This window comes from Anser cygnoides, chromosome 6, assembly GCF_040182565.1.
Source record: "Anser cygnoides isolate HZ-2024a breed goose chromosome 6, Taihu_goose_T2T_genome, whole genome shotgun sequence".
Taxonomy (NCBI): Eukaryota; Metazoa; Chordata; class Aves; order Anseriformes; family Anatidae; genus Anser; species Anser cygnoides.
Window position 1 is genome coordinate 28,893,552 of NC_089878.1, and position 71,773 is coordinate 28,965,324.

At 45.9% G+C, this 71,773-nt stretch overlaps 1 protein-coding gene across 5 annotated transcripts; it reads right to left on the reverse strand.

Annotated features, from left to right (window-relative positions):
- Positions 1–5,365: 5,365 nt before the first annotated feature.
- MRAS (muscle RAS oncogene homolog) lies at positions 5,366–46,484 on the reverse strand. 5 transcript variants are annotated; one of them, XR_010832427.1, is made up of 8 exons: positions 46,330–46,484; positions 45,318–45,592; positions 24,530–24,740; positions 14,771–14,924; positions 11,608–11,707; positions 10,266–10,345; positions 7,397–8,525; positions 5,366–6,279 (listed from the first exon to the last, which is right to left on the reverse strand). XR_010832427.1 is itself a non-coding variant. In XM_066999634.1 (8 exons), exons 4-8 carry the CDS (start codon positions 24,720–24,722, stop codon positions 6,180–6,182), a joined length of 627 nt encoding a protein of 208 aa, XP_066855735.1. In that variant the 5' UTR covers positions 24,723–24,740; positions 31,426–31,528; positions 45,318–45,592; positions 46,330–46,484; the 3' UTR covers positions 5,366–6,179. The 5 variants fall into 5 exon arrangements, 4 of the variants coding, with proteins under 4 accessions (XP_066855735.1, XP_066855734.1, XP_066855733.1 ...); XM_066999634.1 differs by lacking the exon at positions 7,397–8,525 and adding an exon at positions 31,426–31,528; XM_066999633.1 differs by lacking the exon at positions 7,397–8,525 and adding an exon at positions 44,068–44,230.
- Between the last annotated feature and the right edge of the window lie 25,289 nt (positions 46,485–71,773).

Below are 71,773 nucleotides of genomic sequence, written 5' to 3' on the forward strand. Positions count from 1 at the left end.
TAGAAGTATTTATCTAGTAGGTATTTACCATTTGTATCAGGGGCTGAATCTCTCAGGATAGCTGGCCTTAGACCCCTTCTTTCAGCATTCAGTATTTATCTTCAGCTAAGTCTATACTAGTTGCAGTTTCTCAGTTTGAGGCAAACCGAGCACAAGTCCCAGCAGTGTGCAGTGCTCCGGCACCTCGCCAGCTGCACCTTGCTCCTTCCCCACATTTCAGATCTCTGCACTCTCGTTTCTGCAACCTATGGAACAAGATCTGCTGCCTCCGAGTGTCCCAGCTGCAAAATGGTCTGGACCGATTCATGAATGTCTGGAAAGCGCTTTGAGGTCCTGAATTGCAAAATCACTAGTGCCAATTTCTCTGTTCGGACGGCAGCAGCTATCAGGTGAATTTTCCCAGAATAATTGTTCCATGCTGGAGTAAAACTGTCCAGACCCTAGCAGAGCTTCATTCACACTGCCCAAACGCCAGCAGAGCATCAATCACGAATACTTTGCTATCCCCACCACCTGCTGCATATCTCCTTCTCCATGAAACACCTCCTGCCAAGGCTGTCCCCTGCCAGAGACCTCACCCTTCTGGCCAGAGGGTGCCAGAAGAGACAGGGAGACCTCAAGAACGTGGGAAGAAAGCCCTGTGACCGGCTCTGTGGGAAATTCGACGACAGAAAACGGCTTAAGCTCTTGGAAAGTTTGGGAAAGCAGGATGAGGGAAAGGCAGGAAGCTCCCGCGGGAGGGCTGGCCAGCACCCTGTCCCCAGCTCACACCATTGTGCTTTGTTCGGCCGCCACAATTGTGTGAGCAGAGCGGGGCGCATCAGCCTTCACTTCAAATTTCCTGCTTTTTGTCGGTTCGCGTCCCAGGGCCTGCTGTTGAAAGCACAGCTCTCATTGCGGAGCTCCTTCTGAATGCCCTGCCCCGCCGGCATGTGCCCAGGCCGCTCAGCAGGTTCCCAGCGCCAAGGCTCCCACTTTCAGGGGACAGGGGGCTATTGAGATGCAAAGAGCCATGCCGAATCCTGCCTTGGCCCCGGGGGGGGCTGGTTAGGCACGACTATTGCAGGCAGGGAGCTGCTGTCAGGGGAGCTGCACCATAATCTCCTCTGCCTGTGGCAGGCCAAGGGCCGGCATGTAACGTGTTCAGCTGGGCTGACTTCTGGTCAGAGCTTGTCCTGACCATGGCACGGTGTCTCCTACCCAGACCCACAGAGGCTTTGGCTCTGTAGGACGGAGCCCCAGTTCCCCAGGCTCCTTCCTCCACCTCCTGCTCTCTCATTAAGCAAATCCAGGACAGTGTCCGAGTCCTCTTTGGCTCCAGCACCCGACTGCGTGCCCAGGCCGAGGCTCACACTGCTCTGTGCAGGCCCTGGGCTGCAGGACAGCCCCAGGGGGAGGGCTGGAAATCAGAGCAAGATGAGGTGATTTTGTCTGTCCCTACCACTTCTGGACATGCACAACACTGTCACAAACGCTAACTCCTGCGCTCAGTGACCAAGTGGGCCTCACACACCGATGGTGAGCCTCCCTCCTCCCTTTCCCTGGCACTCCACGCAGCAGTGAGGCAGCACCCACGTGTTTCTCCTTCCCTGGGAAGTCGTGGCTTGCCTGAGCTCTTGGCCACCTTCAGGGAGCTCCTTGGAGCTGGAGGGAGGCAGCAGGAAGCTGCCAGGTGTATGGAACAAAAGCCAACCTGGAGCACACGTCTGCCTCGTCGATCCCCATCATGGGATCCAGCACACCCAGGGCTGTCTCCCCACTCCATAGTGCTGCAAGTCCCATGTCATCCCAGAAAAGTGAAACTGTCTGTGAGATCATCTATAAAATATTTATTGCCCTTGCATGAAAGAAAAAAAAGAAGAAAAAAGCCTGCATAATATCAATGGAATCCCCAATAGCCAAACATTGAATTATTCACAAGTGCAAGTGATGCTTGTGAGAACACTCAGGCTGCAAGATGCAATTAATACATATCACAAATTTGGGGACTTTTTCAGACTTTGTTTTGATATATTGGTGATTCCTACAAAACAGGTGGGATTACTTTGAGGAAGAGGAGTTTGACTACCCACAGACTTTCTCAGAGCACTGCTGTGAAATAGAAAAGGGCTCTTAAACCATCATGGGCTCAACTAGCTGCCAGAAGATACATTTATAGAGCCATTTCGGATGCCCAAGTGAATCTTACCTGGCTGTGAGCTGTTGCTTCAGAAAGGCATGGACCTCTCTGGTGCAGCTGAAAGTCCCGGGCAAATGCCTTGGGATGCCCTGAGGCACCTCAAATGGCATTAAACAAACACAGACATAGAACGGAGCCTGTGTGACTGCTGGCCCCAGCACACCTCCTATCCCTGCTCAGGGAGCTACATCCCAGCACTGCAACACTCCCCGTGTTCATCTCCTTTTTTCTGCAGCGTTGGATGTGTAGATGTGCTGCAGCACTTCGCACATGCGCTGAAGGTCTGCCTTTCTGCCCAACCTACAGTAGACTCTCCATTCAACCCCAGCTAAAAGAACTTGGGTTTGCAGACAAGATCTCTTCTGTCCGATCCCAGGCACACCGGTTGATGTGACAGTTGTCACAGGGGCTTGGGGAGTCCTACAATGCCAAACTTCTTTCTATCCCTCTTTCAGCACCATGAGTAAATACGTTTCTGAACTCTGGTAGCCAGCGTAGCCCACAGGCTGTGCCTTTTTAAAAATATATTTATATTTTTATTTATATAATATAGTCTATATTCTGCTCATATAGCTCTAGGGCATTTGGCTTGTTCCCAAGCACTTCAGCAGCAGAAGTCTGAGCCAATATTTCAGTGCTGTCTTCTCCATGCCTAACAATGCCGTCTGCTCATTTCCTCTCGAGACTAGACACATAATGTATATCTAAAACCCTCAGCCTAGCCCAATTTACAAATTCTAGTACAGCTGTAGGTTTAAAGAGCCAGACAAAATTAATTATGACAGATTAAGGAACAGAGCAACATACTGCAATGGCCTCTTGTTAGCTGAACCATCTGATCCAAACCCAGCAAGCTCAGCCTCCCAGTAAGCTCTTGCTGCTCTCTTCTTCCCCGTCTCTGCTGTTCTCCTGCACAGCACCATTATCGGACCACGGTTTGTTCGGATGTACCCAGGCTGTCATTCAGCAGCTTTGCCTTGTCTGAGACAGCCAAGAGAGGTCTGTGATGGCTAAGAGAAGTTCATTGTTAGCTGACCACCTATAGTCCTGTAGGCTTTTTATTTTTTATGACATTGGGTCATTTGAACCATCAGACCTTCACAAAATGGCCCCCCAACATACCCTTACAGGATCCTTCTCCCGACTGTCTCTGATCCCAGCAAAGTCCCTTTCCAGTGGACGTGCCATGCAAAAAATAAACTACCCACTAGCACAGTGGGTGCCTTCTGCGGTGGGAGTGCCATCAGCCAGGGTCTTGCAACCCAGGTCCCCGGTGCGGCACACAGAGGAACAGTACTCTTGGTTTGGTAACAGCCCTGAATACAAAAGGGTGAGTTAGATGGCAAAAGGCTTTGCATCCCTTCCCTGTCATGCGCACCCTAGACTCATTAGAGATGCAGTCCCTGCTGGAAAACACTCCTTGCTCTAACAGTTTAATTAACATAAAAAAAACGAAGCATGCTCTCCCCCTTTTATCATTATGCATATTTAGTTGTTAATCTGTTCCTTTCCCCTCCTCCCCACGTTATTCTGCAGTAGCTGTTAGTTGCTAAAGAAGCTGAAGAAACAATTAAGATGCTTTCAGAAAAAGCAGATAATTTCTTGCATGCAGTGCTGAGTACCCAGCAGATGTGACTCAAGATGCACACATGCTGTTTTCAGGCAAGCATTCCCAAGGGTTTTGATAAAAATAATAAGGATGAGGGGTTTCAGCAGAAATCGGGTTATTTTTAAGTGGAAGTGCTCTGGGGGGTATTAGCAGAGCTCCCTGAAAATGCCATCATCTTCTTGTGTGTGGGATCCCATAGCATTACTTGTTTGTAATTAAAAAAAAAAAAAAGGCCTGTAGTCAGACTAGACAGGGATTCAGGCAGGAATGCAACGATGGGCTTACAGCAAATTGTTTTGGTTTTAAGCATCAGACACCGTGTGAAGGCGGAACAAATGAGAGAGATGCCTACAGGGAGCTCTTCACCCCCCAAAGATAATGGCAAGTCTCAAGAGCCAGGATTTGACCCGGAAGGTTTCAGCCACCACAATTCAGCCAATGAGGAAACTACAGTGGGAGAAACACTGCGATGGTCTGAAGCCAGATCCTAGTTGACACAGGGTGTTGCAACTTTACCAGGAAAAACATTTCCTTCCAATATCCCCCTCGCTAATCCATCCCCAGCATCTGTCATCACAGAGAATAGGGCAGAGGCAGGTGAGCCAGCACGATGCTAAGCAGCTTGCTGAGATGGCTGCAGACGTTTGCTGTATTTTGGCCGTGATGAAGACTGGACAAATGAGGAAAATGTTTTCATTAGCTGCACTCACCTGAAGTGTAATCAGCAGCCAACTCCCACTTTACAAGGTGACCTGGCAAAGAGGCAAAAAACGAAATCCAGCAGCAAACAGATTGCAAAGACAAACACACACAATTAAGTTTGTGATGATCCACCATCTCGTATGGCTCCTCAGTATCCAGTTCTATGACTTTCTGTGCTCAGACACTCAACTCTCAAGTATTTATGCTCTGCCAATATTTTAAGTCATGCCCATAAAGCATATTTGAATACGATTCAAGCTGATGAAAAGCAAGTCGTTACTTTCAAAGGAGGTTGGTGACCCCGTGAATGGAACTGATGGCTTCAGTCCAGCGGATGACAATCCATTAAATTAAAGAAAAAATTGCCATTACAATTCTTGGTGCCAGTAAAGGTGTGAAAAAAGATGTGTTCCCTCCAGGATGTGCACAATCATATTTCTGGCAGCTTGAATTGCTGCAGATTTTTCTTTTTTTTTTTGCCTTGCCTCTTCACAAAGCATAAAGATATTTAGTCTCTGCTGTTTTCAGTGAAAGGTTTTAGATATACGAAGCTTATGAAGAGACACATCCCACTTGAGCCATATTAAAAACACCTCTTCCTTTCAAGTCATCAACTCTCAAGGAAGGGGAGAAGAAATGAAGAAACATTGAGCCAAAGCCCATAAACAGATTTTTTTTTTTTGTCTCTGCGCGAGATGAGCCTGGGAAAAGCAAAACAATCCATCTACCCAAGAGTGGCTTTGCAGGGAAAGGTTAAGGAATATTAACGAGGGATTTAGATCGCACCACTTTACACACATTTATGAGGGAGAAATTCAACACCCAGAAAACAAATTCAGTTCAATTTTTGCTTCTCCCCCAAAGATGACATACCCTTCCATTTGTAAATTACTTTAATTTAAATACTTCCAGGTTAACAAAACATCTTAACTTTGACATGCCCCAAGTTACAAAACAGAAACAAAACCTCTTGACAAAGGGTAAGAAAAAAAAATATCCAAGCCCAAACCTCCTTTCCTAAGCTGGAGTTTATGGTCTGTGAGCTGGCTGCCCTCCAGAGTCTGACACAATGTCTGGAGCACCCAGAGCAGCTGGAATTCATTTTCTTCCTTCAAATCTATGCACTTTCATATGAAGTCGTGTTCTGGCACTGCCGCATAGGAGAGAGTTCAGTGCAAAAAATCTAACCCCAGCCATGTTTCTTTGCAACCCAATGCTTGCTGAGCAAACAACGAAAAAGGAGAAGAGGACACGGAAAAAAAAAAAAAAAAAAAAAAAAGAAAAGCCCTTTCCCTTCCCCCACACATACACTCACGACTGTACCAAACAGGGGGCTATTCATGGCTGTTCATAAGCGGGTCACAAGGAGAAATGTTTGCAGATAAAACCAACACTTTTTTTTTCTTTTTTTTTTTTTTTCTTTTTTAAACAAACACCATGGAGGTCTCTGGAAGGAGCTGGGGATGTTCGAGCGTCGAGGTCCTGCCGCTCCCTTCCGCCTCCTGTTAGCGCGGCTCCCGCGGCGCCCCAGGCGCAGCCCCCTCCGGCCGATCACCCCGGGGTCCGGACCCCTCGAGCCGCCTCCTCCGAGCCAGAGCTGCCGCTGGGAGCCCAGCAGGGCCTCGCGCTGCGCCTCGCCATGGGTCGGGGGGAGGAGGGAGACGTCCAAGGCGCTCCCGGGCGCTCCCGTCACAAAATGGCACACTGGAGTTTGTGGGAGCCTGTGGCTCGGTCCCCTCGCCACTTGGTCTTTTTCTTCTTCTTCTGACTTTTCTCCGGGATTTGTTGCCTGTTTTGGGAGGGAGGGAGGAAAGAAAATAAGATGAGGCACAAGCAGCCACCAGGCTGGCTCAGGTGTTGGCATCCAGAACCCTGGGCAGCCAGCAGAAAGGCACCTTAGGGTGCATATATACATAGCTGTGGTTCTTCACTGGGAGGGTTGTTGCGCACTGGGAGAGGCTCCTCAGGGACGTAGTCACAGCCCCAAGCCTGTCGGAGTTCAATAAGTGCTTGGACTGTGCACTTAGTCAATATAGTCTGAATTTTTGAGTAGACCCGTATGGAGTCAGGAGTTGGACTCGATGATCCTTATGGGTCCCTTCCAACTCAGGACATTCTATTATTTTATATATTGGCATATATACATCTCCATACACCCTTCCACCCCCACCTGGTTTCTCGTACCACACAGTTAGCAGCAACCACCTCCCTTTGTGAGGAAAGAAGCCATAAGCAAACATCAAGGCTAACGGCAGGGACTATGAGTCCAGCTGTCCTGGGAGAACTGCTGCTTCTCCTCCCCTGCCAGAGAGCTGCTCAGCTCACCTGGGAGGTAGGGATGCTCCAAGGGATCAACAGGGATGCTCACCTGGGAAACAGATCATCCACCACACTGCTGCTAGTGCTCATTACGGTAAGGCGGCAAAGTTGATACAGGGTGTACAAAGAAACAGACCTTCCTGGAAAGATTTACTTTCACGTGGCATTGCCCCCAGCCAACTGCACTGATGAAGACTTGGTAATGTGTTTTTTTTTTCCTCTCCAAAAAACAGTAATAAAAAACAGTGTTTGCTGCCAAAAAGGTTTTGGCCTTCTCCCGGAAGTTGTGATGAGCACCAGTGCACCGGGAGCAGGATGCAAGCCCTAAGCCTTTGTCTGGGGCTGGCCCCAGGAAGATGCTCCTGGCTGCCTGAAGTCAGCTATCAGAAACGCTCAGCTGCCAGCCCTCCTGCACTGCGCTGCAGCAGCCCCTATCAGTCAGGTGGGTTGTGAGCAACCTCTAAAATACTATTTCCATCTCATCTGATGTTCTGCTGATGGCTTCTCCCTTTTCATTAAGATGAGATATTGCTCAGTCATATTGTTTAAAAGAGGCCTAATGGTTAAATGATGAGTCAGATCCTCACCTGGTGCTATACAGACACTTCTGCACCATCAGCTATACCCAGTCTTGTCACGCTGCAATAGTGACAAAAAGTCCACTGGCTTGAGGGGAGCTGTTCCTCTTCGCACCAGCCACTCAAGTCAGTCCAGCATTGCAAATTCAACAGAAAAAGGCTTTGTAGTTCAAACACCTGACAGGCAGTCTGTAGACTTAGATTTCATAGCAAGATAAACCATATGAACATAGGCAGCTTCCACAGACTGAGTCTAAATAACAAACCTAAGAGCACGAATAGCTCAACACCAGCCTCTTTTGCTGTGTAATATGTCAGGCACTAAGCTGAGTGTTTAGACCACATTATCTGGAGCAGAATGAGACAAAGTTTGGAGACAAATCATTGTTGCTTTATTTGATGTTTTTCTTACAGCCTCAACTCTCAAATGTTTGCAACAATCTGAAAAAAATCAACTCAACTTTGACTAGCAAGACTTGTTTTCAGCAAGCATGAAGGCTGCTGGCACGAAAAACATGAAACTTAAAAGCTCAGAGTAAGAAAGCAGAAATTAAAAAATACTTTAATTTGAATAAACACTGAGCAGCCACAAGCATTCTTGAATGGTTTTAGAGATCCAGAAAACCACGTCCTGCACCCATTCAAGATTTCTGCTGTGATGGTGCTTGCATATACTCTACTGCAGCACAAGAGGTGTATCAGGAATTTTTAAAGATCTGTTGGGCAAGCTCTGTCACCAAGTCCTTTCTGGATTACTTTCAGACAACAGCTTGTTTAAAAAAAAACAACACACAAAACTACATAAAGTGGGCATCAGCGAAGTGCAAGGAGCACAAAGTGTACCAACCCTGAATGAGTCCTCACCCTGCAAACTAACATGGGCTCTCAGGAGCTGTGAAATAGTAAAGCACTCCAGGAATAGCATATTTATTAGGGAGTTGTAAATTTACATTTTATTTGGTAAAGCTCACTTAGGAAAAGAAAAGCCGTGCTTGGTGGGCGATACCATCCATCCTATGGCTGCAGACAGTTTGCAATGTCCAAAGACCAGGCAAAGTTGCATTGTGGCAAATAACCAGATCACGCGATGTCTCTCTGCTCTCCAACTTAGAACCATAGAATCAAGGAATATCTTGAGCTGGAAGGGACCCACAAGGATCATTGAGACCAACTCCTGGCTCCACACAGCACCACCCAAAAATCAAACCATGTGTCTGAAAGTGTTGTCCAAACACTTCTGGAACTCTGTCAGGGTCGGTGCCTTGAACGCAGCCCTGTGGGGTCTGTCCCAGTGCCCGACCACCTCTGGGTGCAGAACCTTTTCCTAACACCCAGCCTGACCCTCCCCTGTCCCAGCCCCATGCCGTGCCCTCGGGTCCTGTCGCTGTCCCCAGAGAGCAGAGCTCAGCGCCTGCCCCTCCGCTCCCCTCGTGAGGGAGCTGCAGGCCGCCATGAGGCCTCCCCTCGGCCTGCTCTGCTCTGGGCTGAACAGACCAAGGGACCTCAACTGCTCCTTATAAGTCTCAACCACAGTTCAAGCTCTTGTGAACATCTATGTTCAGAAGGGGCCTCATGTGGCTGGAAACAGCTCTTTGTAACTACTCGGGAACTGAGGAATAGTTCTGAGGAACATCACCTATTTGTGATGTTATGGAGTGCATTTTCAGGGCAAAAATTAGTGCTGGATCATTAAAATGCTCCATCCAGCCTGTGCCTGTCTGAAGCCACATTATATAGAGAAAGCAAACAGCCTTACCATCTTATTTTTGCTGTGTTTCTTTTTCCTTTTCTTTTTTTTTTTTTTTTTTTTTCCAGAATAGAATAGATTGTGGTAAGAGCTCACTGTAACAAAAAGGAGTATCTGGCCAACTAATGCTGAGTTCCAGAACAGTTGGGAAACAACTTGGGACATTTCCAACTCAGCTCCGCAGCTCTCCAAAGATTTTCTGCCCCCTGCTTTTCAGATATGTGGGAAGAGTGGGCAGTACCATCTGCTTTTGATGGAGGCTGACTCGAGGCTGTGCTAAGATATTCACAAGTACAGATACGTTGTGAATAAATGCCTCATGGTTTAATTGCCGAGCAAGGCACTTTGACTGCATGGCAGGGAGGAGCATTATCTCAGCTCAGCACCCTCCCAAAACATGAGAAACGAAGGCCCCAAAAAATCTGGCAGACAACCCATGTCAGAAAAAACAAATCTTCTCAGAGATGTGAGGTTATCAGCTGAGATGCTGAGATGTGCGTGCAGCTCTTTTCCTGCGGGGCAGCCAGGATTTTGGACGGCAGCACCTTGCCGACAGCGGCGGGAGCCGGGTTCGCCCGGAGAGCAGGCATTTGCCAAAGCGAACAAAGGCAGCTCATGCCAGAACTGGGAACAAACCTCTGCTGTCTGAGGAGGAAACCTGTGGCTTAGCCATTAGGTCATGCTGTTTCTCATATAAAATGGCTTAATTTTTTCCATTTAATGAGCAAAAGTTACCTACAAAATTAGAGCCAGTCCTTTTAACTTAGAGCAACACGAGACCCTGAGATGACAATGCTACAAAAACCCACATTACTAGCCCAAAGCTTTTAATGCTGGCCTTTTAAAGCTGATTATTACAGCAAGTTTTGCATTGCTGAGTGACTAACATATTTTTGTCATGGCCACAACTAGTTGTCAAACTGCCTAATAATGATATTTTGCAAAGGCAAACTTCTGGTTAGTAACATCTATATGCACATACAGAACAAGGAAGCTTAATAAAACCCAGAAATCCCCCACCCCCAACCAAACCACTACACTCCTGCCCCCAAAAGTCATCTGGCTCCCAAGACCAGGACTCCTGCATGTCCCATCTACAGGCACTAATTGAGCCAAGTGTTCGCAGCTTACCTTATTACCCTAACGAGATCGTGGAAGGCCTTGTCAACATTTAGAGGTGGGTCCTTGGCACTAGTTTCTATATACGGAATCTGAAGGAGACAAATACATGACAAAAGAGATTTGTAACAGCTAATGTGTTGGGAGCAAACTAGTTTCAAAATGAAAAACCCTCCAGGCTGGAGAAATTGGGTGCCTAAGAGACTGGAGAAATACCAATAAACGAAGTGCTGTCATGACACTGCTATCAACACAATCACGCTCACAGAAAGCTCAGATTTGGGGAAGAGTAATCATAGACTTTGTGTAGTCAGATGTTCTCTCCCCCTAAGTTGTGCTTGCAGACCTGAAAATAGACAAGGGTTGTTGAAAGATGAGCACTTGCCAAGAAGTCTTGGTTGCCATGTTTTATTAGGACTAGTGCATGAATATTTCATGACTACAGTTCCCCTTCAGTTTAAAATGATCTCCTTCAAAGTCTGACAGACAGATGGAGCCTCCTAGAGTGCTTGTCCAGCACTCTGGCAGATTTATAAAATTGCCTTCTGATAAAATATTTGCAAAAAACATCCTTTTCCAAAGCGCGTACCTACAGATGAGTACAACGTGTTGTGCTGTAGCCTAGGTGTACTTGTTCTTATAGAAGTGAGCTTCCCTGGGGAGGGGGCATGGGATGGACCTGCCCTGACAAACTCCCATTGTGCCTTGTTTAGAAACACAGCACAGTTTGCCATCTAGGCACAGCAAGCTGCCAAAAGGTCTCAGGCTTGTTTGCCTCTGCCTTTCCATTAAGTTCCTCCTATGGGAGTTGCTGCTTCCCCCTGGGTATGCTCTGGCATTTAGAGGTGATTAGTGGAGTACCATGTGATCTACACCAATCCAAGACCAATTTCTCAGGCTAAACTACAGTATGAATAATGCAAATTTAAGATGGTAGGCCAGATTTATATAGGCTTTACAGCCCTGTAACTTCATTATCTTTAACAAGCCTACTTCATATGGACACCTGGGTATAATTCCTAATTCCTGACTGCTTTTTCACCCCAAGAGGGTGTGCTTTCTTCCTTCATTTTGAACATTCACGTTTCTCATCACTTGCAGACAGCTTGTGCACATGGTTTCATGATGGCCACAGATCAGCTATAGCCTGGTGTGCAGCAGAGCTTCTAGTTTCAATGATGAACTGACTCTACCCAAAGGGAACTCTATAGCTACTGCTTTGTGGTAGTCGAAAGTGCAATTGTAAATGTTCGATTGTAAGAAAAATACTTTAATTCAGCTCCAAATGAGCAGAGAATTCCATTTGCCTGTAATGGGACTTACAATGAGCAATTAAACAATCCTGCAAACTTACATTATGTTTTGTTGCCATTTCTCTTCCCTGTTCTCTTGTAATTTTCCGTAAATGCATTAGATCAACTTTGTTCGCCACCAAGATCATTGGAAAGGACTCTCTGGGGAAAAACAAACAAACAACAAAAACAATAGCAGACTACAATACAAAATGCTGAATATAAGTTTCACTTTGTAATGCTGATATCATCGATCATTTTTGGCTACAGACATACCATATAACATAAAGAAAGATCAACAGGCATCAGCCACCAGACTGAGCTACGCATACGATGCATGTTCATACCATAAAAATTTACCATGACATCTTGCACACATCCACCCTTATTGCAGGCACTTCAGGGACTTAAGTGCCATTATTTCTGCAATACTTGATAATAGACTGAAGATCCAACTAGCTGAAGAACTACAGAATTAGTCTGCTGCTATAAAAGGAAATTAACTAAGGCATGGAAGCAGATCGTGAACAGGAAAATGGGGCTCTTTTATAACAGTTAAGGCATCTCATAACTGCATATCTTAACAGCTTCTAGTCGCTGCAAGGTAAAGAGATTGGAGGAACTAGTTCATGTCCTGGTGGTGGACAGAACAATGCTCATTCACTGAAAGCATCTATGGGGAAGAAAAGACAGACTTGTGGAGGTGGCACTAGGGGAGACATATTGGGAAGAAAATGACTGAGGCCAAATGACTCCTGTTACCCCAACACCAACTGAAAGACTGGCAAGGGTAGTTGGGAGGAGGCTGGAGTGAAACAAAGCCTTTTGCTGTGTTTCCAGATGCTGTTACTTACCATCTCCTGCTCCTAATCCCAGAACAAAAGCCTGGTGAACAACTGTCCTTTTGTACCAAGAACATCTCACTCTGTAATACTGCTTGTTATTTCTTGAACTTTGCCAGGCATCTAAGTGACTGTCTTCAGACACCACAAGTGAAGAGACCCGTTCATCCGCAGCATGCCCCATGTGAGGGTTTCCTGATGAGGTGTGTGGCTCATCCTCTGCCCCGGCAGAGTCCTCGTAGCTCTGGTGATTGAACTGAGCCAGTTCATGCTTTGGGAGGTGCTGGCAGTGCAGTTCCATCCCACTCCACCTTCCACACAAGAGCCTCTCCCCCAGCTGCATTACACAGAGCAAAGCTGTGCTGTGTGGCTTTTACCCACAGCTAGGAGGGAGGAGGTAACTTCTGATCACTGATGTTTATTGCAGCATTATTTTCTTGTATTTAGCTTTAAACCCTCTTAAAATGATTCCAATGTTCTCTGCTGTAACAGAGCTGATTTTACTGGGGTAAGGAGCAGCTGGCCGCACTCACTGCTGCATAAAAGACTTTCCTGGATTTTCAAACAGAGTTTGTGTCATTTTTCATCGAGACGATAAGGGCTCCATCTTCTCCCTGGCACGTTGCCCCGTTGCTCTGGCTAGAAATACACTGTACTGCACTCTGCATTTTAAATGGTTCTTACAGTTACTCATTCTGATAATGTGGATTTGATTTAACGTTAATACCTGAGCACTGATACATCTTCACTCTGATTATTCTGGAGCAAAACGCTTGCTTGTCTGAATTATTTGATTCCTTTTAGCTTGTGGCACATTGATAAGAAAGGGATTACGTTTGGACAGCTACTCATTTGCCTTGTTTACATCAGGCATAAAACTCTGTGGGGACTTTGTTCCCTGTTGTGAGCTGTACAATTGCTAGTTGGACAAAGCTACTGTAGTTGGAAGTTTTACTGCAATTAAGGTTATGGAAAGAAAGGGGACAGAGGCTTTGAGCAGCTCTACTAAAGCAGCAGCCTGCAATTCCTTTGGATTTTAAACCCTCAAAACTGGCTGCTAGTTTGAAAATTGGGCGATGTCCTGCTCCTAGCTGAGCACAGGCCTGGCAGGACGGTTTCTTTTTTTTTGTGCTGTTTAGAAAATTACAGCAGTATGAACAATCTCAGGCTCTGGATGAAGTGTTACTCCTGGTGTTATGCACTCCAGCGCGGGGAAACAAAAGCAGTTTCACTTCCTGGTTCTCACACGCCGCCGTTGTGTTCGTACGGCACAAGGAGGGGTAGAAGTTTCAGTCCAGAGCAAAACAATGAGCGCCACATCTTATTTTCGTGAAGCTAAATTAAATAAAACCAACGTCTGTTTGTAGCAGGTTAGAGGAAACACTGTCCTCTCTTCCTCAGCTCTCTGAAACAGGCTGAATTTGCCCTAAGCTAAGTTGGCAGGGAAGGAAACGCCGTTGTTATCCGGGAGGCAGGCTGAGTGACTGACATTTTTGTTCATTTAGATGAAATCAAAGGGCGGATTTTCCTTTACTTTCCACTCTCATGGGCTCTGCTTTGGATGCTTTACTGGAAGAGCTGTCAGCTGTGAACCTCACATGATACGCGTCCACCCTTCCTGTGGGGAAGTTATTCAGAACTGCAAAAGGAAGCCAGCAACGAGGCCTGAACCCTCTGGTGGCTTTTCTTGATGACTTCCATAATTAAAAGCCATTATGAATGGAAAAAACTAAGTGTTTCAAAGCTGCAGACATATAAGAGCTTAATTCACACCCCACCCAGTGCGAAAGGACTCATCATCTCTCGAAGCGGGATGGGAAGAGGGAGTTATCTGCAAGATAAAGCCCTGGCAGCTTCCTTTAAGTCTGCCAGGACGCAATCGCTCACCACGATTAAGCCCTCAGCGCTACCTTCTCCCACGCGCGCATAAGGAGAGGAGCAGGCAACCTGTCTTGCTTTTACCCACTCACACAGAGATGTTTTATTCATTGCTGCATAGTATTATGAGTTAACTGCATTACAGCCTTTTTAAGGAATAGAGTTCCTCCCGACCTGAGGTGTTTTCCCCTTCAAGACACTTGCTCCCAGGCCCTTATCGTGTAGGACCTTTTAGGGTTTGTTAGCTCCATTCTGGCTGGAGCTTCTCCCTTCCAAAACCATTTTCACTTCATCATAGGACTCACTGAGCTTTTCCACATCAAAAACACTAACTGCGTGCTTATCAGAACAGGTAAATTATTTCTCATTCCCCACATGCATATCTACAAACCTACACAGAGCACACAAGGAATCGCTCTGGGACATACAAGAGGTCACAGGCGGGGGGGACACGCAACCACCCCTGGCACAGCCTGCAGTGGGGTCGGGGAGCACCAGCACCCACCTGTCTTTGACTCTGAGGATCAGCTGGTGGAAGCGGTCCACGTGCTCAAAGCTGGCCTTGTCTGTCACAGAGTAGACTATAAGGAAGCCATCTCCAGTCCTCATGTACTGCTCCCGCATCGCGCTGAACTCCTCTTGGCCTGCAGTATCCAGAACTAGGACAAAAGAGATGAAGGTTTTTAGTTACTGTGTGAAACTGCAGCTACTACCACTGCTGTGTGTCCAGCACAGCCCTTCCACCTCTGCTGGGCTTGGTCCTCTCAAAGGCTGCAAGATTTCATGAAAGCAAGTTGGAGGGACAAGGGGATGCAGAAGACTATAGGGATTTTACTTTCCTTCAGAATATCAAATACCGTTGAACCTAGGGAGATTGTCCTCTGCCAAGATACGGCTCAACATATTTTGAAGCCCTCCATCTCCTCCTCCTCTTCCAGATCTCTCAGCTCCCTGCATGGAAAAACCCAAGACTGGAAGAGCAAGTAAATGGCAATTTAAATGTCAGGGACAATCTGCAGACTGTGGTGCAGCAGAGCTGGGAGATAACCCAGAGCGATAGCTGTAAGTATCTTCCCTCTCTCAGTGCCTGGATATTATTTGTACAAAATTATGCGCTTTCAGAGCAAGATGGTACAGCCTTCAAGAACTCCCCTACAGACGTCGTCGCAAGTTATGTTTTGATATTCAGAAGAGACTTAAAACAGGCAGAAAAGCTTTAAGTGACTTGTACATCATATACAGCAGTCATCTTTCTGTGTGTGGGCTTGCATTCCAGGACAGCCAGTGACAACGCTTAGATCTATACTCAAATCCCCTAAAACATCTCTGGCTGTGGCAGCAACCAGCTGCTGCTCCCCAACAGACTAACCTCCTCTCCCGTGCGGCCAGAACCTCCTGGCTCTCTGGCACTTCACCTCCCAGGCCGTCCCATCAGCTACTTCTTGAACCACATCTAGAAGCTGCTACACCTGCCTTCTGCGTAAACACCCCATACTGATGCACGTTAGCACTGCCAGTTCTCAGGCTCCAGCTCAGCACGCTGCCACGATTTTGGCCGGCAGGAGGAGGGTATGAAAGGAGTCCAGCAGTTTAGGCTACCAACACAAACAAGGGGTGAGTTCAAAACGCACTGGCTGCTCTGAAGTCATTGTCCACGTGCATCGCTGTACCCTAGAGGCGAACGCAGGACCTTTGTGAAGATTAGGAATGTTTTCACGTCCCAGCCAACCGTGCAGGGTGGGAAAACTGTTTCCACCTCCGCTGTACAGCCACAGCGTTAGCATCTGCTGCCCACAAGTGACAGGGAAAGCCCTGGGCACTGGTGGATGGAGACAGCGGCAGGTTCACATTGCTGACAGAGCAACAGGGCTCGATACGGGTTTTTCTAGTCCAAGCAGGCCCACAGTCCTAGTAAGATGCTCCCTGCAGGCTAAGTACTCCAGCTGTCCCGATTTCCAGATGAAGCTAGGATAAAGCCCACTTCACTGCCAGCGTTACTTGCTGAATCAGCACGGGTGGCCACACAGGGACACGCTCAACACGCTGCACATCACAGCATGCCCCAAGACCTGCCTGCACCTTTCTTCTGCGGCTGGAGGAAAGGCAGCTGCGCTGGAGGAGGCATTTGGTGATGGCAGACCCCTTAAAAATCCCCGGCCACTTCCATTTGCCTCCTCTCACCAGTCTTGACTGGCTGTTTCCAGAAACCTGTATGATGAAAAGAGCTTCCAGGCTCTTGCAAAGACCCCGAGATTTAGGCTTGTTTGCTGAGAAGCTGGAACTTGCTAGAAAGTCACGGGTGTCCTTTCATAGCCTTTTATCCCATTTCACTCCCCTGAGCCTAGGAAACAAGGGTCTCAGCTCAAAGGCGTCCAGGCTATTCGTAAGGACCATACAAAAACGGAAGAACAAGAAAGAAGGAAAATAAAGATAAAAGGAAAAGAAGAAAAACAAGCCAACGACACTGCATGCACTGGTGAATTTCTATGCCCTGGGCAGAAGAGCTACCATGGAATAAGGCCAGGACCGTGTGGCTGGGACAGAAGAGGAAATTAATCCTTCCTATCCACCCGACCTGTAAGGAGAGGTTGGGCTGCCCTCAGCTGACTCCTTCACCAGCTGGAAGCGATGTCAGGGCAAGGCTGAGAGCTGACAGCCCGTGTACGTATGCACAAACACACACACACTCCCTTCCCCTCCCGCACACCCAACCTGCGGTGCAGCGGGCTGGGCTCTCCTGCCCGTCCTCCCCCTGGCATGGGGCAGGTGCCCAAGCACAAGCCGAGGGCAAGAAGGTGGAGAGGGATGTGCCGCATCCTGCACGGCAATTTGCTCAGAGACTTCCCCTCGCCCTGACACATTTGCAAACCTCCTGCGAGGAGCATCCAGCCCCCCTCTTGCTGTTGTACCCACCAAGCCATGCCCAGCTGCAGGCCCCTCCAAAGCCTTGCTGTCCCCTGGGAGAGGGCAAGGATGGAGTCCTGGGGGCTGTGGGGATCCCCAGCGAGCAGCCGGGGGTTACGCTCCTGCCACTCCTACCTCTCCTGGATCTTGGCCATGGCATCACGCTAAACATAGGCAGGGCTGCTGTGTCAGCAGCTACTATTTACAGGGAATTCACTCGCAGCGTTCATAGAAAGAGCAAGTCCAGGCAGCATTTAAAATGGCACTTCAGAAATCCAAGCAAGAAGACACGCAGCAGTGAAAATTATGTCCAATGGGTTATTCGTACAAAGTCAAGGGTCCCATGGCTGGCCAGAAGTCCTTGTTTTAACTTAAAATGTGCTCTTCTTAGAGACAGCCACCCTATCCTAATGGTTCTGTGCTGCACAAATTGTGAAAAAAACAGAGCGAGGGTGTGATTGGCATCCTTTTGTAGGCAGAACTGGGCCACATCCTGGAAAGCACCAGCTCCAAAAAAAGGCCAGATGCAAGCAGCTTTGCCTCTAGTGCAATGCCTTGGCACAAAAGCTTCAGCAGGACCGCTGCATACGGAAATGAGAAACAAGCAGAAGTCTTGGAAAGATGAAACTGGGAAGGTGATTTGGCAGCTTCCCAGCTGGGTGAGGAGCATTCACGTTCTTATAATCCCAGTTTCTGCAGACAGGATGCCCAGAAGACCCAGAAATAATCATGAACAGAGCAGAACTGTGAGCTTTCTTCCCCTGGTACTCTTTAAAACCAGCAGTTGCCTCTTACTGGCAGTTGCCACCCTGGCAGCACATAAAAGCCAATGTGGAAATCAGGCTGGAAGAAAGCTCAGCGGGTTTCCCCTACCTCATTCTTCCAAGAACTGAAGTCAAATTCATAGATTGCTGTCGGAAGTCCCTCTCCCTGCACTGCACAAACTTAGTGTAGTTCCCACAAACTTGACCAAAGAGGAAGCAAGGAGGAGCACTAACGAAAGCCTCTGGGTGAGCAGTGAGGAGAAGCCAACTGTGTCGGAAGTAGGAAGGGACATCCAAAGGCGGCTGTGCAAGAGGCATTTCACAGACCTATCATGCAAATCAGCTGGAGAATAAGAGCAATTAGGCTGTGAGAGCCCAGCATGAGGTCTCTTGCTTTGAGGATGAGGTTGCTAAGCAAAGAGGTGGCCTTTTCTGCCTTCCAGTGGATGTGACCACAACCTTTAGGATGAGCTCTGCGTTAATGGGGTCCTTAGAGCTTTACACACCATTTTCCTGTGAGTCCTGATGGATTAGGCAGGAGTGTGGCTGCTCAGAGAAAGCACTTCTGAGCAGACTTGGGAGCCTGGGAAGCTCTGTGGCCCAAAATAGAAGCATTCATTGCGTCCAGGTGTCTTCTGTGTGGCAGCACCTCTATAACTAGGTGTGCTCTGAGTGCCCATCCGGAGACACAGGCATGTAAACCTAAGCCAAGGGCAGAGACACGGACTATGAAATCCAAGATATGACACTGCTTCTTCTAGAGCCTAGGCTGGATTCAGTGCAGACTCAAAACCAGCATTCCCAGCCTTGAGGAAGCTCAGACCTGGTTGTGCGGGAGAGTTCCTCTTTCTCCATGCCTAAGCAAAACTCCCTCCCATGTCTTACCTGTATATTACTGGGCAGTTAGGTAGACAGATCAACACAAGAGTTTCTCCACTCTCTATAGCATCTCAGGGACCGTAAGATGACCAGACAAGCAGGTTAAAACCCTTTTCTATCCTTCATCCCGAATCAGACACCAATGGCACCTGCACATTGCTGCAGCCAGACCTGAAAACAGCTCTCAGAGCATCCTGCCTTCCCAGAAGAAGGCACCACAAAGCTCAGGGACGGGACACCTTTCTTTGTGTTCACACTGATCTCTCGCCCAGAAAGGCGAGCCCAATGTGTATGACCTGATTTTTGCAAGCAGTCTGCAATGACATCCCTTCGGCTACCTACATGCAGCACGTGTGCAAGCCTTCAAGAGGCTGGACGGGTCTGCAGGCAGACAGGAACCTGAGTGCACAGCGCCAGGGAGAGAAGCAGCAACAAGAAGCCTGACTCCAGGCATTTTGTGCCTCTTCAGCTTCTTAATGCGAAATACAGAAAGAGTCCCCGGAGCAAAGAGCAGAAGTAGGAACGTGGCACTGTCAGGGGAGCGCTGTCATTATGGGCTACGGAGCCAGACTCCTCCTGGCACTTCTAAGTCTTGCTTTTTTCTCTGCACAGCGGCTCTGCTTCAAAGGTGGGGCCAGAGAGAGCCTCCATTCCCAGCTACCCCGCGGCTTCATAGTTAAGGTCAAGGGAAAGCCTTACTTGAATTGACAAGGCAAACCAAACAGCCTCAGGCTGAGGAAAACCATGTCCAGTCTTCATCCTCCCTCCACCAGCAGCACATGGGCAGCCCCCATGACCCCATTTACTTCAGCTGAGGAACTGGTATTTTGGGTGTTGAGCAGATGGAGCACAGGGACCAGCTTGCATTTTGTATTCCTACACCCTAAATCACCCTGCAGAGATATGGGAGGTGCCCATGCTGTGAGCAAGGAGAGGCAAGTGCTTTGCTTGGTCACTCTGACTGTCACTGGCCTGCTCAGATATGGCCACGATGCCCCTGGCATGAGAGCTTTTCACAGGGAAAAACACATGATGGGGAAACAATGGGGCTTTACAAGCCCTTCTGTGCCCTAACTAAATACATAGATGTTATAACACGGAAAACCCGAGTACTTGAATTCTTGCCCTCTCTTTAAGGAAAAAGAAAAGAAGAGCCTTCAGATGACAGGCTTCCACATCAATACACAAAATAAAGATGTGAACTCTTAAAGGAGCTCTTTTTCTAACAAAGGGCAATTATTCAAAGCCTTCTGTGTTCTGTGTTGCAACATCAAAATTTTCCTGGCAGGAAAAAAACCCCCACAACCCAAGACAAAAAAAAAAAAACAACAAAAAAACTCTTTCAAGGTTGCAAAATCCAAGCTATTAAGGGAGGGAAAATGCTGTACACATGAAGAATTAAAAAGAATGAAAGTATAAACTTAATTTATTTCAATGACACTACCCAAAGTTTAAAAAACAAAACAAAAACAAAAAAGAAGAAAGAGCTGCAAAGCAACCATTCTGCCTGTAAGTCTCAAGTGACCTTTGATCTCCCTCTGGCCTCCTGGCTGAATTGTTCCCAAGCTTCCTGAAGAGAAAAGCAGACAGCCTGTCTTGAGACAACTAGCAGCAAAAACCCTCTGCAGAAAGAAATGCATGGGAGACATGGCTCTCCCCATGCTGGGCAGGGAGTGAGAGCCCAGCAGGAGCCCGCTTGCTGCTATTCCACAGCGATGCACCAGGACTGGACAAGCCCAGCTTGATGCAAGAACATCCAGGGGTTGAGGTGGAGAACTGTGTGAAGGAGGAGAAATAAAACTGAGAAATAAAAAGGAAAACAAATGCTCAGTAGTAGGAATACAACTTACGGGCAGTGGGAGATTCATCTCGATGATGCTGGTGGAAGGACAGAAGAGACCACAACCTCATTTTGCCCAGTACATGGGCACAATTCCTTCCTTCACTGGTATCAATGGGCTACTGACAGCTAAGGGGTTAGCCCAATTCATCAGCATGCCTAAGCCATGTGTTTGCGGTCATCTCTTCCTTTCCTCTTCACCACCATTTTTTAAATCTGTGTTTGGTTTATGAGCTACGAGGAATCTTCAACCACTAGGGAAATTTCGCTGTACTGAGATACTCCACTTTTGGTTTCACATCCAGATTAATAATTCCAGACTGGCACTTTACAGCCACGTCAAAAGAAACCTCTGCTAATTGCCAAGTTAGCCTGCACGCAGAAAGAAGCGTACAAAATTAATGACAGCAACTCGATTGGAGCAACAGTTAATCAAAGCAGATTAACCCTGGTCCCCACTTAATTTTAACCTGATGTGTCTACACAGCACCTGCGTGTGAATGCATTTAATCAAGCACATCACTGCGCTGATTTCAGTATGAACAGCAGGGAGTAAATGAAGATAACACATGCACAGAAAATTGGAGGCTGATCTGAAAGCCTCATTGGGGAGGCAGCAACCTAAAAACAGGGGCTAGCCACAAACTGCCTGTGCATCCCTCATCCAAGTTAACTACCCTCTTCTGCTCCATGACACTTGTCCTCCAAACACTGGATCTCAGAAAACTGGCATAAGGCCGCCAATAAAGTATTTTGCCACTCAGCACCCAGGGTACTGTTGGACTTGAACACATCAAGTATACATCACACAGTCATTGACTCTTCTTTAATAAGAACATACATACAGAGACCTGCCCATGCCAGAGAGCAAATATGTAAAGGAAGAGTTTGGACTCAGGCTTGTCTCCAAGGTCTAAGATCTGAAATAAAAGCATTTAGGTCTACTTTCAGTGAGAGATTTCGGCAAAGGGAAAACAAAAACAACAAAAAAAACAGTCAAGCACTTCATCACACTGCCAGTTAGTGCTATCAAATAAATGTGGGTGGAGGTCTTCATGGAGGGAAGCCAAATGCTTTATGCAAGCTGGCTAGCACAAGTGTTTTGTTTTTTTTTTTTCTAAACATAATGCTGGTGCGGATATTACATGCTAGAGATGCTTTGTACAGAACTGCTCAGGCAACAGCCTGGAAGAGGGTGGGCTTTATTTTTATTAAGTTGTTGGGTGCCAACATATATTTTATTTTTAAACTATTTCTGCGCACTTAAACTTATGAAGCCCCTCACACAGTTGGTAGTCTCAACTTCTAAAACTAGCTCCTATTTTGGAGGTAGGCAGGGTGAGGCAAATAGGCTTTTGTTTATTCCCTTCCTCCCCCCACCAACAAGCACTGGGAAAAAAAAAGTTGCCCCACACAACAGCTTGTAAAGAATTTAGCCGTAAAAGACAACTGGAAATCCAGAATTTATCATGATGCATCTCTACCCTTCCTATCATGTTTGTCCCTAATTTCATGCCTTAAGTGATTCATGCAACCATGTGTTACCACAACAAGAGCAGCTGTTCAAGTATATGGTAATCTCTGAGAATGTCCTAGATCCAAAAAGCCCATGACACAAAGCTGTGGCATAAGACATGTGATAGTCAGTCTTTATGCCCCATTTCTACTGCGAAGATGGTAAAGGCTCACGTGTTTCCATACAAGAATATTGCCTTTCTTCTAAAATTCTGACTGTTCAAAAATCTCAAGAGGTAGGAAAGAGAGAAGCTGCAGCTTCACCTCCGTGAGTGCAAGAGTACTGAAATTCAGGGATTCCCTGCATGCCATCAAAAGCCACAAATGATTTTGGTTCAGCCCAAGTACCGCCACTGAACTTCATCTGAGCAAATAAAAAAGGCTTTTACATGAAAACAAATGGTTAAGTTCCTACTTGTTGAAAAACCACCTATTTCCCCATGTCAGATTTTGATTTTATTTTTGAATAAACAACAATATCAAGTGTTCAGTGAAAGATGCTTTTTCTTCCAAATAATTTACAAAAAAACAGACTGTTTCAGACGACATCAATGTGCACAACAGCTGATACTATTATATCAGAACATGGCAAATACCAGCAAAGATAAAGGTTGCTCATTTTAGAGGGTTGGACTATGGACTAACAAGCAATATACGGGGGAGAATGAATTTCATTTACAACAGGATCTTTAACGTTTTTTTAATGTAACACTGGTATTTAAGACACAAAGTTACGCAGGTACATTATGGGACAGTTAACTGAAAGCAAGTATCTCTGATACAGGTGACACCATGACAAATGTTGGCAAGATTACAGTATTTTTAGAAATACTGAGTTAAGGCTTTTTTTTTTTTTTTTTTTTTTTTAAGACCTTGGGGGCCATCTGTACTCACTAAAATGCATCTGACATTTCCTTAGAGTACAACTAAGACCTCAGTCAGACCAAGCTTATGGCCTTCACGGTAAATCCTGAAACCCTCCATGTTCCATCACTGATGCCAACTTCCGGTTTCTTGACCCTGCACACCAATTTTGCAAACGCTGAGACACCAGAGATCTTGAATGCTTTCATGACAAGAGGGTGGAGGTAGGAGCTTACTGCAAGTCAGACTGAATTTAGTTCAGTTATGTCAGTGGCCATATACATGAGCTTGGGAAACTAACGTACAAAATATTTGCTTGCTTTATGTACAACTTAATCATCATATTAAACCAAACAAAACCTGTAGCATTAAGATTTGCCTTAGAGCTCTGGTCGGTCTGTCTCTTGCACCACAAACTGAAAAGTTGCAGTTTTAGGTAATACCAGGCTTCTTCCTCACCTGCAAAATCAAGTATTTTGTTTTGTCTTTCCCACCCTTTTTCTTCAGAGAACTAAAAAATCTTGGTTACATCTGCTCTGCTATCTGCTACCCAACGTGTATTTAAATAAAACAGGTAACTGGATATGAAATGTCATGCCTGAATGATGGGAATTGAGAGGTGCTACAATTCTTTACTGTCAACAGATGACAGTTTTGATTAAGTGTTCCTTCTGGTTATAACCCTCATTCAGCTACCCTCTTACTGGTATTTCCCAGGGGACGAGCCTAACCACAATGAAACATCAATATCACTGTGGTATAATTCTGCCACCAGGGATGCCAACCCCCAAATGCCATTTGCAGCATGGTGTAATCATGCACAGGCACCTTACAGCTCCATGTTGTAGAGTTCACAGTTGGCAGAACTATCGGGAGGTTGTCTTTGAGAGGCATAGCCAGCTACAGCACATCCTCATGCAAACAGCAGAGTAGACACTATGTTAACAGGAAAGGGGGGAGTTTCTCAGCAGACAGGTGCAGCAGTTCAGCATTACTCAAGAGGAAACAGATTTAACTAGAAATGATATGCTACTTTTCTTCTTCCTAGTGCTGTTGAAGCATAGCATCCTCCTTAAAGACTATGTAGGCCAACTATACTAGGAGATTGCCACAGTGGCTCACAGCCTGTCCACACAACCCTATTAAACACTCCTTGCTAAATGCAGAGGATTGAAATAGGCACCCCTTTGTCATCTTGAAGGCTGACAATATACCACAAATCCAAGTAGCCTGAAAACCACCATACAAGATGATCTATACACATGCAAGAAACATGCAAGGTTTTCATGCTCTTCAAAAAAGATTTTTGCACACAACTGGAACCAGAAGCTTTACTGAAGGTCAGTTGCTGCTGCTCACAGGAGAGCTAGCAATAAGATTCCTGGCAGCCCACAGCATGGGAGGGACACAAGTACAATATGCTGTGGAAGACACTGAGGTCTACCTGTGCCCATACTCAGCTAGAATGGAAAGGGAGCTGTGAGAGTGGCTTGCTCACCATCAAGGATTGCCCACTGGCCATCTATTTCCGTGTGCTTCAGGTAGGAGTCTTCAATAGTTGGGTCGTAGTCTGGCACAAAAATCTTCTGGAAAAATTGAATGGTGAGAGCGCTCTTCCCCACGCCACCATCTCCAACCACCACCAGCTTGTACGTGGGGAGGTTTTCGCTGGGAACGGCACTTGTAGCCATGCTTCCAGTGTGCTAAACCTGCAGGAGAAAGAGACCACCTCTGATCACTCATTAGCAACAAAGAGGGAAGCATGCACAATGCAACTTTTACCTGGTACCTGCAAAGTGAGGATGGACTCCACAGCAGGGCACCAGGGGGTTTCCTCAGCATTATCCCCTCCATACCTGAATTCGAAGTCCTTTTGGCCCTGAGTAGGGCACCTGCCCCCCCCAACAGCTCTGTCGTACCCCAGACATGCAGACAGCCCCACTGCTGTGGCTCGTTTACTCCTACTCCTGTCTAAAGGGATGACTAATTGCCACCAAATGCCTGTGTGCAAGTTTTATCATCTGAGCACCTTTCCTATAGGGCCCAGGCCCACACAGCTGTGCCAAAATCACCCTGGGTCAATGCAACTGTCAAGTTCCAGATAATGTCCAGTTGCCAGTGACCGAATCCCACCGAGAAGCTAGGGCTGTGCTGTTCTTCACTGCTTAACCCATGGCACAGCAGCCACCAGCCAGAGCTCACAGAGCTGTGGTGGTGAAGGAGGCCAGGGTTAGAGGCCTGGCCCCGCTGACAGAAAAACGCACTTAGCTGCTCTCTTCTCTCTCAGCCTCAAGTCTGAGAAATAAAAACAAGAAACACACACAGAGGGCAGCAGGCCAGGAGCTACAGGTGTTTTTTGTTTTGCTGTTTTTAAAAAAACTGCCCTGGCAGGAAGGCTGGTTTTGTGGCTATGACACAGCCATGGGAGTCAGGAGATCAGCTTCCCCTGCTGTGCGGCCGCACCGCTCCTGTCCCCTGGGGCGACCGCAGAGGAACTGATTCTTAAAGACAGAAGGCAAATTCACCGGGTGCAACTGGACAACAGCACACTCATGTGTGCACAACTGTGCGGAGAAAGGAGAAGAGGCAGCCACCTGCTGCACTGCCTGCTGTAACACTCGTACAGCGCGGCAGCCGCTTTGGATGAGGCATCTGCAAGATGAAGCCAACCGCCGGCACCTGCTCCGATCCATTTGGCCTTGCTTTGTCACCCTTGGCTTTGCGCTGCCGGCTCTCACATAGGTCAGGGATGACTGGGGGGGGTGGACAAGGACTATTTCAGACACCCAGCCCTCGTGACATGGCGTGCCTGAACATAGCAGCGTCAGGCTGCAAAACTCAGCCTCTCTGGGTGTGCTGCGAGAGCAAGTGCTTGCTTAGAGCGAGCTGCCCAGGCCCTGGCCCTCACTGCTCTTTGAAGGAGTGTGCAACTCATTAACATGCTAAACTGGATAATGGAGAAAAAATAATAACCATCAGAATTGGCTGTGCTGGATGGAGTGCTTCACACCTCCATAAACTGTCAGTGCGGATACAGATCAGGATGCTAAGCCTCCAAAAGCTTGTGTCTCAATAACTGCAAGGGGTTTTCTGAATTAAGAGCAGCACTGCCCAGCTTTTTCATTCTCTGAGAGCACTGAGCGGTGCCGAAGCGCTCGTTGCTGCAGGCTGGCCTGGCTCATGCTCAGGAGCTGAGACTGCACGGTACAAGCTGAGCCACCAACCAGTAATGTTTTATTTCAGCCTATAGTGTAGGAAAAGAAACTTCCAGAAGTCCTTTCAATTTGATATTTTTCAAACAAAACACTGGTTCTTATTTTCCAAAGGGGGTCAAAAGCCAACTTGGACCATTTTTCAAACAGGTAAGAACATAATTCCCAAATGGTTCGATTTCACACTGAAAAAGGTATCTAACCTTCAAGTTTAGTTTTTGGTTTCTCTAGTCCTGTTCTCCCAAAGCACTATTTCACTTTAATCCAAGTTATTGAACAGTAAAGGCACTTTTCATCTAGAGTGCTTGGGGGTCCCCGTATTCCTTATTGCATACTGGAGACCCTACCCTTTAACAAAGGGCTTTTCACAGCCATTTCATAGCTCTGCTAGCGAGCTTTTCCCTCCATTACATATCCAACTTCACATGCATGTGGGCAATCACAGGAAAGGAGGCAAAATAAAAACAGTTGTGAACATTCAAGTTTGAGGTTTTTTTTTTTTTTTTTACTTATGGGAAAGAGATTCTCAGGCCTCTGAAGCCTGTGAAATTCAAGCTGTAATCTAAAATATATCCCCAAAAACATAACAGCATCAGCAGGCAACCCTGAAGCATGCAGTGATACCACTGTTCAAATCATAGCAGTGTCCAAACACAATGAAACATCAATGATTCACTGTGCTGTACACGTATGCATTTTTTGTCTGCAAAGTAGACATGAGAGCAAGGTTTCTTTGCTATTTCTTGCCTCTGACTACCACACTATAACCCAACTACTGCCAGCAGGACACAGTTCTGGGAGTTGCATTACCAACTACAGTCACAGCTCAGTGCCAAAAGAGAAAAACCCCTCCATTTTTTAAGTGAGCAAAAATTCCCTCCTCCTTCCTCCCCAGCACCATGTTATGTATGATAGGTACCTCTTATGCTTGGGTGGCTTCTGCAAATACAAGAATAACTTGCCATACGCATAAGCTGTATGTTGTGCAAGTAGAATGCCTTGGCCTCTAATTAAGGTCATGTACTGGACATTTCTCCTTGAATCAAATGCGTAGGAACCATCTTAGTTTCTCCTCTAAAAAGAAACCCTGTCAGAGGGACAAAGAGGGTTATCACAGAGGTGAGATTGCTGAGGCTAGAAGGAAGTACAAAGACCTCTTGTCCAAGTTAAGACAAGCCAACATTTTCAGAGCAAGAAGAAACATGACCAAGTCAGCTTGTTTCTAAACTATCTTTGGAAAAATTCTTGAGAATAGCATTTCTGCCACGAGCAACAGCAGCTGGACAGGGAGAAGGACATCAAGCACCAGCTGAGCCCTCACCCACTCTAATTTCAGCTCCTCAACACACTCTTAAAGTGAAAGTTTCTTACCCCTGTTTTAGAAAGAGCAAATGATTTTTCTCATGTTTACAAGATCACACCATCAACAAGCAGTATGCTTGGCTGCGTATTTGCAGGAACCTACGAATTTCAAATAGGTCTCTCATTTTGGCTTGGAAGACTAAGCTTTCTTTTAGCATCATCCTGCTAGGGTCAGACAACCCTTAGGACTGAGACCTTGTCTAGTAACTGTCCATCCCCTTCCCCCTCACATTTTACAACAATGTTTTTTGCTTTGCCTGTGGCCAAGACTTCACCCCTTCTTTATTTACACTGGAGTGCCTAGGAGTCAGTCACCCTGCGCGTCTCCGGATGGGCTGTATGAAAGACCAATTGTTACTCACATGGCAGAAGACAGGCCACAGATGTGAAAACCATACTCGGTTTGTGCACAATTTTGACCTCATCACAAAACCACAAGCTACTGCTCGGCAGACAAGCATTACTTTTCCACTGACATTCAGTACCAGCCCCTTTAACTCCCTCCTAAGAAGCCTTGAGCTTATCTTGCATGAAACACTTCCCAAAGTACCATGATAATATTTAGTCCACTGTAGCCCCAGTGTTGGACTCTGACCAACACTCAAAGGGGTCGAATCAGGGCATTTGCTTCCAGTTGTTTCCAAAAGTTTTGTCTAAGTTATTTTGTCTAAGTTAAAGCATGTCTAAGTTACCTGACTGAGTAGAAGGTAGCCTGTGGAGAACAAGCAAGAATTGAACTAGAAAAATAAAATCAGACACTGCAAACTAGTTTGTCGAGCACAAAAGACACATTTTAGGTGATGTCAGCATAAACAGACAAAAACTTCTATCGTAATGTCAAAAGGCAGAAAGAGTGAATGTTTCCACATAGCTGTTTCTACTGCATCAGCATCCAGTAGCGCAGCAGGGCCCCATCACATGCTGCGCAGACATGCCATCCTCAGCGCACTGCTGAAGGTCCCCTGAGGTGATGAGAGCCACCAAACTGCCCTAATCCCTCAAGTATTTGCTATGGAGTGTCCTCATACACTCTGAACCCAAAAGACACACTCATGTCCAAAGCCAGACAGTCACGTTTCACCAGACACCAGCAATGCTCACGAAAATACTCTTCTTTCTACTGAGATACCATGTACCATGCTCCTAAGTACGTAACACAACAAGGACATAAAAGACCCATACTCGTAAGTACTTAAGTACATACAAGTACGTAACGCAAAACCTCCAAAATCCAAGTACTTCCACCCCTCTGCACCTCCATCTGCCCTGAAAAAATCAAAGCAAGAAGACAGCTCACGCCTTGACGAGATTATAATCTCAGCCATCCAATAAATCAAACCTTGAAAACAACATATGTCATGTTAATGCTCCTGGAAAGCATTAAACACTCAAAGGTGCACAGAGCTTCATGCTGGCTGGTTACATGGCTACAGGCAAGTGTACAAGGCTTGGGCTGATTTTCATGCATTTTTGGCAGGAGTACTGACACAGTCCTCCTCAGAAGGGAGCAAGGATAAACGCGTTTGCTATAGATCTGATTGAGAAAAATGAAGCGCAGACGTTTTTATCTATTGTCTGAATACAAAGCAGCATGTGGTAATACACTAATAAGCTCTGATGATAATCATCTTACAATTTCTACAGTTGTTTATTTTGAAGGAGCCAGGAGAACGATCCATACCCCACGCAGACAAACGCTGGCAGGGCTCTGTGCAAGTCACTGGAAGGAGGCCGATTTTCATGGCTGCCCTCACACGCATCAGCAAGATCCGTGTCCTGACAGCATGAGCCCATAACGCTGAGGGAGTTGGAAACGTGGCCCCTGCTGGGGTGGATGGCAAGGAGAAGGAGAAATGGTGACCCCAGAGTGCCACTGAGGTTGATGGTGGTCTCCTTTGCAGGAAGGATTTCTTGTCAGGTACAGAGGCAGAGTGAATGGTGTAAAAGCCCATTTACCTGTCTGGATGTCTTGGAGCAGCCAAGGGATACGTGAATACTGATAACAGAGATTCAGCATAGCTTGTGCAGCTGGGCCACCCAGCCCCACTGGGTCACCAGCTCATGGATGCAGCACACCTAACCCCCATCCCCACGGGGAGACTTACCCTGAATGCAAGCGGGGCAGATCTCAGCTTGTATAAATCATCATAATTTCCTGCTCATTGGAGCAGAGGTGTGGCCACGTACCACAACAGTGAAATCTACCCCAGATGTTTGACAGTCAATGTGCAAGCACTCCTGTCCCCGGCTCCAGCTCTGCTCTCCCGGAGGCAGAGCTCCCGGGGCAAAGCCGTGACACCAGGTCAACGAGCTCAGAATCAGGCCCTGGCTTTGCAGCGGAGGTTGGTGCAATTAAAGACATCAGCTCCCTGACAGAGAAGCCCAGCATGACATTGATTTATGGTCTCCACGGCAACACGCGACAAATTACTTAATTCTGTTATGAAACCTCAAGAAAGCTGCAGCAGGGGCTGTGTGGGAATGGCCAGCTCCCTCCTCCTCGCTGCAGCTCCCCCAGAACAACTTCAGGGGGCTTGGTGCTGCTATAGCAATAGGCTGAGATTTCACTGATGTGTATATATTTGCTGACCAATGCAGCCAGCCCGTGGCCAAAGGAATTTGTCTGTCACTGGTTTGCTTTGGTCCATGGGTAACTTTTCACATAGGCCCTGCCAGAGCTCGGCGTACCTGAAGACACCAACCTCACCTGGGGCCGAGGAAGGCTATCAGCCACTGATGCAGCCAACTACTCCTACGGTTGCAATTAATAACTCTTCCTCTAACCACAGCTAACTCGCTTACACCCTTTTACCCAGTCAATTTGCAAGCAGTAGCAGCTCCATGGAATGCCTCCAGGGCTGAAACTCTGCAAGATCTGAACACTTCCCTCTCTGTTCCTCTCACAGGCTGCAGCCGCACAACCACCGTGACACACCCAGAGACGCTAGCCAGGTACCAAAATAGTTCAGCTTTGCATGTTGGATGCAATGCCCTGGACTGGAAGCTACTGACAACCCTTGAAACACGGGACATGTCCTTTTTGGAGGTAGATGTCTCCCTAGAGTCATACTGATCAGGACCGAGTGAGTTTTAGGAAACTCTCCCTCAAATTGGCATTAACCCAAACCTTCAAGAGCCAAAGGAGTTTCAGGTGTATGAACAACCACCACCGATCATTATTAAATAAAGATGCGTAACTCCTAGCCAGGTTTCCTCCAGCCTTATAGATTTCCTGCCCAGTCAATGCCTCCAAAAGGATAAGTCTTCAGTGGGAAGTTACTACAGAACAGACCAACTGTGTGGGAAGCCAAAGCTTGAAACCCTTTAGCATCAAGTTGATCAAAGCCCAAGTGAAATTTCAACTCTTGGAGGTTTTCTAAGAAGGATCATGCCAGGTAAGAGCGCTCTCAACTCCTATCAGCTTCCAGGAGATCGGATGGAGCCCAGCACCTGGCAAGACCTGCACAGGAAACTACAGGCATTTCCTTTTGGATCAGTGATCAAAGCATTATCGGATTGCCATTAAAGAGGGTGAAAAAAAGTCATAAACCAACTGTTGTTTAAAAATAAAATCCTCAACCCACCCAGTCACGTCATGGGTTGAATTTTGATTTGGGGGATGTAGCTGCAGCCCTGCAAGTGGCCTCCTGAATTCTCCTCCAGTGCAAAAACGATGTTGTACCCCGAGGGCTGCACTCCCAGAACTCCTCGCTGGCTTTCCCTGCCAACTAGACCTTTTCTCTTTTTCAACCCAAGATCGCATCGCCTCCCCCACTGCACAGATGCTGCTCAGATTTACTGTAAGAGAAAGAAAACTCACCGGGGGAGTAATGAAGCACTTGAGATTCACACAAAAGGCAGCTAAAGGCAGTAGCTGTCTGATGAATACTTGGTAGTTATTTCAGGAAACATGGAATTATAGCCTGAACAAATAATAATAATAAAAAGCCACGTCACTGGAAATTGCTTGGGTCGTAGGCGGCCCCCTCTGTTCCCCCCCCCCCCCTCCAGAAATTCTTGAGCAATAAGAAGGAGCCCTTGCAGTAATGCTGAGCTCTGACAAATGGCAGCAGCTTTCCCTTGGCCAGGCTGGGCTCACTCATATTTACCTTTAAGCATGTGCTTGCTGCTGTTCTGTATGCAAATGCCGCACGGCACACGTCAGTCACACTGACGAATGTCATCCAAAACAGCTCCACTTCCCTCCCCCAGCTCCTCCTCCACCTCCCACAACAACTCCATTACCCTTCAGCGTGTTCCTCTTGGTGATTTAGTGCCCTTTTCAAAGCACGTAAGAAGATTCCTGTCACTCTGACAAGTCAGCAGTCAGATGAAGATGCCAGATTCATATTCCAAATAAATAAAACCACGAGTCAGATTTGGGTCAACTCTACAGTTGCAGCACTGCCGCCACCAGTTCCGTAGGAGAGTCCAGATACGTGATGTGCAAGCCATTCCCATTTCTCTCAGACCAGGATTAGCACTATACAGTTTCCAGTCTAGGGGTGTCCAGCTGAGGCTGTTCCAACCCTTTGGCTAAGATGTGAAATGAGAGCATCCCTGCCCATCAGGCTGGGGCCTGACAAAGCGGATGGCTCAGCTGCTTTTACTTCCATCACTTCTTGGGTATTTAAACCCAACATCCCTTTCCTTCCTCTTATTTCCAAAGCTCTCGGGAGACATCGAGGGATGACAGATTCCTGTACTACTCTTGAAAATTCTTTGCTAGTGAGGCCAGGAATGCCTCTCCTATGTTATCATGGAAACGATGAAGCTGACCTAAACATACTGTAGCAAAAAGAATCAGATAGCCAAGATGTTACCCTGCCCTGCCCAGCTAGAGATAACACAAAAGAACAAATTTGCAGTGGAGGAAGCGGCTTCAAATTCCAATAGCTGCCCTTCCTGCTAGCACAATCCCTGGAAATGGGCAGCTTCCCTCTTACACATCCCAGCCTGCTGACACACCAATAAAAAGACCCCAAATCCACTGCCCTGGGTGGTTTCACTGCTCTTGCTGTACTGCTCAGTGAGGTTTCCCAAGCAATAGCCCGTGCAGCACGGCAGCTCTCGGCTTCTCTGCTGCCCACACGTGGCTTGCAGCGAACCAGGTGATGCAGGCAGAGGCGCGCGACCCAGGCAGGCGGAAACAGCTCTGGTGCCAAAAATTCATACATCAGGACTAGAGCTGCGTAGGGATCCTGAGCAGTGCCAGAAACTGCCCAGCATGGACAGTCCTCGCTGCTCCACCCTGCCTTCCTCACCACGGTCCTGCAGCCCTCTGCCAAAACAAGGGGTGCTTGATGGTAACCTCACCGTGCCGTGCACCGAGCCCCAGCCAGCTCCGTCACAGGGCAGGCATGGCTAGGCCAACACACAGGCTTTACAGCACCTATGGTTGTCTCAGATGTGGTTTGTGGAGGCCGTCTTACTCCAGTCACCCTTCTGCAACTTGATCAATGAATCTGGCTCCAAGTCTGTCTTCCAGTCAGGCTCAGTTAGGTATTTAATGCTTTATTCGTCTCTGGTGTTGCTACTGGATGTCTTTCAGGAGGTAACTGGTTTTAAAAAGACTCCCTTCCCTCCTGGAAAACAACCTTTGCATCTCTTCAGACAGCTGTTAAGAGCTGAAGGCTATGAAAGTCCCTGGGTAATGACATTTCCACATGGGGATGGGTGGATCCTGCAAAGTCCCAGGCTGATGCTGCCAGCCTTTTGGGCGAGATGGAGGAAAGTGAGAAGAGTGGGGAACTCAAGACTATTTCCAAGACTTGTACTCACCTCAAGTCTTCTCCAAAACTTAACTCATAACTACGTCCTTTCTAGACAAAAAGACTGTTGTTGTCTGTATCCTGTGGAAAAAACAGGTATGGACAGACAGATGGCCTGTCCTCCCTCTGCATCCCGGTGCTCCTCAGAGCTAGCCGTGAGCTACAGAGCAGCGCAGATTTGGCTGCACCACTTCTATAGAACAGGGCAGGCTGTGTAGGGCTCCATCCATTGCCTCAAGCTCCTGGATTGAGGACGGTCCTCCTGGTTCCCCACAGCTCATTTAACACTCATTTATAGGTAGAGAAGAGCACGGCATGCGTTAGTCTGTGACGCGGGAGGCTGAGAAGGGCTTTGTCAACACAGACTTCAGAAGATGAAGGAGCAGCCACCTCCTATCACCTCCCAGGTTTATACAAACAGGCAGCTAGCAGATTTAAGACATTTTAATGACTATAGATCCCAGAACTACATGCAAGGCTATTTGCTAGGCATTACCCAGGTCCGTGTCATTACTCTGCCACTCACAAAAACTTTGGGATCTCATCTCTGGACCACAACCCATTACAATATTTTTCTTCCAGGCCCATTATAATGTGCACCCAGAGCAGGTGCCTCTTATTTACATACAATATGCTTAGGAGGCAACTCTGTACTTCACAAACCCAATGGGCTTGTTTGGAGGGGTGTGGGCTGAGCTTGGGACTGGCCTCCCATGCTGTGGGTGCAAACGTAGGGATGCGGGGCAGCAGCACCGCCAGTCCTTTGGAAAAGAAATGCCGTGGTCCCACGCGTGCTGTGCTGCTCAGCGTCTGCACTTTGCTGTTGGGTGTTCGAGTTTCTTTTCAAGTATCATTGAGCGGACAATTCCGCATGTTGGAGAGCAGTAGCCAAAAACCAACATAGCTTTGAGAACACCCTACGGGGCAGCTGACCCAACTTCAGACTCCTGTGGGCCACCCCCAGTTCCAACGAAGACCTGCGTCAGGGCACATTAAGCCTGTTCCTTCTATGCTCAACCTAAAGTCTCTGCCTCGAGTTTTAAGTTATTCAATTTGCTGCAGTGTGGGAGGGTTTATATGTACATTCATTAACACTTCCATTATGCCCCGTGGTTTGGCAGGTGGTGCTGCATTATGGATTTAAACTGTGCCAGCAAGCAAGTCTACAGCACTTCACTGGATTAGCACGCTATGGAAACTTGTACCTCAAAAGTGTTCTGTACTCTCTTGAAACTCCTCAGATGAGCAAGGCAACAGCAGGGCTCCACCACCACCTCAGTGCAATCACATCAGAAACTCACTTGCAACTTAAGGAAAAGATAACTGCTCAAAAATCAATTGCCATTTGGATGTGAAAAAAATAAAACCAAAAAGCAAGAGCAGAATCTCTCCCCAGCTAAAGGAAAAGGGAGAGGCACACCCTCTGCTGCCATTGCCACAGAGCATCTTTCACAGACAAACAATAACATCTTTTGCTTCTGCACTACAAACGGGTTTGGGTTCTAGCACTTGCATCAAGGAAACACAGCACACGTGGTCAGGGCCATTTCAGAAGTCAGCCTCCAGGGTACTCAGCCCTGCCAGTGCCCCACGCCAAAGATGATGTCTTCTGTCTAGTCAGAAATAGCAGATTTCCAGAAACTTCAGTCAGACCCCCGACGGGGCCGCTGTCCTGGCAGGATGAGATGTGCAGGGCTACACTCCCTCCCCACAGGGACCCAGAGAGCAAATACACCATTCAGTGTTGGCAAAGGGGAAGATAAGGACCTGAGATGGGACAAGAGGATAAAACTGATACCGTCACATTTCTCATCATTTACCGGGATTGGACACACTCATTTTTCTTTAAAGTGGCACTATGTGCAGCTCTATGTGCAACATCCAGAGCACTAACTCCCACAAGCATAGAGGATTTCTGCTTTACCCACGCAATGGGAAGAGTCATTTCATGAGTAAAACCATGAACAAACCTGAACAAAGCAAAGTAACTGGACAAAGTTTGAGTCTAGACGCAAGGTAAAGTCTCATGTGACATTCCTGTGCCTGCATAGCGGCACTATTTGTAAACACCAAGACAAGAGATTGACAGCCTTAGTCTTGGCAACTCAAGCACAGCTCTTGCGCACCGCATTTTAAATACCAAGCTCGAAGAAAGAGCAAGAAATTGGGGTTTAGCCTTTCCTTGAAGGGCTGGATTCTCCCTAGGGGACATTCACTCCACAAAGGGGTCTTTTTCATATGCTCCGGTACATTCAAGGACACTGGAGAGAGGGGAAAAAAAACAAAAAAACTTGATCAGAAAGATAACCGTAGATATCCTTATGTCTTATCTTGACCTTGTGAGCTATAACATAACACGAGATGGGTTACCCTGACGGTGCCTTGACATGTTCCTGCATATAAAATTATCTCTACACATAAGCACAGATAGAGACAGCATGGATCACAGCCACTTGGAGGGGAAAAAAAAAAGCCCCAAAGCATTAAGGGCTGGTAAGGGACAAGATTACTTTCATCCTGCCACAGCATGTTTCAATTTAACCACTGCATCTCTCAGCACTTTTGGTTCGTATCCTTTTACCACACAGAGACACAAGCTTGGTACACACCCAGCCTTAGGAAGGGGAAACGATATTTTGGGTCATCAGCTCCACCCACCCCGAATGACAGAGCTTTCGAAGAGCATGGGTCTGACACAGGACCGAGGGCACACCAGTCCGGGGTCAGGACAGCCTGCGGGGCACGAGGTCAGGGGCATTTAGGGAGCTTACTGGGGCCATGAGGTTTTGTCAGCAAGCCCCCCCCGCCGCTGCAAGCAGGGGCACCCTGTGCAGGGCCGCCTGCCGCTGTCCCCACACCACCTCAGCCATTTCCGCACCTGCCAGCCCAGCTCCTCCTTCCTCCACCCACCGCCTGCCTTTAGAAGCCCTTCACCACTTTGGCTTAGCCTGGCCCCTTCCCACCTCTCAGCTAGATCTGTCTGCCTCTTCACAAGCCTTCCCGAGCCCACACGAACTGTAACTACTGTTATTTTCCCTCCTTTTTTTTTCCCCTCCACCACCGGAAATGGATGAGGCAATCTGACCTCCACACCAGAGGATTGCTCCCAGCGCTTTGTGCGGCGAAAGGATTTCTTCTGACACAGCACAAAACCAAACAGACGCTTCAACGCAGCGTACACCCGAAAACACAGCTTTTCTCCGCCGCTTCGCCAGCCCAGCATTGATTCCCATATTCTTTCGAGGCTGGTATGTAAACAACAGGGAGTGACTCGCTGTGCTCAGGAGGCCTTGGAAAAAGTTGTATTTCTCTGCCCGCCTGGACCCAGTAAGTCGTCCTCCTGAGGTGGTTCAGACAGTTTGAGGTCCCTAATTTAAAAATCCAAGGAATGAAAATGTCTTGCTGGAGATCTTTACTAACACAGAAGCGGATTGAAGCTTCTGTTATTTAATTATTCAAATCCCAGTTGCTTAATTAGACAGGCCTGCAAAAAGAATAAGAAATTACATATTCCCTTACAAAGTCTTTCACGTTCATCAGTGAAGTTTGCTATGTCCCACATATATTCAGTGCAAGTCAGACTTTTGAAAATGGTCTTAACACTCCATAGGTAAATCTCGTAACAAAATACTCACAGAAGAGAGGCGATGCAGCATCCTATCAGCATCTCGGTGCCACACTAAGCCATTTTGCAGATCGTGCAGAGGAAACAATGCTCAGCAGAACGCTCTGCCACAGCGTTACAGATCTTTTCAGACTGGATCAAACTCCAGAAAAGCAAGTGGTCCATTCAGCAACTTATGCCTGCATTTGTTCCTGCTTGCAGATCAAATTTAAAAACATTCACAGCCTTTAAGCACATGGAGAAGACAGAAGTCTCTCCCAGTATTCTGCCCTTGAGCTACGAAGTATTTTCTGAGGGAAGAGCTGCAAGCGCTCATTCAAGTCCACCTCATCACTATGGCTCATCATAATCTTCAGACCTTTCACCTAGAGCTACAATCCTTCACCAGCTACCAGCAAGGTCTCTTCAGGTAGAACAGAAGCACGGTGTGCAAAGGATGGGCTCAGGTGATACCTGACTTTTTTCCAAGGATGATTACACCTGATACAGACTTACAGTTAGAGGGGTACCTGTGAGATCATATGCTACTCTGAGAGCTAGGATGTCAATTGTTGATGTTGCATTGCTGTTTCACAAAAACAGTTCTCAACAGTTTGGGGTTTTCCAGAGCACTGGGGCATGTCTCCTCCTCCTCTTCTGAGGTTCACCATAGATTCTTGCTCCCACCAGAAGCCAGAAGACATCAAACCAAGCTCCTGTCTGCATATCAGCAGTGACCAACCCTGAACCAAAAGGATTCCTTCAGCGATTTTCCCCTTCCTGGTTTATCACTGGCTCTGAGTGCCCTCAAGGACTCTTTCTGGGATTGAGCACTGGGCACTGAATAACTTTTCCCACAAGTCCCCCTTCACAGTAGATGTCCCCCACCCAGCCAGTCTTGCACTTACACTGGGAGCACTACTACTTCCATACCAAGTATTATACAAGACATCAGTTACATGTTTTCTGAAGATCACAATCTCTACCAAGTTACCAGCTGCCTGTGCAGACTACTCACGAGTTATCTGGATACATTAAGTACAGATGACAGATCTGATAACAGTGCCTGGATGTGCCTAAAAGATCAAATTCTATGTGCTTTTTCAATTTTACGTACTTTTTCCTCATTTCATACCTTTTTTGAGTCTGCGTCACAACAACCGTTAAAGGAGCTTTTATCACAGGTTCACAACTTGCAGAAGAAAATTCTCTAAATGCTCTTTTGGTGTGACTGGGTGCCTTGAGACACACTACAACGGATGCTTTAGTAGCCCTTGGAGTGGGGAGGCCAGTTCAAGAAAAAATGGATGGGGTTCCCACTGCACCAGCGTCCATCACCATCCTTTTGAAGTGAGTTGGGTGGGTCTGCATTCCAGCCACTGTATATCACATTCACTATTGCTTCCAACCGTGCAAGTGACAGATCCCTACTCAAAAGCTGTTTAACCTTTTTTTCCATTGCAGGATGAGCAAGGATTTTTCCGCAAACCAGAACCAGCCTTACACCATTACAGCCTTCTCTCTTTTCCAACATAACCCTCAAAAACGTACCAAAGGAAGCTTAAACATTTTGACACTGATATAACAGATTTTTAAAAAGCAAAACAAAAAGCTCACTAAATCCAAAAAGATTTCACTTTAATTGTTATTTTCTGCTCAGTTCTGCAACTCTTCCTCTCAAAAAAGTAAGCAAACCAGAGGAGCTGCAGAGCACCTTGTTATCAAATCTGCATTTTCTAGGCACACCGTGCTGCCTGGGTTTGTTCACACTGTTTGGTGCAGCAAGTAACCCTCTTCTCTGTTCTTGGCCTACCCAGAAGAGAAGTCTCAGTCCCTGAGCCTCCTCTACCTGCAGCTGGAGCTGAGCTACACTGGCAGGCACACTCTTAGAAAGCTGAATTTAGTGGCAGTCTCAAACAGACCAGTATTTCATTAAGATTAAGAAGCTTTTTTTTTTGTTGTTAAAAAAGAAAGAACTCATGCACTTCATAATTAAATGTAAGCTAACTGAATTAGTGTCATGACATGCATGCATAAAGGAAAGCATCTGAGCCCTGGCACCCCGGTGCCCCCAGCAGGCTCTGAAAGGAGAGGAGCCTGTGCTGCAGCAGAACCCAGCCTTATTGCTTTGGCATTCCAGCTCTTGTAAAGGAGCAGGCAGTGGCCAAGACGTGCCCAGGGCTCTGCCTGCTCCCACTCAGAGTCCAGGTTCCAGCTTGTGCCGTAGGCATGGCCTGAGACACACAGGGACATCCCACTGCTGCCCACAACCATGACTTTCTAGCAGAGGAGCAGCAACCTCTGCTCAGCAGCTCCTGCCCCAGCCCTGCGACTCTCACCCAAGTCCAGGGAAGCTGACAGCACCGAGTGCTTCCAGGGTTTTCAAGGAGAGTACTTCACTGCAAGCAGCACTGGGTACATGATAGGGGCCCAGAACAAGGCACTGCATGACTTACGGCTGACTTCATCAGGCTACAGCTTGATCCTTAAATCCTCTAGGTACTTCACAAGACTGTTACTCAACGCCTGCTGCCTTCAGCCTCACAAGCAGACAACAAATACTGAGCATCAGCATAGCTCTCCATGACTCATTTTTTTTCTCCTTTTTAAATATAGCATCCTATAAATGTGGATGCATTCAGAGAAATAAAACTCATATTGTTACTGTTCACCACAGAACCAAAACAGAAGATTCCAGCTTTACATCAGTTTCCTTCCCCCCTACAAAACACTTTGGGGCTCCTTGTGAGGCCAAGATGGAGCGAATGCAGATGTCCTCTGCCCAGGAGCCCAGGCAGCTCAGGGACACGGCACAGTGGCAGCAGGTGGGCAGAAGGCTTCAAAGCCAGCCCAGCCGCTGCCATCAACTCTATCCAAAAGGGGACACCAGCAGAATTGGCCCTGAGCACAGGAAAAATGGATTTGTCCAGAGGAACAGAGTTTTGATAGCTGTGAGGCACCTTGTGCCAGCATCAGAGAAGCTGGGCTCACTGAAGCAGCAGAGGTGACACCTCCAGCTAGGGGATGTTCCCCATTCCCCATCTTGCCCCAGACACACATCTTCTCCCTCCCTGCCTGCCCAGGCTTGACCTTTCCTCCTTAGAGGAGACAAATCCCACCTTGTCCAGCTGAGGAAACGTCCCAGACTGCCTCAGAAGCATCAAGGAAGAATCTAACGGGTAGAGTATGGACCGAAGCTTGGTGGTTTTCAGTGGAATTGAGACCCAGTCTCAACACTCTCCTGCCTGTCTTCCTGCTGACTTCTCTGTACGATCCTTTGTGCTGTGTTTAGCTTCAGCAAGTGCTCCAGTTCCCCAGCTGTAGAAGTGCGATAAATAGCAGGTCTCTATCTCACAGGTATGTTGCAAAATAAATAGATTTTGTGTTACTAGTGTTCCAGGAATGCTTTAAAAACTGCACCACAAGTACCAAAAGTAATCCATCACTGCTGAAAAAGAAACCTAAGACTGAAAGCAAATTAAGTCTTAACAACGCAAACATAAGTACTAGAGTACGGAAGACTGTTTTCTCAGTTTATCTGTTGCTCTGATAACCGTGTTTATCCTGGTGACTTGGACTGTTTCGATCGCATGCTGTTTGAATTCAGTGCACCAAGGAGCATCTGAAGAAATGCATGTTTTACTCTGTCTACAGCGATAGCCAAGATATCTGCCATCCTTCTAGCTGTCCTACAGATGCAGCAGAAAATATATACCTTCATCCTGCTGTCAGGTGACAGAACATACGAGAGAAGTCCAAGTTGCAAAAATGTAAGATTACCCATGAGAATCTATTTTCCTCAGTAATCTAATCCTTTCTTCAAGCTCCTTAGTTAATAACTGAAATAAGTAGAGTGGCAGAGCTGCCACACTTGTCCCAGAAACTGACATTTTTAAAGACATGATAACAGAAGCCCTTTCTTAAACTTTCAGGAGTATGTGTGGCTTAGAAAGCTGATTCCTATTTAAAATAATGACTAAGACTCTCAGGAATCCAACTCCCAAAGTCACACAGGTAGTTTTGAATATGTTACCCTTTTAGAGTAATTATGCTATCAAAGTTCCAGTCAAAAGCTGATGAGCGTTACTAATATATGCCGATGAGTGAGCTTGTATGTGAAAGACCTTCTTGCTTTATTTACACTCCAGTAAATCAGAAAGCAAACCAAGACTTATTTTAACGGGAGACTTGACTCCAGGACACAGCGAGGTTGACCCACACCCAGGGAGCAGGTTTATGGCAAACTGGTTCTGAGCTGATGCAGTTTTTACTCATTTTTTTTTTTTTGCTTTAGATGATGGAAGCTTGCAGTAGTTGTCTAGCCTTCAGTGGCCTAACACCAGTCACTACATCAACCAGAAAGCTGGTCCAGCATGTCTAATCATTACTAGTTACCATTCAGATGTGAAATAGTCCCCAGCAAGTCCTCAGCGACGCTCATCTCTGGACCCTGAGCTAGGCAGATGCATTCAGGAGCTGGCTGGGAGACAGAGCAATAACCAAACATGGAGAGAACAGCTCAGCAAGCCAGTTGGGGGTATTCCCCCCATATTTGGGAAAACACATCAGTTTTCCCCTCTACAAAATAAGATGCCCACCTTTTTTTTTTTTTACAACTTTCTTAAGCTTAGCAAATCAATACAGGAACTGTTGTACATTCAAAAGATTAGCTTTTTATGAAATTATGTGGAATTTGGAGCCACAAAGAAGGGTTAGATAGTGGGGGAGGGTGAGATGGTGAAGAAAGATAAAACCATTTCCACCACACCACATAACTTTATGTACTTGGTACAACATTCTTTCCAGAAGCAGACCTTCAGGAAAAAAAACAGGCATGGCAAAACAAGCAGTATGTTATCTGGGAGAAGGTGAAGGGGAGTCAGCACACTTTTCAAGTTGCTCTATAGTAGTTGTAGAAAAAAGTAAAAAAGTAGTTTGAGATTTCAATCTCAAGCCCATCAACAGCAAATTCTCAGAGACAGACACAAACAAGGAAGGTCAGTATTTAGCCAAAAATTAATAAGCAGCCTTATTTGTAGAAGCAATTCTGCTGGCCATTTCTGGCCGGAATATAAGCAGCAGAATGGAGAATTCAGTCCCAGAGTATCTCAGATACAGAGATGCCTTCTTTAGTATCTCAGCATTTGCTATATTTACGCTCCCAAAACACCCCACAAAAAACAAAACTACTGCATTAGAAAGAAGAGTGGGTTCAATGAGAGGCAGATTCACAGTTCCAGATATCCACGTATAAGGGTTAGAGATCTCAGCCTACCTGCCCACAGGCAGTCTGTGACAGAGAATGCATCTGGAGGCAGGCTTCCCATCTCTCCACCTAGCTCTGAACCAAGGGACTGCTCTCTGTGATGAAACCTGTACAGCATTAGCCATCACTTACTGAAGAACTAGTGTCTGAAGCGGTAAAGCTGGTTGGAGGGTCAGCAGTAAATACGACAACTACTTAAAAAAAATACAACAAAAAACAACTGTTAACTTTCCCCAGACCTACCCACCCCCCCTCTTCCCTCAATGACTACTTCAGTAGATATATTTTTGTATAATTATTTCATCATCTAGGAGCAGGTGGCCAGTTTGCCATCTCTCTATGCAAGATTTCCATATGTATTACTCCTCCGCTGACATTTTCTCATACATACATGCATGGATCAGCAATTGCTCTGCTACATTTTCAAACAGAAAATAAAAGAGTCATAAATCTCAAAAAAAAAAAAAAATAAACCAAGCCAAGAAATCCAGCCTCCTAAGCTACAGCTGCTCATTTCTCCCCTCTATTCAGAAAGAGCCAGTCGTGGCTTACTGCAGATGTCACTGAAGTTGATGGACTTGCTCTGGATTTACATTAGGAACACTCAGGATATGACCCACTGCACTGTTGGACTTTCACTTCCCTATGCAAAAAACTACATCCAGTGACATTCAAATAGAGCAAACAGCCTGTACGTTTCTCCCCACTATCTTCTATCAAGTCCCTTCTGTAGACAACAGGAAGATGCAACAACTCCATCAAGGAGTGGGCTAATGTTCCTCCCATCTGCCAGTCCCACGCTTGTTCTGTTTTCACTTGGACAAAATCCCCCCAGCCCCTTCTGCTTTACATTTTATTAAATTTGGATGTCTCACACACCAAGAATAATATCATTGATTTTTGAAAGGTCACTTTCAAGGCACATTTCCATATCTGTTAAGACCACTTCTCTTCCTCAGCCCTGTCTATGGCAGTATCTTGAAAGCCTGAAAATGAATTCCATATTTTCCATAATTCAATCTGTCCCCTCAGCCCTGATCTACTTATTTATGGCAGCGAGGCTTATGCAAATACTAGTCTCTTGTGCCTCTTTGTTCTTGTGGATCCATGTTACTAGCCAGAGCTGGAGTCCCCTCTGCGCTGAGGGCTGCACATTGCCACACAATCCCTCCCTCCTCCAACCTACACAGGTAAGGGATGTAAAGGGAGGTGCAGTTGCACAGAAGTTACAACACTGAGGCAAGGACAAGAGCAGCTCCCACACACAGTGGCAACACCACGCCACAGCCCCAGCACGGACACAGAGACCGAGCAAGACAGGAGTGACAGCATTGCAGAGCAAATAAACGAGCCAAAACCAAATAAAGACCAGTCCAGTTGAAGTCTATATCCTAAAGCTTTCATAGAGCAGACTAACTCATCCTAACGAATTGCCTGACCTGCACGCAACAGGTCAGCAGGGGAACGTGGCTTTGTAAGCAGGGGAGGTGCGTAGAGACTCCTGGCTTGAATCCAACCATACAGAGAAATTTCACACCCAAAGAGGGAAGATAAAAAAAAAAATAAAGGGCAGAAACAAAGTCAAACAGCTTTCCTCAAGGAGCCGTGCAAACTTAAGAGCAGAACAGAGCAGAGCTTGTGCTCTGATGGTCCCAACAGTGAAACACCCCCAGGCAGCCACCGACAGCACATGATGCAAGCTGAAGGGCCGCGCAGGTCTAGGTACAGGACACCATGCCAGTCCCCAGCTAAAGAAGAGCACTAAGGAACCACAGCATGATGGCAGCGATGATAATGGCTCATCATTTGTCCTATACTCACTTATCCTCACAGTGCCCTCACGTACTGCTTTGCCAATGACAACACGAGCACAGGTACAGGGCTGCTCCTCCTCCTCCTGCTGCTGCTTCCAGTCCTGAAATACCAGCAGGTCTCTATCATGTGCCAAAGGTGGTGTGGGGAGAAGGAAAGAAGTCCTCTCTACCTGCCAGAATACGCAGTTTTATTCCTCCTTCTTGGTAGCCTCAGTTTAAGAAAAAAAAAAAAAAATAAAAGCAACCAACAAAGGACAAAAAAAGAAAAGCCACCACCCAACCCAACACACAAACACACACACACAAACCTCAAAGAACTCTCCCCATGAAAAATGCAAGCTTTGTTTCTGTAATTCTTAGTTCCTCTACAAAGAATCTCGAGCTGGTAAAAACACCCACCGAAAACTTCAGTAAACAGAAACCGCCTTTCGCATCAGTTCTGAAAACAAATGCTGGGCCAGCTCCGATCCTGCTGCAGCTGCTCTGATTTGGGAGTCATGCTAGTGGGGTGCTTGGCCCTCTGCAACCCGGGCTACACTCTGCACTGTATGAGGTATCTCCTGGGATGGAGGAACAACATAAAAGCAAGTCAAACGAACTGATGCAGACCTATGATATGAAGCACGCCCATTCTTTGGCTACACAATTATTTTTAAAGAGATGCTGTTACCTTTGTGTTTCCAGGCTGCAGTATACACAAAGAATTCCCATCTCTATTAGGCAGTCCAAAGCCATACTATTGAGAGGGTTTTGTTTTTTTTTTTGAAAAAAAAAAAAAAAGCTATTACTCCCTCATCTCCTTGACAAACCCCTGTCGTTTCTTTTACCTACCCGTAGCTTTTCTTAAGCTAACGGGACCCCATTTTTACAATGACCCTAACAGATTCTGAGCAACAGAGAAGCACCTTCATAAAGGAAAATAACATGACAGCTTACCCAAGCAAACTTAGGCCTTTGAAATTTATCTCTCTTCTGCAGAAAGGGCCTGAGCTAAACAAACACAGAAAGCACATCTATACCCAGGTATGACTACAAAGTTGATGCATTAGTGCCAACTACTGCATGAACGACAGTTTCCAGATGAGGCATACATACCTGTAGTCAGTAGCATCCCTTTAAGCCTGCCACCAAAATCCTAACTTTAGATGACTCACACGATAACTAAGGAGCTGATGGCTTAGACTTCCACACTTTCATAACACTAAGCAACCAATGCAGAAAAGCGCCAGCTGATGCGCGCAGAAGCGCTGCATTTACCTGTGCTGGGAGAGCCTCGCTCGGGGGTCAGATCCTCACTGCTTTGCTCTTCTATCAAAACCCCAGTCTCCACCCCGAGCCGCCACGGGGTAAGGTCCCGATGCGCTGCGTAAAGTCATCAGATCCGCAGAGAAGGGTCCCAGGGAGCCGAGGTGCAGGATGCTGAGCCTGGTCCGCCCAGAGCCTAACTCTAGCTTGCTGCTCAACTTTCGGCCAGCCTGGCTTTTAGTTTCTCTGCCTGGGAACCAGGGTTTCCAAACACCGCTTCCAGAGATCTTGAGCCGTCGGATTGAAAAAGAAAAAAAAGTTGCAAGCTTTCTTTCTAATCCCCTGCAATCCCAAACACATGAGCTGAAAACGCCTAGTCCTTCAGCTGCATTTCAGCTGGTTTTCTTAAAGCAAAGAATATAAGACGAAAAAAAAAAAAAGAAGAAAGAAAGAGAAAACACCTCCTCCTCTCCCTCCTTCTTTGTAAGGAGAGATAGCATCTACATCTTCCTCCGAGAAGCCTAGCAAACGCTCGAACAAATGAATCTGGAAGCTTTCAAAAAGTACTTAGTGGTCCAAAAGCACTTTTAACGCAAGATAAGAGATCTCGCAATCCCCAGATTGGAGCATGCGAAGGGTAGGAAAGTAAAAGATAAGCTTGCATCTGAAACCGCTGGGGGGGGGGGGGGGGAGGGAGAAACCCAACAAAACGCAACAAACCCTGAACCGACAGAGAGGTTTCACTGCACAGAGCCCCCTCCTTGCCGCCACACGCTCGGGAGGAGGAGAAGCACCGACCCCCAGCACCCAACCCCACGGGCACCGCTCTCCAAACCTCGCCCCCTGGGGCACGAAGCGGCCCCGCCACCACCGCCCCTTTCCCCCAACACCCGGCTCCACCCGGCAAGAAGAAGGACCCGGTGGGGAGCGACACCCCCCCCCCCCCCCCCGGGGACCCCCCCTACCGCCCCGGCTGCCCGTCCCGTTCCCCCCAAAACCCCCAGTCCCCCTCCCCGCTGCTCACCGGGGCCGCGCCGCGCCCTCAGAGCCCGCCCATGCCCGCCGGGAGGCGGCCGGGCAGCGCCGCCCGCTCCCGCCCCGGCTGCCGCGGCGGGGGAGCCCGCGGCCGGCCATGGCTTATATCGCCGCGGCGCCTGCTATAAATAGAGCGGCCCCGCCGCCGGGGGCCGGGCCGAGCCGAGCCGGGCCGGCCGACACCGGAGGGAGGGCTCCGGGGTAGCGGCGGGGCCCCGGCATCGGCTCCCGGGGAGTGAAGGGGGGGGGGATGAGGGGGTGGTTTGGTTTGGGGCGGCTGCTCCGCTTGGGGCTCGGGGGCACCGGGCGGCCGTGCCCAGGCCTCCGGCCCCGCTGTGGGCCCGCCCGCCTTAAGGTGGATCGCGGCGGAGGGACCTTAAAGAGGCCGGGAGGGTGCGGGAAGAGGGGTTTGGGGGTAAATTAGGGGGGTTTTGGGGAGGGCGGGTCGTGACTGACATTGCCCCGGCGCCGCCGGGTGGGCGCAGGGTCGCCGGAGGGGCTTCGTGCACGGTAGTGCCCGAGGCAGGAGGCCTCGCTGAGTCCTGTCGCAGTTCACAGAATTTGTCTCAGATGAGGCTTGAAGGCAACGCGGGGCTGCCGTTTGCTTTTCTGACCTCCTCTTCGTGCCCTCGACTCTGGGAGACAAAAGCTTCGCGCCCGCGCCTCGCCTGCAGGTCCCTTTGCCACCTCGCACCTTCCTGCTGGTGGCCGAAGGGAGCTGAAGTCCTGCTTCTGCACAAGCACTCGCCCTCGTGCACGCGCTGTTCACACCCGGGATGTGGGCAACAGTGGTGTGAAAGCGATCCGTGTGAGCCCGACAGCTCTGCCCCTGTGTCAGAGCAGCTTGGGCACGATCCTCAGACACCCCCAGAGCATCTCGGGGGGCTGCGGTCCAGCACCTGGCAGCTCTGGGCCCTGCCCTCTGCGGATGGGAGGTGGCGAGGGCTCGGGGTAGCCTCAGCGCTGTTGTGCCCTGGCCTTGCTGGTGCTCCCCAAGGCACAAAGCCTCAGCTCTTCGAGTCCGTCAGTGCTAGGTGAGCTGGGTGAGCCCCGCTCGTTTCGTTGAAAGAGGGCCTGAACTGGTTGGCTTTTGTTACGAAGTGGAGCAGCCGCGCACACATACTGCAGCGAGCTGCCTCCTTCACCTGTAAATTCTTCACTAATCTCGCTCCATCTCAAGGCACGGAAAACGAGTCCAGAAGAACCCCCTGTAGGCTTTTCTGACTGAACCGCAGGACTGAGACATTTTGTTCACATGAATCAACAGCTTGGCTTGCAAGGCAAGGGTTTGTCAACAGCGCTCTCAGGTTTGAATGTGAATTTGGTGCAAAACCCAGCTCCTCTTTTTGGCCACAAATTTTCCTTGCTGGACAAAATGTCTCAGTTTCCTCAGGGCAGACTTCTGTCAGACCTTTTACGCATGCAGTACGGTGACGGAGGTGTCCAGCTTTGAGCAAACTTTTTGTTGCCCTTAGCACATCTTGCCATGAACGAGGGCAGCACTGGCAAACCTGCCTGTGAGCGGTGCCCTCCGCAGGTGAGCGGTGCCTGTTGGCGAGCCACAAAAGTCACTAAGTGCTGGGGACACTGCAGTCCTGGGACCAGTAGGCCAGAGGTTTCCAACTTAGATCTTTAAATCTGAGCATCCAGTTTAGTAATCTGGCATCTTAAACAGATTTCTATTTAGAGCAGACAAACTTCTGCTAATGTGGAGGTACCTGCATTTCCTAACCAAGAGTAGCCCAATATTCAGACACCCAGATCTGAAAATCTTGGCTGTGTTTCATACCAACTTCAGTAGCATTTGAGAAAAAAGCCCCGTGGCCTGGCTCCCGCACTTAGGTCTCCTGGGTATCCCTCAGTTCTCAGTAGTCTTCCTGCCCATGTGAAATGCTGAAATTATGTAAGGAGGAAAGCCAAAAACTCCTATTTCATCTTTCTTTCAATTCCTGCCAGTATCTGGAGCGGCATTAAATGTCTTGTAGCGCGTATTAGTTAACAACTTTGCTACAGGGGAATTGCTGCTGTGGTTGGGCGCTTACACAATACAGCTCCTATTTAAGTGCATTTTCGCATCCTGCTGAGTCACCCCAAGGAGCCCTCAAACAAAGGGTTGCCTTCGGTTTGACAGCAGACGCGCTGTCACGAAGAGCTCTCCTGCACCAGCCCTCCCCGTCAGGACATGAGTGCAGAATGGGCAAAACTTCAAACTTGGGAACTTTATGCAAAGCTAAAAGAAAAAAGCGCCTTCACATTTCAGCCAGCGTTTTACCCCGTGCAGCTTTAAGCACATGACATTTCCAGTCTGGTTCAACATCCCTTAATAGATTAAAGTGATCGTACAGTCTCTGAACTGCTCGGGTCAGCCTGTACCTCAGGCAAACCGTCTCTAAGAGGACGTATTATCTGTACAGCGTAACATTTCACTCTTAGGGCTAGATGGCGTGGCTCTTTCCTGCCCCACGTTACAGCTGAGCGGGTTAATGCCGTGCAAACCACACATGGCCTCTCGGCTTCTTCTGCTAGTGGCTGCCCTGCAGGCTGGCGGGGGACACTTCCCTTGCCTGACCCTGGCACGCTGTATGTTGAGCGGAAATCTGCAGCGGGTGGCTGCAGGCACACAGGCTTTCACAGCATGGCAGGGCTGTTTGCACAAAATAAGCGATGTTTTCTCTGCAAGGGTAAAATTTTGTCTGTAAAAGTTCCTGCCAGTATAGTGCTGCCCTTACTGTCACACAGCCAGGGATAGTGCCCCATCCCTGGAGGTGTTCAAGGCCAGGTTGGATGGGGCTTTGAGCAACCTGATCTGGTGGGAGGTGTCCCTGCCTGTGGCGGGGGGGTTGGAATTAGATGGTCTTTAAGGTCCCTTCCAACCCAAACCATTCTATGACACTATGATAAGCGGTCACTGCAGAGAAGGCAGAGGATGGAGATGGGGTCTGGGGGCTAGCGGTGGTACTCTCATGAGCTAACCCAAGGCATCGCTGCCTGGAGGCCAGCTGGGTTGTGCCAGAGCAGGGAGCTGTTCCCAACTACACCCCGCAGAGACCCTTGTGGCATCCTACAGTGGATCAGGTGGTGCTAGAACAGAGCCCCATGGGCCTGGCCTTGGGCATTAAATGTGGAGATGGGCATGAGGAGGCCAAAGCCTGAGGCCTGCCTGATGGTCCAGTCTCAAATGAGAAGCAAAGGAGGTTGCGGTGCTCCTATGACATGCCAGATGGCTCCAAATCTGCATGAAACCAAAACGATACCTTTGCTCTCACTGTAAATCCAGTGGGTAAGAGGTATTGGAGCACTCCTTCAGGCTATGGACAAGGAATATCACTGTGCATCTATGGACTTGGAACAACTGAACTATAAAAAAACATAGCTTAAACAGCTGAGATTTGTTTCAATAAACTTCTCTGTGGCTGTTGGCATGGACTGAGGTAAAGCTACTTAGCAGTAGAGGACATCTAGTGATATTCAGATGTAACTACATAAACCCAGTAAAAGTTCATGTGTGACTGCTTAAAAGATGCCTTGGCTAAAGATAGGATACAGTACGGCTGTAACAGCTGCAAGAGGGCTGTGACAAGCTGACCATGCAGCACCCAATATAAACGGGTCACGAGGGAAAAGTCCCAGAAAGGCTTTATATGTATATATATTTATAATATACCATGTAAATATATATATATATATGTGCACATATACTATACAGAGAGCAGAAAGCACTGGGGAGCTGGTGATGCTGCACCTTTTAGCAAGAAGACATCACAGGGAAACAGCTCTTTAATTTCTGCAGCAAAGACCCTGCAAGCTGGGATACAGAGATTAAAATCAGTAGTTTTCTTTCAGGACTCTGCTCTTATCTCAATTTGCCTTTCATGTGACTCACCCTGAACACACACTGAAAACATCAGCCTCCCGATCAAGATTTTTTCTTCTCTCCTAGTACAAGAGGTGAAACCTTTCTCCATACCCTTTTTCAGCCTGCTGCTCTTTGTTTTTTTTTTTTAGGAAGGATCTGCAGAGTCCTTTCCCCCACCCAGTTTATTTATAACAGGGGATTATCTGGAAATATTTTTCCATACTTATTCCAGACCTGGGATGAGGAATTTGGCTGCAAAACAAAGAGACTGACAATTTGGTTTCTAGAGAGACAAGGATCAGCAGTGCTTTATAGAAGAACACACTTCCCTACGGAAATAGACTCATTTCATCTGACACTTCCTGTGAATGGAATTATTCACATTAAGATTACCATTAATTTAGGAGTAAGGGATTCACATTTGAGGCTTTACCATCTTGCACTTACTTCCATGTCAGATGCACCCAGTTTACAAGTGCTGAGGAGAGGTGGGACCTTGTTATTCCTAATAAAACTCAAGAAAAGTAAGTTTCTGCAGGCCAGATTAGATCCTTGGGAATAGCCGTGCAAACCTACAATAGGCAAAGGTTCGCAGTTTAGCTGCCTTGGTTTGCTTCAGCTCAGCAAACAGGTCTGATGCAGGAGCTGGGTGGTACCTGGCTATCAAACGATGGCAGCAGACCAGGACTGGGAAGAAGCTCTGACCAGTGCAAGCACAGAGCAACCACAGCCTCAGTGAGTAGTAAGACAAGAGTTTATTTCTCTTACAGAATCATTTTTCAGGGTTGAACTGCACATTGTAAACCTAACCCTGGAAGCCCTTTCAATGAGAACGGATTATTAATTGCGAGTGCAGATATGTACTCAAATTGCAAAGGAAAGGCCACAAAGAGAACAGAAGAAAAGGCTGTATTAGCTAAGACAACACTGTAAAAACTGCTGGTTCTTGCACCCTTCATGGATTTGTTTTATTTATCAATGGACTCTATATTTAGCAATCATAAGAGCAGAGTGCAGAGCAGCCCCGGCTCCTTGCTGGCTCAGGGGCGCTCCCGAGGGGGCTGGTGGCTAGCAGAGGCTGGCACAGCTCTGTGCACTGCGATAGCTGCTCGCACAAGGCAAGAGTCATTTCTCCAGCACACTGAGTCATTGTAGGAAGGAGACCGAATCTTACCCAATTTCCGAGAGCAGAACAGCTCTAAGCTCTCTTGTGATGAAATAAAAGCTGGCAGAGCACATGCTGTTATGTAGCAGGCAGGGAGGCCACTTGAGACACATTCAGGAGGTCTTCAGATGAGCAGCAGTAAAGGACACTTCAGAGGCTGAAAGCTGCTGGTGTTGAGCAGGGAAGGCACAGTGCAGCTGCTTCAGCACTGGAGAGTCGCAAATTAATGTATGATGTGAGTTTTAAGGCAGAGGAGATGAGGAAATCAATGACCCAGACAGAAGGGGAGATAGTGCCAGATGAAGCCCGATGACGACATTTCCAGGCAATTTGTTCACACTGCTGGGTGAGCTGCTTGTGGAGAGATGGAACAGATTAGAGACGACTGCATACACTTTGCCCAAGAGCAAGACCGAGACATTTACAGTTGCAAGGGCCTCTGTGGCTGTGCTGTCTTCACACAGAAACATTAATAACCAATTCCTTTAGCTATCAAAGAATTAGCTCCGGCTGACTTTACCGTTTCAGCATGTGAAAAGGCAATTACTTTCCCTTTTAGTAATTTCAAGCAATATGCAATGTTACAGTCAGTTGGGTGTTCACTCACAAACACAGTCTCATGAAAAAGGCAGGCTCTCAGGGGAATTTGAACCTGAACGAACACATGTCAACCAGAACACTAACAAAACTTAGCTATTAAAAACTTATTCTAAGAAACATTGCAGTTGCCATTTAACTGGAAAGAGAATGACAAGGGCTTCTTACATTTTTCTGGCAGCGCAAAAGCAGTCGCAGTGTGCTACCCTGCAGAGATCTAACATCAAACAGGAAGCAAAAGCGGCTAATCTGTAGTTAATTTGTCTAGTTAGTGCTCAAGTTTCTGGTCAGACACTCACCGCATGTCAAGAGCCGAGGCAACAGAATTAAGCATAGGAGAAAGACAAGTGGCCTGGACACGGGCTGCGTGCTGAACACAGAGCATGGCACATGGGAAGTGGGGTTATCTATTAACATTACTTCAGTTTTAGTGATCTCAATTGCATACATACAAGAGAGCTTATCTTCTTGGAGTGCTTGAGCCTTAAGAAGGGCAGTTCAAGCATCACACCTGAGGTGCAGCACCATGGCAGGCACTCAGGAACACACCGTGTCTTTGCCTCCAACTTGAAGTACCAAGCAGGGAACACGCACTGAGCAGTGTTCTGCTGGAAGAGCTGTAGCAGCTGCATGCAGTTGGTGGTGACTCTGTCCTGCTCTTCTCGGGCACCTCACTACAAGTTATTTATTATTTCCCTGTCTCATTTCAACCATCTCATTTGATGACCTTATGCATCTTTTTGCCTGCCTCAGTATGGTTTGAACACAGGGGAGATGATCCCCCAAGAGATGTGAGACGGGCTCAGCATGGAGCCCAAGAAACACTAAAGCACAAACCCGGGATTTCCCAGATAGCTGTCCTTGCACCTGGAGTTTATTTCTGCTCCTGCAGCAAACAGGCCACAGATGTATGTGCAGCAAGCCGTGTGCATAGGCAACCCTCTGCCCATGCACTCAGGAATTGGCAGGGCTAGTCTGACCTGCCACTTACTGAGGGCAATACCTTAATAAAGCAGTTGAGCTTGTAATGGCTGTCAGACCTACAGTGGGGCAGGGACCCTGCTCTTTATTTGGCCTTATTGGCTTGTATACAGAGCAGAATGCTGTAAACAGAGCTATAAATACTCCTGTGCCCATTGCATACTCGAGGTCAGAGCAGATGAGCATAATAATTCCTTCTGGCTTTAAAAATAAGCTATGAATCAATGCATTCATTGCAGGCTGAGTATCCCTGGAATGAGCCTGATGGTGCTGCTCCAAAACGTTGGCATTGCCGGTGAGAGCATTGTTGAGAACGACGTACATGGTGGTGAAAAGCACAGAAGGGGGAATGAAGCAGTCTGATCCCTAAAACCCACTTCTGGTAGGACGCAATTCAGCAGAACACCTGGATGCCAAACCTGGAAATACCTGTTGGCTTGAAGAAATATTTATAACCCTCTGAACGGCACTGACCTGTCAGGTCACATCCCAGATCTCTCTGCTGCATCTTAGCCTCCATGTGAAACTCACCTTATCAGCACATAGCTGAAGAAGCAGGACAGGTGAGAGGAATGGGAGCTGATCCGGAGATGGAAAGCCAAACCTCAGCCCTAGGCAGGGCAGCATGTCCTCACTGCCAGCACGTCAAAGAACACAAGCCCAGAGAACGCAATTGGGGGGGCAGGATGCATCCTACTGAAAGCTGCCAAGAGCAAAAACCAGTGCTTTTCAAACTCCTTCAAGCCCAAACTTCCTACATAGGGAAAAGTGCCATGGATTCAAACGTCTGCAGAATTATATGACGGCAGAATTCAGCCTTAGCCAAGCCCATCCTCCCTGCATTTTTTATGGGGAAGCCGTATAGTTACACCTAGAAGTGATGCACCCTCTGATCTCACTTTGGATGTCCCCTGCAGGGAGACGCTTCTTGGACTTCTGAAAGGCAGATTTATGTGCAAAGAACAACAGTCTTCAGTAACTTCTTGATGCAACTGGGACAAACACTACAGTAGCAAATATTTTTGTAGAAAAGCATTTCAAAGAGATTCTCCCTTGGATTCTCATTCTGATTCATATTGCTCTTCTCCCCCTGCTTTCTAACTTTACAAACATTTCTCTGGCTGAATAACATTTTTGGTCCACTGCCTGTTGCAATCAAGGAAAACCTTTCTATTGACTTCTGGGACAGTTAGGCCCAGCTATTAGTGAAACATAAAAGCATTCAGACCCCACACTACTGGGACTGTGTGTGTAAATGGCATTACTTCCCTCCTCCTGTGGTTGCTCATGAGATCAGGACACAAAGGCAGCCTGTCTTTTGGGAGCCCTCTTTCCTTTAGAAGCCTGTTTGCCTTTCTATCTCATAATGACAGTGAGAAATCCTTAAGGGTTTTCTATCTCCCATTCCCCAGCGGAGAGCCCTAGCAGGCAATGGCTTTGTCAGGCAGCATATTAATGAAACAGAAAACATGACCTGAATTTTTATAGCTTGTACTTAGCAGGTCATTTACTTGTCATGAAAAGGGACATTTTGCATTGGTTGCCAATAATAGCTTCAGAAAAGCAAGCACTTAGCTCTCATGTTTAATTCCCATGAGCAGGAAGGGAGAGAGGAGACCCAGAGCTACCTCCTTTCCCCCACTTCACACTGGGATATTCCAGCTTTGTAGAGCCCTCGCCTAAAATTCAGTTGCAGGAATGGGGGTGCATGGGTCACCCCCTTACGAGGCTCACAAGTATGGCCAAACTGAGGCCAGGATCCCAACCCAGAGCAGAAGGAAGAGAAGGAGGAGGGTTTCTCCCATATGTGAGCTCTGAGACTATTTGTCAATGGCAAGAAAATTGAGTCACAATATTATTCCATTAATTCCTTCTTTTCCTACAGCTTACTTCAATCCAAGTCTTGTTGCCACCTATACAATTAATGAATTCAGGGATCACAGAATCACAGAATATCCTGAGCTGGAAGGGACCCACAAGAATCATCAAATCCAACTCTTGGCTCCACACAGGACCATCCAAAAATGAAACCATGTTTCTGAGGGTGTTGTCCAAATGCTTCTTGAACTCTGGCAGGTTCGGTGCTGTGACCACTTCCCTGGGGGGCCTGTCCCAGTGCCTGACCACCCTCTGGGTGAAGAGCCTTTCCCTTACCCCCAGCCTGACCCTCCCCTGTCCCAGCTCCATGCCGTGCCCTCGGGTCCTGTCGCTGTCCCCAGAGAGCAGAGCTCAGCGCCTGCCCCTCCGCTCCCCTCGTGAGGGAGCTGCAGGCCGCCATGAGGCCTCCCCTCAGCTTCCTTTTCTCTAAGCTGAATCCTAATTAAGATCACATGCCCATTTTTTGGAAGATGTATAAAACTTAAGGCTGGTGCTTTCATGCCCTCACAAATCAGTAGTACCTTTGTCCATCACTAATCAACAGTGCTGTTGTTGGATAGTCCTTCACTCCAAAAGAGCCAGGTGTCAGAAGACTGTCCTAAGAGATTGCGCCTGGCCTCAGGAGGTGAAGCAGACCGAACATAGCAGAGGAGGTGTGAGAGTACAAGGTGGGAGCCAGGGCTGCTGACATGGTGCTGCCCTAACTCGTGCCATTCCACACACTTCATCACACATTTGTGTCTCTGAGGTGCATATCCATGCATCTGTCAGACTGCTCTGACTGGTGCCTTTCACATGCAAAACATCAAACTGACAGACTTGCCTCCATGTAGGGTCTTTAAGACCTTGGTATCTAACTGTATTCACCAGGGCAGGATCATTGAATTACTGAGTGCACTCAGTACAGGATATTTAATAAGTGCATGAAAAAGCTACCGAGAAACAGAGATCATGACCCTGCTTCTACTTAACCAGTTTAATTTTAAATAAAAAACTCTAAAGAAAAATTTGAAGGGACCTGTAAACATGGATAGCATGTCTCATCAGATTAATTACAGGACAGAGTGCATTTCAGATATTGATCTGGGTCTGGAAAGGTTTTAATAAGATTAGTTAGGAGTTACTAGCACAAGATGGAGATATTCATCTAGTTCATAGCTTTGCTGAACTCAGGGTACTTACACTAAACAGAACTTCAGCCCTTTGAAATCCCCAAGCTGAAACTACCATGAGCTTTACTAACATCAGTAAATGATGCCTCGCAGGAATTATTACCTCATTTCACGTATGGGAAATAGGAAAACAAAGGTGCTCTGCCCCGCAGTTTTGAAGGTGGTTGATAGAAAACCTTCACACACAGCAAATTTTAGAAGGAGACAACCTACTCACTGCTCAGTGCGTCTGCTAGGCATTAGGGTCAGGTCACAAACAAACATAGGCTCTTTATTCAAAACAGGACTGCCTTGAAATGGAAAGTCACTAAAATTGCATTGTGGTTGGTACGAGTTAGCTCCTTTTTTTTTTTTTTTTTTTTTTTTTTTTGGTGCTTCCCGAAGGGAGTCAAATTTGGAATAGTTTCAAAGACAGACTAATCGTTTCAGCCTGAGGAGTCACTGCTCACATCCAGAAACCACGTGGAGATCTTATGGGGATGCTGCTTGGATTTTGCCACTCCTCCTGTTTCTTCTTGCTGCCAAGTTCTGATAAAAGTAAATTATTTCTTTTCAGAGGAAAATCAATGATATGTTGCCTGAGTGAACAAGGACTCAATCCTTCTCCCCCGAGTGCCTCACTCACCAGGCTGGGTGGAGGTTATGGAAGGCTGTTTATTTTTACAAATCTGTTCGCAAGAAATAATGCTGAGGGGCATGGGACTTTGGTGGTAGTCTCCTGATGAAGGCTCCCAATGCTCTAGGAATCTCTGCTTGTATATAGTTGCAGAGATGCATGAAAAGTTGCTTGTAGCATCAAGGTTCCACCTTCAGCATACTGATACTCTGAAATCCATTTGGATAAAGCATGTTGCTTGCATGGGTCTTGATATCCGAGAACATAATCTTTTGAATTGTGTGACAGTCTGGGTTCCAAGGAACAACCTAAAGGTGTCCTGAATGAATCCATGGAGGCTGCTTGCACTGATAAGTTTATTTGATCTGAACAGATGCTTTAGCATGTTCCTGTAAATCAGATTGCATGCTAATTCAGTCCCTGGACTCTTTTCTACTCATATGTCACCAAAATTTCCAGTACGCCATATTATCTATGCACCTTTAGAAAACAAATTGTTTGCTGTCAAACAATTATTTTTTTTCCTTCAGAACCCAGACAAGATCCAAACCAGGAAGATCAGAAATAAAAGGCTCTGAAGTGGGCTATTAACCAGGACCTATGCAGTCACCCTCAGTTATGCAAAGATCATGAGGAATTACACAATTTGTGAGCCTAAGCAGCATTCTTCAAGCAGGTAAGTATAGAAAAATGAAGTCCAAGTGACATTTGGGGACATATCATAACAAAGTGTGAGAAAAAAATCAGTCATTTGGAGGAAGAAAATAAATGCTGGGTCACGTGGGCAGGGGGTCCTAGTTCACTCAAGGAAGTAGAGATCCACTAACGGGAGTGGGAAATCTAAGACCAGAGAAGATGGTCTGGACATGATAATATGCAGGTGTCAAGTTTTAAAATGTTGTAATTAAAAGAAGAACCTCTGAGGAAAGCAGAAAGTGACAGCTGACTGAAAATAAAATACTTGGAAGAATACAGACTCAGACACAGAATAAAGGGATTTAAGGAGATGACACATCCCATGCACTTGATCAGAAAAAATCTTCAAGAAATAGTAAGCATTCTTCTGTGACCTGTATTTTTTCTTTGGGAGTTAAAAAGAAATAAAAGAAGAAAAAAGACTGACTCTCAATTGTGTTCAGGGGAGAAAGATCTGATTGTGTTTTTCTCCTAAGAAATTAAGCTAACAAGGGATTTTGATTTGAAAGGAAGAAAGGCGATCCTCTTTGCTTTCAGATTAAATACCTAACAATGGCACTTCTGCCTGGAGTGCTTAAAATCTGTGGAAGTGCTCACATGTACACTAAATCCACAGGATTTATCTCTCATAGGTTGAGACTGCACAGGCTGGGTGAAGGCCAGCAGTTGGGCACCCCCCCGCCCCAAAAGCTCCTCTTTCCTCCTCCCACTCTCTTTTTCAGCTTTGATGTGAAATCACCGTTTCCAGGATGTGTTCTTGGAAGCTCAAAATCTGATTTTAGGGGAAATCCTCCTTCCAGGATAAGCTGTTTCCATGGGGATTAAACATTTCTGTTTCATTTTTGTGCTAGGAGCTTCCACAGAAGATTTACTTGCCTGTGTTTATGCCACTAAAATGATAAAGAAAATATGATGATGACAGAGGTAAATTTATACTCCCTCCATATAGAATTCAAGGGGAAGGGGAAAGCATGCCATATCAAAGTGGCTTGATTTTATGTAACAAATCCAAATGTTTTATGATTATGGAATGATCTGAATATACAAATGTATGAGAAATTGCTAGGGATCAGTCTGAATAGGGTCAAGTCTCCATCTCCCTACAAACATTCCTGGAGAATGACGTTAGGCATTAACCACCAGCTGCAATATTAAAAAACAAAACAACAAACACCAACCAACCAACCAACACACATGAAAAAACCAGCCCCCGATGCCCTATATATCTGAAGAGTAAGGTACGAAAACAGGTAGTAATGGCATACCTAAATAGGGTTTTCCCATCTGATTCTTCTTGCACTAGCAGAATCTCGCTCCAACCTGAATTCTTCAGGTATGCAAGATTCCCAGAGAAACCACTAAGAGAATTCTGGGGCAGGAAGGTGGGAAAACTTGTAAAAAAATTGTACCTTGGATATCTGGAGTCACTCCACTTGTGCCTAGAAAGGACAAGAATGTCTTGCCCGTGCCCTTTTATACTTGAAGGAAAAGCTCCTAAACTGTACATAACTTAATTGTGCCACTTCACCGTTAAAAGTTTATCTTTGATGCAGTTTTTCCCTCTGCTAAGTAGATTAAAGAAACCCTTATAAAGGCAAAGCACCCAATTTCAGCATAGACTACTTAATCATCTCCTGAGTGTCAGATAGTTATTTGCATACCTTGGCAGGGCTTTGGTCCTATTCCATACCTGCCTATTTGCAGTAGTCTGAATAAGACCAGATTCTTGCAGGTTGGGTGTTTCCTTCACATGTTCCCAAACTTGGTAAGTGAAACCAGTTGTGAAGTCTATGGGGTAAACTCTCATTTGCTCTTGTGTCTCCTCAGATGGGCTGCATGATTAGAAATCTAACTAGCATACTACTCTCAGGATGGTGTCTCCATGTCCCCATGAGGAAGCACAGACCCAATCTGGTCCATGTCAGAGCCAGATTAGCCGTGAGCAGGCAACTGAGCCATGCAACAATCCAAGGCTGAACACTCATTTGGCACTGCTGACTCCCATATGGGTGCTTCTTCAAGACAATTCTCCAACACAAGTACTGTTGCTTGTGTCATTCATACCAGGACGAACCCTGCTTAAAAATGATGATGGAAAACACTCTCAGACTTTAAACAAGACTTGAAGGACTTGCTGTAGTCCTGGAGCTGGTCAAAGAGTGATCAGAAAAGCTGTGTTTCTTTCACACAGAAATACCATTTTCCCAACGGAAAAAACATGCAATAGGTTTCACCAAGAATTCTCATGCTTTCACTACACACCTTCAATACTTTTTCCCTCCAACATTTTAACAACAGCTAAGGAGATCCACCTGGCTGCCTTTCTCCTACCTGTCACATTAGGAGTGGGAAAATAATGAAAGATGCTTCCCAGACAGCTGTGATAGCAAGTAACTTGCAAAGGAAACAGGACTTTGAAAACACAGAAGAGACTTGTCTGATCCCCTCCCTATATCAACCTGTCTGGGAATCCAGCTGCAGCATCCATCCACCTTTTCTGTTGGCATGTCAGCCTTTAAGGTACTCAGTAAGATGCTGGGTTTGGCACTGAAGAGAAATCAAGCACTAAATGAGCTAACTCAGGCAGCGAGGAGAATGAATGGGGAGATCCTTGCTTCCAGCTGTTTTGCTGTGTGCTGGCTCATTCACTTAGTGATTTATCATTTGTTGCTGGTGGAAGAAAACAGGAGCTCCAGTCCATTGCTGCCACATGAAGAGCAATGGGAAAAGCCACCTCTGTAGACTGTCTGTGCCACAGACCTTCCCACTGCTGCTTCTAGGATCAGAGCACACTTGCAACTCACTGCTCAAAGACTGAATTTGACACCATCATTCTTTTTAAGAAGCTTTAAAGCTACTTCATTCTCTTTAGCAAGTATTGTTACTTTGAAGAAATTCAGTTCTCAAATTCAGCTTGTAAAATTAATCTCACCATTTCCCCCAACCCCTGTTACCAGCTGGAATAAAATATCCACGCTGTTTTCTTGATTAAAAGATTGTTGCAATCAACAATGAATGAACAACTGCTCATGAGGGTAAAATTGAAATGATCCCTGATGTGAGCACATGAGCTGTTACCAATTTTTCCATGCTGAGCTTTCAAAATAATTATAGTAACCCTGCATAATTCAGCTTGGGCTTTATTGTATTCCACATCAAATCAAAACCAATAATGGTTATTTCTAAAATAGCAGTATTGCTTCAGTACAACTCACCTAAATAGAATTGGTTCTCTCAGTGGGTTTTCTCTTCCACAAAGAAATGCAGATTTACGTGATTTACAGTTACAGTGAAAATTGGCCCATTGATGCAGTCCTATTGCTGGTACCATCAATAACAGGCTCTGCTGTCAGAGATTCACCTAGTTAAAGATAGCAGTCATCCAACACTTAATACACAAGTGACACACCAAACCTTCCAGCTGCTCTCAGAGTACATCCTGGAGATGCTTGTTTTTTTCAGATCTTCTCCTGTCCTTCCACACAAAAACAGCTCTGCCAACTGGATCCCAATAGCCACAATGGCCTGCTGGATCCTGAGTATTCATAAGAAAAATGACCAAATTAGAGGTCCACGTCCTGAGATTTGGCTGGACAAAGAAATCAAGAATTTTATAGCAAAGGAGCAAGATCAAATTAAGCTGGATTTAAATATGTTTAAATTGTTGTAACATATAAGTGGACAAGTCAATGATCAATTGAACAAAGGTTGGAAGCCCTAGAAAATAATTGGAAGAATTTTTACTGATGGGTATTGAGTTAAGGAAGCAGAAATGGGAACGAAGGAGGCAATCATCTTATCAAGCTACTAAACTGTTGGTAGAATTATTGGGTGAAAGTCTGACTCATGAATTGGCGTGTCCAAATATTCGCCATTAACAGGAAATTTTATCTCTGTGGGGTTTATCCTGGCAGGGAATGGCAGTACTTGAGTGACTTGCTGCAAACTGAAGCTAGATAAGTTTCAAAGAAGAAACAAGGCAAAGTATTCTAAATCAAAGTCAGTGTTTATCATTGGAACAAATCCCTGATGGAAAGGCTGGATTTTCTCCCATTTGTGCTTTTGTATGGAGACAAGATGCCTTTGTATAAGATCTCAAAAAAAACCCACAGTTTTTGACCTTAAAATAGGGGAACTTGGTAAAATTAGGATCATCTGTAATACAATGTTGTTCCTTCATGAAAGGCTTCAGCTTTGAAATAGGTTTTTGTTTCGTCCCAGCTACAGAAGTAAAGCTTTCAGGACTCCACAGTCCCAAGGACAGAAAAGAAAGATTCCTCACAACAATTAGTAGGCCGAAGCCTGGGGCTGATCTGCAACATGGGGCCCTGGTTCAATCCCTTCTCTGTCCAAGCTGGTGAAAACATTTGGACCAGGCCCCATTGTTCTGTGCCGTCCTTGTTTGCATAATATAAATGCTGCAAAGAAGTTTCTTTAAGGCAATAGTTATTACACTGAAGTTATTAAATAGTAACAAATTCATTTATTGGGTTTATTAAAATAATGTTCATTACAAAGAGACCCATTTCAGTTTTGAGGAGTTGGGTGAGCGTGAAGTGTGAGGAGTTTCCTCTGCAGTTCTACATGGTGTCAACAGGCCTGTGATGTGCCTCCATTACATGGCCTAGTGGCCACAGACCTTATTCTTTCCAGCTTTAGGCATCTAGGAAATTAGATCTTATTAATGTGTTATATGAAGCTTAAAGGTAGATACTCTATTATTAGCTTAACAAGGACAATCAAGAAAAAAAAAAGACAAGTAGCTCTCCTTTATTTCAGCTTGAAATAAAAACAAAACTACATGAGGTTTCCCAACTGGCTATTTAGTTACAGGAAACGTGGAAGGAGGAATTGCCTTTAGTGTGAGGAGCACACATATTTTACAGAACCAGGGCCCAAAATGAGACTACTACAGTCTGTTCAGTAATTCATTAGCCGATATGGTGTGGAAATCCACAATGGGTCAGCCATGCTCAGGCTCACGAGGGCTGGTGGGTCAGGAAGGATTCCCAGCTCTCTATCAGGTCCTGCCAATTACTTTGCAGCACTCTGCAGGCTTCAGAGGAGCTAGGCCAAGCCCTAGAATGTGCATTACACTGCCTACTAAGTGTGGCTTGCATCCTGAAGCCAAACTGGACAGATTTCGGGCATCAAGGCAGATGCTGCCAACCCCAAGGTTTTTGAAGCTTAAATCGTTACTGAAGGCCTGTGGATATTTAGGCTTCGTGTACTTAGGCCTGTTCTTCCTGAAACGAGATTGCTCGCTTTCCCTAGCTGGTGCAAAAACCAAGCAAGTGAGGACACTAAGTGGAGAGTTGTATAATAACACCCGCCTGCCCGAGGCAGCTTCCCTAAGCAGTAAGAAGCCAGGAAGAAATACCTTGATTTTAGCAGTCATTGGAGCCGCCAAGGACGAGACCAAATAGCGAAACAGTTGCGCAAGTATTCACAAGTGCAGCAGTAGCACTGCTGACCTCCAGACGAGCACACCAAGATCCTGCTCAAGCTTTGTACAAAATAAATAACAAAATTTGATACCCCTGCCACATGGTAAAAGCACCGTCCTTCCATGCTTCAAGCCTGGTTTCTTCATGGTAACTCAGTGCTCTGGCCAGCTTAATTCACTGAGTCACCCCAATGTGACATCATTATAAGCGTTGACTTGTACATCTTAGAAGTAGTGACTACGCTATTGTTAGCAAAAAGATCTTCTAGCACCTTCTGGTGGTGGGACTCTGAAAGGACCTTTCCATCAGCATCAGCTGGAGGAAAAGATGCCTGTCCTTCACTGCTAAACTGCAGAAAAGTGATTTTCTGGGAGAAGAACATGGAGTAATTGGCTTTGTTACTCTAAAAAGATATTTAGATAAAAGACATCCATATTAGATAACAGGAAGCTGAAACAATACCCTGACGTCCAATAGTTTTAAATACTTGGAAAGTATCCGACAGAAAAAAAATATATATATATATTTAATCCCTGTTTTTTCCCCCATTCCTTCACCACACCGGCTGTTTTCACAGCAAGCTGTGACAAGAACCTTTCTCTCACCCTTGTTGCTGCAACATATCTGAGATAGCATAAGAGGTAGAATAATAAGTCTGATGAAAACAAAGATTTTTCTCCTCTCTTCCACAAAGAGTTTTCCCAATGCTATTATCATGTTTTCAAACTCTGCTAACCATTTTAAAATTAGGTTGCAAACAATGGTTTTCAGAGGGAAATCTCTGTAGCACATAGGGCATTTGCTGCAATGCTACTAGAAATAAAACCATAGTCTGAACACATTCAATTATTCATGTGTTCACAAATACAGGACAGGCAGGCTCAGAGACTTCAGAGGTTCCATCACCAGTACTGTCAAGCTCCAATATCATAGAATCACAGAACAGTTTGGGACCTTAATTCCAACCCCCACTTTTCTTGGGCAGGGACACCTTCCACTAGACCAGGTTGTTGAAAGCCTCATCCAACCTGGCCTTGAACGCTTTCAGGGATGGGGCATCCACAACTCCTGTGGGCAACCTGTTCCAGTGCCTCACCACCCTCCAAGTGAAGAATTTCTCCCTAATGTCTAACCTAAATCTCACCTCTTTTAGTTTCAAACCATTACCACTTGTCCTGTCCTTGTCTGCACTAGCAAAAAGTTGCTCTCCATCTTTTTTATAAGCCCCCTTAAAGTATAGAAAAGCTGCAATAAGGTCACTCCAGAGCCTTCTCTTCAAGCTGAACAGCCCAGCTCTCTCAATCTTTCTTCACAGGAGAAATATCTGTCAATGCATTGTCTGCCAGATGCACACCACCTTTCTGCTATGAAGAGGCCACAGTTTTATTTATCAAATATCTATGGAAGTTCAATGAAAAAACGAAAATAAAAAACTAGGTTCTGACAGAACTGTGCCAGCTATCAGAGACTTCATGGCATGTTCCTGCAGGCACTGGGGCTGTCACTGCCACGCCAATCCCTTCTCAGGGATGTATCCATTAGAAGGCCAACTCATGAAACATTTATTCTGCATTAATGTCACATACTGTACACTTTTCTCTCCCAGACCATAAAAAATGCAGTGTGCCTCTCTGCCTTCAGTTAAGTGAATTGTTTTGCAGTCAGCTGGTTAACCTTTTCTTCATCACCCCCCACTTGAAGATGAATTTCTGCTGCTTTACCCAGTTGAGAGGGAACCTGAGTATTTAAGGCACCTTACAGTAGCATAGCACTTCTGTTGGATGAACTTCTTTCACAAATGTTGATATTAGATATCCGTGAACAATGAAGCAATGCAAGGGACACTAAGGGTCTTCTATTGAAGCCTGGAGCATACCTGGTTCATTTGATGTCCATCTGGGAGAGGCTGATGAAAGGTGGAGATGTCTTCTCTTAGGTCTTTCTGAAGTGCTGTTCATCCTGGGTCTATTTTACTTACCATAAGTAGGATAAAGCACCAAGGCTCGTCATTCTTCCTTTCCTCAGAGAATTGCCAGGTGGAATGTGGCTGGGTCTCCCAGGCCCCACTAAATCAGCACACAAACCATTGCAGATAGAAAGCAGACCCTGTCGGGTTGAAGGGTGAATGATTGTGCAGCAAGATGCAAGAAGTTGTTATAGACTACCCAGTGTTAGCAAGATATTTTTTTGAGGGTAAGAAAGTTTACCTAAATTGTGCTCCACCAATTTCTACTCTAACCAGAAGCTTAATATCCTAATGTCTCAGGCACCCATCTTTGAATGGGTGATTTTCATATTTGAAAATATGAATTAGTGACTATATGAAAGAGCCTCACCATGAATTAAACAGGCAGCTACTGCAAACATGCTGAGCACAGAAGATATCCCTGTCTTGACTACTTGGAGTGAGAGCTGCCCTGGTCAGGGACAATCTCATATTCTGTAACTCCACACTAGTAAAGACCCATATCTCTGGTAATATCTCTTAATGACAGCAAAGAAGGAAAAAAGTTGCCCTTTGTAAATTAAAATATAATCTGTCATAGATAACCATAAACTAGGTATTTCACTGATGCTATGCCACTGAACAGTTCTGAAATTGCTGAAGAGAAACTGCACCATGAAGCAGGGGGCAAACTTTCCCTTGCTAGCAGATGCAAAGTGGTACTTTCACCCAGGTATGAGCTATAAAGCCAAAAGAGATCCATCCCTATCCTGTTATATAGTTAAAAAGCTAAATATAAGACTGGTACGGTTCCCAGCAGACTTTTTCGTATTTAGGAATCATGCTTTTTCTACCCCTAGCAGTTTCTAACTGATAACTCATTGGCTATTTGAGGCTATCAAGCTATAATTTACATGTGGCTTTACATTTACTTTACCACTAATGATTATAATGCTATTGCGCCTTTCTTGATGCCTGACAAAAACTAAAATCAAAGACCTAAAAGCTGAAGAGCTTTATCCACCCCTTCCTTCCCCTCTCCCCTGATAAAATATAAAGCTTTTAAAATGGCCACAGCAAAGCTTTGTGAGAGCTAGGACAGTGAAACAGATCCAATTCCTATTTTAAAAGCAATGTCTGCAATATAGACTACAACTGATTGAACTTGCTCAGTGGAACGGCACTCTGAAGGGTTGGGCAGTAGGGTGGGATGGGAGCTTAGATGCGTCAGTTGGATTTGGTGAGGTGAAGTGAACCAGCCATGTTTTGTGCTAAGGAATCTGCAATTCAAACAGGAAGAAAAATTCTCTTTCATCACAAACTTCAAAGTGGTTTCCAGTAGTCTCATTGACTGGCTTATTGATTCTGCCTTTTGTTCTCAGAGGAAGAAAAAAGTCCAAGAGGTAGCTTGCCTGAGAAACAAAAGGCTGTACTATGGGTCTCATTTAAATTCTCTGTGATTATTCATTATTTGGCAGCTTGTTTCAAAGTGTCTCTTCAGCTATTTTATGTGCCTTCATTTCTAATGCTCTCTACGATTATCCTGTAAGGTCTTGATCTCCTAACTCAAAGCATGCAACAGAACTCAAAGGAGTCTTTCTGTGAATCTTCTATCAGAAACAAACTCTGTCAGAGTTTGCTGTTAAAACAGTGGTGGCTGCAAGTACAGTGTGCTCCATGCCAGCCATCACTGTGTCCCACTACCTGTCATGCACTCATGATCTTGTTCAGGTTTGCATGAAGCATGAAAAAACGGTGCTCAATGTGGGGAGACTCATGGATATCTTCCCCTCTTCAGGCTCTGCAGAATGGTCTCTATCTCTACCAGGTCTCCACCTGGCAGTTCACTGTTGTTTTACTTAGGAGAGTTCAAGCATGTACCCCTTAGTCATGTAAACATGACAGCAACTACAACCTCTTCCAAAAGTCTTCCTCATCTAGCACAGATATTAGAATAGATCTTCTATGAGTGCCATGCTTGAGCCAAACAAGAGACATTGCCTTTGGACTTTTTCTTGCTACTTTCAGAGCCAGACAGAACATCCATTTTGCTTATGCAGGAGGTAGAAAACTTACCGTTAGACTCTGTTACGTGTGGAATGGTGGTTTATTCAAATAATGTCTAGGGGAAGTTTAAAGTAAGAAGACACAGGATTTTGTTACTCAAGGGACACGACAGCATTACTTTCAGGTCCCATTCAATGCCTATAAGAGAAGTAGCAGAGAAATTACTTAAAAGTGGAAGGTAGTTTCTGAGAGTTACCTGCCCCCATTGCAGTTCTAAGTCATCTCTGATAGCTAAGTAGATTGTTTGAAACTGTCAATACAGAATAGTTTTGTGGATGAAAGTTGCAAATTTTGCTCAGTAGCAGCTTTTTGAACTAGAATTCCCTGTGACCAACAACTCAACAATCTTCATATTCCTGTTCATTAAATAGGGTTTCACACCCCACCACCCTTATCCGTTCCAAACTTTTAATTAGGAACCAAGTCTACTTTTTCAACCTTGTAATGACTTAAATAGGCACAAGAAGGTTGTAATTACATTCTACTTCGGAAATTATAGGAGCCATCTGTAAGACTAACCCCTCAATCCTGTATCTGGGTTAGGAAAACTTTGCCTGGCTGGGGCTTAAGTTCAAGGTCAATTCTAGTTACAACTGGTGACAGTTTAGTAAGTGAAGCAGCCAGAAGGACCACCTTTTCTAGGAAAAGAAGACCAATGTCAGGCTCTGACAAATTGAAGATGACATCCCCTACCCCATATAACTAACTATTCCCAACCCTGCGAGCAGCCCTGAGGGTAGGCATGTTCCAAAACATGAAAATCAGTTTTCTAATTTTGGTAATATTGGCTGTAATTTTAGAAGAATACCTAGACAGGAAACTTTTTTAATCAAGCAGTATTTGATGGCAAGCTCAACTGCAAACTGGCAAGCCTCTGAACTGGCTATCAGTGCATCAGAACAGTACAAGCAACCTGAAGATGAGTGAGGGCCTTGCCATGTACACCAAGTAGGATAGGAAAAAAAAAAATCACTTTAATAGTAATCACTTAGCATGCATTTATTAGAGTTTAGCACCACCTAATGTGCAAGTGCTTCAACTTCAAGCACTTCCCACTGCAGGCAAGAAGGAAACAGCCTAGTTGGAGCTAGAGAAAGCATCTGACATCAGTAAGCAATAAAATTTAAACCCTCGTCTAGCTAGCTTCTGACTCTGCCCTTATGAGGGAAGAAGAACTCAGGAAGAGAGGAGACTGCTCTGGCTCCAGTGTCAACTCTGACTCCCCAAAAGCTGCAGGAATTGCCATAGAGGCAGCTTTGCAGGGCTTGAGAGATGAGAAGTACTTACACTAGTAAATTAAGGCCATAGTGTGATGATTCACGACACCTTGCAAGAGCATTGGGCTAATTTCCAGAGTCCACTTAGAAAAGCTCAGTTTTAACACAAGCAATTCAGTTGAGCTCTGGTGATACAGCTATGTTTCTAACTTTCCTCTAGCCTTGTAAGAGCTATGCTTGCAAAATTATTGCCTCTGCTGACAATGTGAGGAAATCAGAATAAGTGAGCCAATAGATAAACTGACTCCCCTTTCCTCATTTTTTTTTTTAAATTTAAATTACTATTATAATTAGGATACACAGATTACAAGAATAAATTCAGCAAAATAAACCGAGAAAATTAGAAAAGATTTGAGTTTCTGACACATTTAGAGCTAAATATGTAGAAGAAGATAGGGACTGAAGTACTGTCCAGGTTTGCCAAGGCTCCCTACAGAATACTTGGTGAGAAGAAAACACCTAGAAGACATCCACAAAAGCCAGCTCTCTACCTCTCACACATAGCTCCTGCCTGCACCTGAGCATCCCACCAAACCTTTCTCACAGAGCACAAACAAGCTATTTCTGTGTCCATATTTTGAGCTGTTGGCCATTTCTTAAAGGTTAGGACTTGGGCCACACACAGTGCAAACAGAGATTTAGGCCTCTGGCCTGGAGAGAAGCCACTCTTGGCTACAGAAGCCATCAGTTTCTTCATGTACTGTATTTAAAAAGAAAATAAACTCTGAACTTCCACCTGCCTGTCCCCTGTGACAGGAAAAAGCAGGCCAAGGTGGCAGCTGCTTCTCAAAAGATCCCATGAGGAATTATGTTGAGATCAGGAAACAAGGCCTTAAGGTAGAGATGTCAGCAGGATGTCAGGAGAAAGATGAGACCACAACTTATCTGGCCAATGTTGATTTTTTCAGAACAATCTCTTTGGAAAGCAAGTCCAGCAATATCCAGCCATGTTCTCAGTTTTACCCTGAGTAGGCATCACTCAAAATACCAGCATACTGTTTCCAACAGCGAAAGCTGTGTTTATGAAAGCACACAAATCTCAGTTTTCTCCTGCCCCAATCATTTGACTTCATTTGCTGCCACTTTACATAGCCAGAAGCCTGGGCAGCTCACTACAGCCCAATGCGTCTCTGGAGCAGCTGGAGGTGTTCCAACCCATGACTCTTGTAGCACACACAGCTTCCCCAGCTCCCAAATAATAATCTCTTTTGGGTCCCCCAAAGTGATGCAAGCCAGCCTTTCTCTGATTGTGAAGTAGGCTTTGAGTTTAGCTGGGAGTTGAGCCAGGATAAAGAATGGGGTTTCAAGTAAATATAGAAAGTCTCAGCCAGGGTCATTCTAAGTCAGCTTAACAAATGGACCCTGGATAACCCCTTAGAAAGTACTATCCTCCCTCAACCAAATGCACTTGCTAACAAGGTAACTCAGACATAAGAAAGGGACTTGAAAGATTTGCAAACTAAGGGCTTACTGGGACATGACTTCTTGTGTCTGCATTGCTTGGTAAGATTCAGTGACCCAAACCTGAGAGACTCTTTCCCAAGAATCATCATGTTTGGAGGCACTAGATGTTTTAAAATTAGATAACCTCTTAGAGTATAAAAACATAAAACATATCTATTATACTAGTGTTAACGCTGCAGAACATATACCCTTGTGACAAATGAAAGGGAAGTTTCATCCTTGTTAAGTTCAAAGTCAAGTGATTTTTAGCAGGCAGAAATTAATTAACATCTCTAGAGATAATTAGCTCTGTGTAAAGTTATAATCATAACTATATTCCTACATCTTTAAAAAGCTTCATCCAACCTAGTAGTAGGATAAATTCAGGAATCCTTCAAACATTTAGATGCTTGCCAGCTCATGATTTTCAACTAGATTCTTATAGATATCCATGTGCTTAGAAGGGCAAATCAGTTATGATTCGCAGCAAGATTTTAAGCAACTTTTCACATAACACACAGGGACCAGGCCAAATGAGATGCAATGCATTTGGACCTTTTAAGTTATTGATTTTTGATCACTTGATCAGATTCCAGGCATGCCAAGTTTTCAGAAGAGCCTTTCCATAGTGAAATACTGGAACATGTGGATGGTGGTGAGAGTAAGCACTGAGCAAATTGCCTTGAATAAGAGAATTTCTCAAAAATTACCTTGATTTTTAAAATAAGTATTTGTTGCATGAATTAAAACTCACGGGGTGTTTACTTTCTATAACTACCCTAGTTAAAGAGAATTTGCTATATTTTTTTCTTTTTGTTTAATAACTCATTTCCCCGTATCTTTTGCACAGGCCATGACAATTACACCCCACAGAACTGCATTAAGGGATATAACTAGGGTTCTGGTTTTGAAGACTGCTCAGAAGAAAAGTTAACAGCACTTGTATTCTTGTGATATTAATGTATAATGAGTGATGAAGTCATGCTGTGGTAACCATTTCCAGGACAAAACCCAAGTGGCTCCATTCACAAGTCAGAGCTTTCATGTACTGCATCTTTGACAAAGTTACCTTTGTTCTTGTACCAGCCTGAATTAGGGTTATTGACCCAGACAGGATTGTAAAGAGTCTGACTTTTACTGGCTATACAGAGCTTCTCATAAACATAAATAATTTTAAGGGACTAGTAGTAACACATTAGGAGAAAGCTTCAATGTTTCTTGTCTATATCACAGAGAAAGCATTATGAAGTTTTGACGTGGGACAATTATTTTTTCCCCTCTCATAAAACAAGAGCAAACTGCGAGTAGTTCTACTTCATGGAAGAAAACTTTTAGACTGAATCATTTTTGAAGTCTCGTTGTCCATAAACAAACCAATTATGTTAGTATTTTCAATCAACTCTTTAACTACTATCCTTAAAAACTAGGACTGTGGAACACCACTCATTGAGTCAATATTACAGCCAGAACCAAAACAATTGGTGGAGTTATAGTATTAGAAAAGCAGTTAATAAGACTACTAGGCTGAAAAACACTGGGAGGATTCAAGCAGAACAGAAACAGCCCCTACAAACATGCTGGACCAAGTGAGAGCACATCCTGCTCACCAGCCTGAGACAGTAAGCAAATCTTTTCATGCTTACTGAAGATTCACCTTCTCAAAGCTTTTAGTAGACTATTAAACAAGCTCTCAACATGTATATTAAAGCTGAAGTGTTACAGGGTACACATCAATAGTCTAGCACAAGATCTGGATTCTAACTCTGCCTGCATTTCTCAGCTGTCAGGCCCCAAACCAGCCCAGGTTCAAAGTCCTGAAAGATATTTCAACGTGTCATTCTTTGTATTTTTCCCAAGCACCACAACACAAAAAGCACCACCATACTGATCGATACTTCTTGCCCACATCCTTCCAACACATTCTTCCTACACCATCTCCCAACATAACTAAAACAAAACCAAAAATAATAATCAAAAAAGCAAAATCCACATACTAAGGACTGTGATCATCCAAGTACATCCAAGTCCTCTAACGCTACTGTCTCTGACAGAAGTACAGGACCATTTTCCTCCTAGAGCTTGTTTTCTCTCATCAAGCTTCTTCCTCTAAGTCTTCCCTGTGTGTGACACACCCTCCAAGAGTAACACAAGGTGAAGCTAATGGAGATGTGATGGTCTATTAAGCCCTCCTTAATTAGTGTGGGATTACACAAGCCATCAAAGTAATTTAATAAAATGGTGCAAATGAGAGGAATGTTATAGAGAAACATATGATCTCACTGTATTTCTGCTT

What these genes read in the sequence shown, in the direction of transcription:
- MRAS (XM_066999632.1), bottom strand. Translation starts at nt 24,722, where the DNA reads ATGGCTACAAGTGCCGTTCCCAGCGAAAACCTCCCCACGTACAAGCTG. An exon ending in ATCCTCAGAGTCAAAGACAG is followed by an intron (nt 11,708 to 14,770) that starts GTGGGTGCTGGT and finishes GTTTTTCCCCAG; the next exon opens with AGAGTCCTTTCCAATGATCT. An exon ending in AAATGGCAACAAAACATAAT is followed by an intron (nt 10,346 to 11,607) that starts GTAAGTTTGCAG and finishes TGTCTCCTTCAG; the next exon opens with ATTCCGTATATAGAAACTAG.